Source organism: Natrix helvetica (assembly GCF_964273705.1).
Source record: "Natrix helvetica genome assembly, chromosome: Z".
NCBI lineage: Eukaryota > Metazoa > Chordata > Lepidosauria > Squamata > Natricidae > Natrix > Natrix helvetica.
This window is the reverse complement of record NC_138554.1, coordinates 109,585,728-109,657,816: the sequence shown is the minus strand read 5'-3', so window position 1 is coordinate 109,657,816 and position 72,089 is coordinate 109,585,728. Positions and strand designations below refer to the sequence as shown.

The window sequence follows — 72,089 nt, the reverse complement described above, 5'->3', positions numbered from 1 at the left end:
GGTTGATGATCTCTGGAGGGCCAGAGATAGAGGTTGTTCCTCTATCCTGGTCCTATTAGACCTCTCAGCGGCTTTTGATACCATCGACCATGGTATCCTATTGCGCCGGCTGGAGGAGATGGGAGTCGGAGGCACCGTTTTACGGTGGTTCAGCTCCTACCTCTCCGACCGGTCACAATGTGTGTTGACAGGGGGGCAGAGGTCGACCCTGAGGTCACTCACTTGTGGGGTGCCACAGGGGTCGGTCCTCTCGCCCCTCCTGTTCAACACATATGTGAAGCCGCTGGGGGAGATCATCCGTGGTTTTGGGGTTGAATACCATCTGTACGCTGATGATACTCAGCTGTACGTTTCAACCCCAAATCACCCCAGCGAGGCTGTCGAAGTGATGTCCCGGTGTTTGGAAGCCGTCGGGGTCTGGATGGGGGACAACAGACTCAAACTCAACCCCTCCAAGACTGAGTGGCTGTGGCTACCGGCACCTCGGTTCAGCCAGCTGACTCCAACAGTGGCCATAGGGGGCGAACAACTGCCCCCTGTGGAACGGGCGCGCAATTTGGGCGTCCTCCTAGATGCCCGGCTGTCAATGGACGACCATGTGGCAGCCATGGCTAGGGGGGCGTTCCACCAGGTTCGCCTGGTGCGCCAATTGCGCCCCCTTCTGGACCAGGATGCCCTACGCAAGGTCACTCATGCACTGGTGACGTCTCGCCTGGACTACTGTAATGCTCTCTACATGGGGCTTCCCTTGGGATGCGCATGAAGACTGCAGCTAGTCCAGAACGCAGCCGTGTGGGCAGTCATGGGGAGTACTAGGTACTCCCACGTAACACCGCTCCTGCGCGAGCTGCACTGGCTACCTGTGGTCTTTCGGGTGCGTTTCAAGGTTTTGACCACCATCTTTAAAGCGCTCCATGGCATAGGGCCTAGTTACCTGCGGGATCGCATCCTCCCGCACACATCCCTGCGGCCAATTCGCTCTCACAGGGAGGGGCTTCTCCTGGTGCCGTCCACTAGGCAATGCCAACGGGTGACACCAAGGAGTAGGGCCTTCTCTGTGATGGGCCCAACCCTCTGGAATGACCTCCCCCCCGACATTAGAACCACCACTGACTTCCGCTCCTTCCGGCAGAAACTGAAGACACACCTCTTCCGACTGGCTGGCCTGGCATAATTCTTAACGTCACCTCCTGGCATATATATTTCCTACTGGTTTTTTAGGGGACTTAATTTTATAGGACACTGGGGTTTTAAATTTTGTATATCTTAAATTATCTATTTAGCAATTACAGTTCTGTCTATTTTATCCTCCTCTTATTTATGTATTTATCCATCTAATAATTTTAATTGTTTTTATGTATGATGTTTTTGATATGGACTGTACACCGCCCCAAGTCCCTTTTGGGAGAGGGGGCGGTCTAGAAGTGCTAATTAAGTTAAATTAAATTAAATTAAGCAGCGGCGGCAATAGTCGCAACTCGGCGGCGGGCCGCCCCGGCTGGGAGACAAAGGAGGGGAAAGGCGGCAGGCAGCTGAGTTGCGAACTATTGCCGCCGCTGCTGCCGTCGAACGCTGGCAACAGGCGCGCACAGGCTGCCCACCAGGCGGGCGAAGCTCCCCCTGCTTCTTTTGGTGCCTTTTCGGGCTTTTCCTTTCCGCCTCCTTGCAAGGCTCTCCTCGGCATCAGGGCTGCCTTTTTCATCGCGACGAGCACCACTGCTTTCTGGGGGGTGAGGGGAGCTGTTGCCTTCCTTACTCTGAGGAAGCCTGCAGAGCCTCGCAAGGATCTCTTTCGGCTTTGCTTCTATGCTGGACCTTTAGCCTGTTCTTCCTCTTCTCTATACAGCAATCGCCTACTCATTACAATGCCTCCCGCGAGTTTGGTCTTATTTTGTCTTGACTAGAGCAAAAGCTGGCGCGCCTCCGCCCCCTTCCCGCCCCGCCGGCGGCAATAGTCATTACTATTACAATGCTTGGTGTGAAACAAAATTTTATACCGATTTTTAATCAAAAATTAGGGGGTGCGCGTTATACACGTGTGCGCGTTATACTCGAATAAATACGGTAAATCAAAATGACTGCTGTGGTGGATAAATGAAGTCCAATGTTAAGAAAAATAAAGTCATAGACTTAGGCAAGAAAAACCAACTATACATATGTAGACTGGATGAAACCAGGCTTAGTAGCAGTAACTGTGAAAGGAATCTTGGAGTCCTAGTGGGCAATCAATTAAGTATGAGTTAGCAGTGTGCGGTGGCAGCCCAAAAAGCCAATGCAATTCTAAATTGCATTAATACAGGAAATGAATCAAGATTACGTGAGGTACTAATATCGGTCTATAAAGCCTTACTAAGACCACATCTAAAATACTGCATCCAGTTTTGGTCAGCACATTATAAAAAAAAGATGTTAAGACTCTAGAAAGAGTACAGAGAGGAGCAACAAAGATGATTATAGGGAGCAGGAGGCTAAAACATATGAAGAAAAGTTGCAATAACTGGACATGGCTATTCTAGTGAAGAGAAGGACTCAGGGGTGACATGATAGGAGTGTTCCAATATTTCAGGGGCTTTCACAGAGATGAGGGGTCAACCTATTTTCCAAACCACCCAAAGGCCAGACAATGAACAATGGATGGGAACTGATCAACTTAGAAATAAGGAGACATTTTCTGACAGTGAGAACAATCAACCAATGGAACAGCTTGCTTTCAGAAGTTGTGGGTGCTTCATCACTGGAAACTTTCAAGAAGAGACCGGACAGCCACTTATCAGAAATGGTGTAGGATCTCCAGCTTGAGCACAGGGTTAGACTAAATGACCTACAAGGTCCCTTCCAACTCTGTTATTCTGTATTAAATCTATATTAAGCCCAAAATACCATTTTAATCAAAAGGCACACTGGTGAAGTTGTCAAACCATTTTCCATTCCAGCATGTTCTCTAGAAACTCAGTTTTTGCCTTTATTGTGGCCAGAAAATATTGTGCCTTACAAAGTAATTTGCTAGGTTGCCACATTTTACAAAACTTAGTGAGGTTAATTTGATTTTGATTTAAGAGGGTAGGTAAACTACCTATTATGTTTTAGGATTATGTGCAAATCAGAACATTCTCAACTATTTTCAGAGCTTTATTTTTGTGAAACCATACAAATATGATGCATAAATAAAGATATATTTTAAAAAGTAAAGAAGATGTAAAGAATCTGGGTTTATCTTGTGTGTGATTGTAGTCATAACTTGTGATTTGTTGCTGTTGCTAGCAGTCTCAAAATAAAAGGGGAAAAGGCATATAAAAAAGTTTATTTTCAACTTTTTCTGGCGTCTTCCAGACGGATTATCACCTCTCGCCAACATGTTGACTATAGTCCAAAACACCTGAAGGACATGTGCTGCGCATACTTGCATTATCAACACACTATAATCAAGGGCTGTTGCTGCTCCTGGTGGTGTGTATCTACAATACAAAGGACATTTTTATCACTGCACTGAAAAAAATAAAATAGACAGTAACTTCAACAAACTCACCATGGCTCTAAGGATGCTCAGAAGTGAGAAATTTAAAAAGACAGTTGTCATCAAAATGAATTTTCTGCAGGGCCAGAAAAAGAAGGAGAGAGCTCATGCTTAAAATCTGCATGCATAATTCCATTTTTTGAGCCTGTCAGTGTGTACATGTAGAATAGGGTGATGTAGAGAAAAACAATAAGGCTATGTGGGCCTGTCATTACAGCTAAAGCTCCCATGAAAAAGAAAGAATCTTTGTCACTGATCTTCCCAAACCCCTCCTCGTGTTGCAATTGCCCTCCCTTTTCATTCTGTGGGCATCTACCCTCACTTGCCAGTTTTGTTCTAAGCAGGTGCTAGATTATACCCATTGTGGCATCTGACAGAGAACTCAGCAAGATCACTCTGATTATAGTATGAAGAATTTGCAGTCTCTTCAAAACACGGGTGAACATTAATGTCGGAACAAAACTGCCCTGCACTCTTTTTACTGCTGTTTTTCATTTGGCTGAAAGGATAGTCAGAAATAAACCTTCCACAACAGCCCTTTGATACCCCTTTCTGGCTGCACATCTGTATGCATTCCAGGTTTCCCTGTTTCTTGGGAGCAAAGAGTTTGGACATATACCGTATTTATTCGAGTATAACGCGCAAAATTTTGTACCAAAAAAAGAAATCAAAGTGTGGGTGCGCGTTATAAACGAGGGCTGGGGTGGGGTGGCAGTGGCGAATTGTAAATTGTAAATTTCCGGACTGCAGCCTCGATCCTGGCCTCAGGCGGCGCCGCGCCGTGCTCAATAGTCGCAACTCAGCTGCCTGCCGCCTTTCCCCTCCTTTGTCTCCCAGCCGGGGCGGCCCGCCGCCGAGTTGCGACTATTGCCGCCGCTGCTGCCGCCGTTTAAACCAAGGAATCGTCGCTTGTTCTACCTACAGAAGGTCCAGCATAGAAGCGAAGCCGAAAGAGATCCTTGCGAGGCTCTGCAGGCTTCCTCGGAGTAAGGAAGGCAACAGCTCCCCTCACCCCCCCAGAAAACAGCGGGGCTCGTCGCGATGAAAAAGGCAGCCCTGATGCCGAGGAGAGCCTTGCAAGGAGGTGGAAAGGAAAAGCCCGAAAAGGCACCAAAAGAAGCGGGGGGAGCTTTGCCCGCCTAGTGGGCAGCCATCGAGGCATTTTCAAAGGCGGCGCCTGGGAGAGATGAGGCGGTGCTCCGGCGGGCGGCGGTGGCTCCGGGACGCGTCTTTCAGCCGGGCCCCGCGCATGTGTGCACCTGTGGCCAGCGTTCGGCGGCAGCAGCGGCAGCAATAGTCGCAACTCGGCGGCGGGCCGCCCCGGCTGGTAAACAAAGGAGGGGAAAGGCGGCAGGCAGCTGAGTTGCGACTATTGCCGCCGCTGCTGCCGCCGAACGCTGGCAACAGGCGCGCACAGGCTGCCCACCAGGCGGGCGAAGCTCCCCCACTTTTTTGGGTGCCTTTTCAGGCTTTTCCTTTCCGCCTCCTTGCAAGGCTCTCCTCGGCATCAGGGCTGCCTTTTTCATCGCGACGAGCCCCGCTGCTTTCTGGGGGGTGAGGGGAGCTGTTGCCTACCTTACTCTGAGGAAGCCTGCAGAGCCTCACAAGGATCTCTTTCGGCTTCGCTTCTATGCTGGACCTTTAGCCTGCTCTTCCTCTTCTCTATACAGCAATCGCCTACTCATTACAATGCCTCCCGCGAGTTTGGTCTTATTTTGTCTTGACTAGAGCAAAAGCTGGTGCGCCTCCACCCCCTTCCCGCCCCGCCGGCGGCAATAGTCATTACTATTACAATGCTTGGTGTGAAACAAAATTTTATACCAATTTTTAATCAAAAATTAGGGGGTGCGCGTTATACACGTGTGCGCGTTAAACTCGAATAAATAAGAGGCATGTTAAAGGACATGAACGTTACACCTGCTGCCAACTAGCGTTGATAACATCTTTCTGATACAGACAAAATTACAAGGTTTTGCTGACTTTATTTTTGGTTGCATCCATGCAATTGTTGCTACAGCCCCCATGACAACATTTAGCCATTTTTTAAATAAAAAAGAGACGAGAGGAGAATGGTTTGGAACTCATAAATCACTACAATTCAAAATCTAGCAGAAATATTTAATCAAATATAATTGTTTCAATTATAACGAACATCTTTTTCTACGCTTTTCTAGGTGTCTTTATCTACCGCCATGATGGCGAACCTATGGCAAGCCTGCCAGAGGTGGCACACAGTGCCCTCTCTGTGGGCATGTGAGCCATTGCCCCACTCAGCTCTGCCGCGCATGTGCACACACCTCCCGCCAGCCTGCTGATATTCAAGTCTCTGTTGTGCATGCGTAGGAGCGCATGCATGAGGGGAGCATGCATGGGGGGCAGGGGCCACATGTGAATAGGTAGGGGACGGGGAGCTATGTGCGCTTGTGCAGGGAATGGGGGGACAGGAGCATGTACAGGGGCTGCATGCACATTGTATTTTGGGGCTTGGGGGCATGCACGCACATTCATGCATGCACGCACTTTAGGCACTCAGCCTGGAAAAGGTTAGCCATCACTGATCTACCCTGTATGCTCATTTCCTTTTCATTAAGAATACTACTACAGCTAGGCCCTAAAGTATGGTTAATCTCAACTATGATCTATTTAAATGTCACTTTGCCTCTTTAATTAATCAACTTATATCTTGCTTTTAGTTTAGGAGTCAAAGCAATATATAGAGAACTCACTTTGGTTTTCTTTGATAGCCACTCTGGGAGATATTTTAGATTAAAAGACAGTTTGTCTCCATGGCGAAAAAATCTTGAAGCTAAACTCTTCAGTTCTTAGTCAGCATTAATCATCAGTTCTTCTTTATGAATAGCAAGCTGTATGTGACCCATATCAATTGTGACTTATTCAATAAACCAGGGTTAAACCGTGGGCTTACATAAGGTATGAACAAGTACCTGATATTTGAATGTGGCTATTGTACCAATATAACAGAATCAGGAAAAGTCAAGGGAAGTGCATTAAAAGTAAAGGAAATGAAAATAAATCTGGTTTATATGATTAAGGTTAAAGTATATATGTTGTTATTTCTGCTCACTCTTAATGCACTTTTGCTGATTAAGACTAAATGATGAGGATTTAAAATTTGCTTATAGAAAAGAGATGAAATATGACAAAAGAAGGTTTTTTGTTGTTGTTGTAGCATCAGAAAGGGTAGAAAGTTACTGAAATTGTACTTGTATTTGTCTGTACTATTTTTTTAAATATATTTATTTTTTCCCTTTTCCTTTCCTGTTTCCTTTCCCTCCTGTACTTCTTCCTTTTCTTTCTTTTTATTTTTGTTTGTATTAGTTTTTAATCATGTTTCAGTAAACTTTAATACAAATATTTAATAAAAAAGAAAATATCAGCATGTTGCCATTAAAAATACTGTATTTTGGAAAAGGTAGAAAAATTGATAATGGCTGTTAACACTGAGTGGTGTGGTTTTATTTTAACTTAGATTGTTTATAAAAATTGCCATTATATTTAGTAAATCATGACTGATGCTTTAGCAGGTAAGTCAACCAACTGTTTAGTAAGAAAGACATAGTAAGCAAATCAGGCCTTATATGTATAAATTCAAAGTTTCTGGTATATTTAAAGGCAGGTTTTTGAAAAACCAGTCTGTTTCTTTCATAGATTCCACACAGACTCTCATGTGTCTCATACCACTTTGCACCTTCTTCCTCAGATCTTCTCAGGTCCAATAATTAGAGAGGATTTTTTAGGAAATTAATTCATCGGTGTTTTTATGTTTTATCAGTTTTATTAATCTTTGTTTCTGCTAAGTCCTCGACATGCGACCAGTCCTAAAGTCCTCGACTTGCGACCGGCCGCAAGTCCTCGACTTACGACTGACAGCCAGCAACAGCTCAGCCGCGCCTGATTGGCTAAAGCGCTGGCTGTCTAAGCATTCCTATTGGTTGCCCTGCTTGACAGCTCTAATATAAATAACTGTCAACCAGGACGAGGTGCTGAATCTCTGTACATAGTTTGTTGTTGCTGTTCTACTGAATAAAATAGCTGTTCTCTTACCTCAGCTGCCTCACACCTCTTCAGTTAATAGCGAATCTAACACTGGCGACGAAGGTGGGATGCTGAAGGTTCCAGCCTGAATAGCTAAGAGGAAAGGAAAATCAATTAATTTCCTTCCTGTCTACCAAACAATTTTTTTTACCTCAACTCTGCGACAACTATGCCTGTGCTGCCGCCCTTCGCATCCTTCGGGTCCGCTGCCAAGTCCTGGGTTGGTTTCCACCCTGGGCAGTTACTCTGTGTGGGTTGACTACGGGGAGTTCCATGGAAAACTCCCCATCTTGGTGTTGGGAAGCCATTGCCCACCCTCCTGGGGCTTGACTGGTTTCCATCACTGGGTCTGTCACTCTTGGGGGTGCATCAAACTTCGGCTGCTTCCCCTACTGTTGAGGACGTCATTGCTGACTTCGCTGACGTCTTTGACAGTAAGTTGGGGGAATATAAGGGTACCCCAATCTGTTTGAATTTGGACCCCCAGCTTGCACCTATACGACTCAAGGCTTGCAGGGTGCCTTTTGCCTTGAGGCCAAAGGTCGATGCCGAGTTAGACAAGCTGTTGCGCAGGGAGTCTTGGAGCCCATCGACCATGCTAAATGGGAGATTCCCATAGTGGTCCCCATTAAGGCTGATGGGTCTATCAGGATCTGCGCCGACTATAAGTCGACCATAACCTCGGCCTCCAGGCAAACTCTTATCCAGTCCCTGTTGTGCAGCACCTGCTCCATTTTTGGGGGCAAGGCTGCATATTTGCCAAACTGGATATGGCGCAGGCCTACCAGCAGCTCCCGGTGGATGATGAGGCCGCCACTGCCCAGACCATCGTCACCCACCGAGGAGCTTCCCGCTGCCACTGGCTTCAATTCAGAGTATCCGTTGCCCCGGGGGTCTTCCAAAGCCTCATGAAGCGTTTGCTCCATGGGCTCCCAGGCGTAGTACCCTGCTTCGATGACATCCTGATCACTGCATGCAGTGGCTCAGGACTCATCGAAGTTCTTCGGAAGGTCCTCGAGTGTTTCAGGGGCGCGGGCATAAAATTAAAGTGCAGCAAATGTTTGTTTGCTGTGCCAAAGGTGGAGTTCCTGGGTTTCTTAACAGATGACCAGGGCATCCACCCTACCCCCTCCAAAGTAGCTGCCATCCGGAACGCCCCCACACCTGTCTCTAAGATGGAGCTGCAGGCATTCCTTGGCCTTCTGAATTTTTACGCGCCTTTTCTCCCTCATAAGGCATCACTAGCCGAGCCACTGCATCGGTTTCTTGACCAATCAGTGGCCTGGTCCTGGGGCAGCCGCGAGGCACATGTTCGCGACTGTCAAAGCCATGCTTACATCAGTGGCTGTCTTAGTGCAGTACAAGCTGCAGTGACAAGCTGCCGCTGACGTTGGCATATGACGCCTCCCCTTTTGGTCTGGGGGTGGTTCTGAGCCATGTACTCCCCAGTGGCTCAGAAGCCCCCATAGCTTTTTATTCCCGGACACTCTCCTCCGCTGAGAGGAACTACAGCCAGATCGACAAGGAGGCTCTGGCTGCTGTGTCCGGGATTAAAAAGTTCCATGACTACTTATACAGATGGCATTTTACTCTCTTCACTGGCCACTAGCCTCTTCTTGGCCGGTGACCGTCTTACCCCTCCCATTCTCTCTCCTAGGATGCCCTGCTGGATGGAATTCCTTGCAGCATATTCCTATATGCTGCAGTACCGTCCAGACAAGCAGCTAGGGCATGCTGATGCCCTCAGCCACTGCCCCCTCCCTACTGCTGACCCTCACCCTGTTCCCTCCACATCTGTACTCTCCATTGCATCCCTGGACCTGCTGCTCACGGCCTCTGACGTGGCAGCCCACTCTCTGGCTGACCCCGTCCTTTCCCAAGTTTTCACTTGGGTCCAGAGAGGGTGGCCATTGGGAAAGGTCTCTGAGGGTATCCGCCCCTTTAAGCCCCACCAGATGGAGCTCTCCCTCCACAGCGGGTGCTTACTTTGGGTGACTAGGTCATCATTTCCTCCTCCCTCCACCATCAGGTGCTCGACCGCCTCCATAGGGACCACCCAGGCATAGTTCGCATGAAGGCTTTGGCTCGAAGCTATGTCTGGTGGTCCCGAATGGATGAGGAGATAGCATCTTGGGTGGGCCATTGCTACCCATGCCAGGTGTCCTTGCCTCTGCTCCACCTGCTGTACCTGCCCGGGACTGGGAGATGCCTAGGGGCCCCTGATCTAGAATCCACCTGGATTTCGTGGCGCAAGCAGAGCTTCCTGGTGGTCATAGACACCTATTCCCATTGGGTGGAGCTCCTCCTTATGTCTTCTACCACAGCGGAAAGCACCATGCGGGCCTTGCGATGCCTCTTCGCGACCCACTTGTTGCCGGACACTATTGTGTCTGACAATGGCCCCAATTTGCATCTATGATCTTCCAGGAGTTTCTGGCCATGCAAGGAATCCACCATGCTCCAACCGTCCCATACCATCCTGCTTGCAATGGCTGGGTGGAACGAGCTGTCTGCTCGGCCAAAGAGGCATTGGGCAGAATGGACCGGGGCGACTGGCCGGCAAAGGTGGCTGCTTACCTCCAAGGTCAGCACTCCACCCCTTGCCCTTTATCCAGTAAAAGCTCCGCCAAGCTGCTGATAGGCCGCTGCCTGTGAACCACCCTAAATAGGCTGCACCCTCTCTATAACAGGCAGCAGCCTTGCAACCTGGGGGCACCTCCACGCCTTTTCAGGGAGGGGGACCTAGTTTATGCTAAGAACTTTTCTGGGGATCCGAAGTGGGTGCCTGCCACCATCACTACTGTAACTGGTCCCTGCTCTTACAGGGTCGGATTCCCAGATGGCAGCAAATGGCAGCACCATGTGGATCAACTGAGGTGCTGCCTTCCACCTGAGGCCTTCTCACAATCAGGCCCCTTCTGCCTGGCCACCGCCGTCCAGCAGCAGGCCCAAGTTCCGCTTCAAACGGATGTTCCATTGCAGTGACATGCGGTGAGGTTTATGGTTGGTGAGGCTGGTGATGTCATCAAATGATCATCATGAAGGGAGGACTGTGACAACTTTGATCTTTGCAAACATGCAAGCAAAATACCCCAGGATCATGGTGGCGGGGACAGCAACTCCTTCTGCTGCGCTGTGGATAAGAGCCATGCTGTGCTCCTCAGCGCTAGCCTTAGATCAGCTTGAGCCACAATCCCCTTCCTGTTGGCTCATGAAGGAGGGGAATGGAACCGCATGTGCAGGAGGCTCCTCATCACTAGCCTCAGATCAGCGCGGGCCGCGGTCCCCTTCCCCTGCACACGCGGTCCTATTCCCCCCCTTCCTGAGCCAACATGAAGGGGATCGCGGCTTGCACTGATATGAGGCTGGTGCTGAGGAGCACAGTGTGGCTCTTCTCCGCAGCACAGCGGAAGGAGTTGCTGTCCCCCTCACCACGATCCTGGGGTATTTTGCTTGCACGGGCAAGAAAGAGATGAAAGAGAAAAGGGGAGAATTTTTTTTCTTTTTTTTCCTTTCATGATGAGCGCGGTGAGGCTCTGCCTCCTCTGCCTCCCCTGACTGCATGTCACTGTTCCACTGTTACATGAACTTCCGCATGAGGCCTTCACTCAATCAGGCCTCTCCTACCCAACTACCACCTCCCGGCAGCCTGCCCAAGTTTAACCTCCGTCCGCCGTTACACTTCCCATCCATTTTCCGCATGAGGCCTTCACCCAATCAGGCCTATCCTATCTGGCCACCGCCTTCCGGCAGCCCCTCCTGGCATCGCCTCCATCCGTCGTGCCGCTACGCCCAGACTTACCAAATCTGCTGGATCTGCTTCCAAGGGTAGGCCTTGATAACGTCACCCGGAGCTACACTCCCTTCAGGGAGGAGCTACCACAGGGACTTCTTACCTTGTCGACGGCACCGCTACAACTGAGGCGTTCTGGGCGTGTCCAACACCAGCCCGCATAAGCGATTGCGCATGCGCCTCATTTATGTATGCGCCCTCGCTAGGGGTGAAGGAGTGCTAAGTCCTCCACTTGCGACCGGTCCTAAAGTCCTCGACTTGCAACCAGCCACAAGTCCTCGACTTACAACTGACAGCCAGCAACAGCTCAGCCGCGCCTCAAACACATTGGCTGAGCACGGGCTGTCTAAGCATTCCTATTGCTCGCCCTGCTTGACAGCTGTAGTATAAATAGCTGTCAAGCAGGGCGAGGTACTGAATCTCTGTACATAATTTGTTGTTTCTACTGAATAAAATAGCTGTTCTCTTACCTCAGCTGCCTCACGCTTCTTCAGTTAATAGCGAATCTAACAGTTTTAGTTGTCTTAATGTCATTATAAACAGAGTAAGGGAATAATATTGTTGTAAAGCTGATAGATAAAAATGGCTGAATTCAGTTCTACTGTTCTTCATATTTTTCACCTGACAGTATGGATTTACAATATTCCCTGTATATACCGCATCTTTCGGATTATAAGATGCACTGGAGTATAAGATGCACCATGAATTTGAAGAGATAAATTTGTAGAGTGCTCCTGGGGGCTGGGGGGGCTAAATATCAGCAAAACCGGGCCATTTTTTACTCATTTTTGCCCTCCCTAGCTCCCAGGAGCACTTTGCAACCCTCTGCACGTCCATTTTTTCAAAGGGGGCAGGGTTTCAGTAGGCCAAAAGTGCTGTATTCAGTGTATAAGACGCACCCAGATTTTCACCCTCTTTTTTGGGGGGTGGGGAAAGGTGTGTCTTATACTCCGAAAAATACGGTATTCAAACTGTAATTTTGTTTACATTTCAGGCCTCTCTATTTTATGTGCTGTACAGGTTAGCATGAATTTCGTCAAAAGAGGGCAGCACTCGATCATTTCTAAAGTTTTGTCCTGATTCTATCTTACTCAGCATGAAGAGCAAAAACAAGAATTATTTAAAATAATAGAAAGGGCTTTTTCTTAGTATTTTCTGAAATGCTGAAGTGCAGTAGACATACAAAACAGCAGGGGGAAGTAAGGTTACTTGAATGAAGTTAAATCAGAGAAAGCGGTCTAATTACACAATGAAAGGAAGGTGAGATAAAAAGGATATACATGTAAACCTATGCAGATACATACAAAATTCAGCAACTATTTCAAAATAATATAATGTGTGTATATAATAATATATACAAGAGTGACCTTTGACCATTTTTCACATGTGTGGGAAGCCACACCCGCTAGAAGAATGAAATATTTTAAGGAATATTAAAAAAGGCAGAATATTATATTTCCCTAAACGAGAAATAGAGAAACATGCTCTTAAAAAACAGAATCCAGACTTAGTCTTCTTCCCCCCCCCCCAAGAAACTAAGGAGGCCACCTTTTAAAAATGCAGATTTTGTAATCCAAAAATAATCCTTCAAGGCAGGATTAAAACCCCAAGGAAGCCAGCATCTAGGATTAATTATATTTAGTAAACAAGATTAAAAATCCAAGGAAGCCAGCACTTTAGAGTCATTCCCCTTCCTGAGAAAGACTAATTAAAATCAAATAACAAGATACACAAAACAAGCCTCTAAATTACAAAAACTCTATTAAAATCCATGTACTGACCAAACCAATTAGTTAGCTGACCCAGGACTGCTGTTGGTTCTGTTCATCATTAAATCATCTTTCCAATCAGCCCCCATGTTTCCAGTGTCTTTCTCCCAGCTTGGAACTGAACTAGGTGAATATTTCTTCCAATACACATATGACTATCCCAGCATCTCCATGGTCACATGATCAAAATTCAGATGCTTGGCAACTGATTCTTATTTATGATAGTTGCAGTCTCCTGGGTGATATGATCATCTTTTGCAACCTGACAAGCAATGTCAATGTGGAAGCCAAAGTCCCCTTAACAACTGTGGAAAGAAAGGTCACAAAATGGGTAAAACTCATTTAATAGCTATCTAGCTTAGCAATGGAAAATTTGGGCTCAATTATTGTCGTCATAAAAGAGAATGCTACATATGAATCTTTAGGTCAATATATCCTAAAACAAGTCACTCAAATATATTCGATCCACTTCTTTGCTGCCTCTCATAAATACATTCCAGTTGCCAAGTATCTAAATTTTAATCATGTGACCATAGGGACAGTTGTAAGTGTGAAAAACAGTCATAAATCACTTTTGTCACTAATGTTGTAACTTTGAATGGTCACTAAATAAATGGTTGTAAATCAAGAACTACCTATAATGCATTGTGCCTCAAACTTCATTTCAAAAAAGGAAGCGAAAAAGGAGGTGTGCAGGGCATTGACTACCATTGAACAGGAAGAGTAGAAAAGATTCATTTCAAAAGACACTGATAAAAAAAAACATCTATCTTCGCTGGGAGGATTTCTCTGGAAAAACAGGGATTGAAGAAGCTAACCACAATGTAATATAGTATGTGTGTTGAAAGAAAGTGAATACGCATTTCTAGAACCTAGCATGAAAGCAAACCAAGCTAATGTATTTATCAGAAGGATGGATATTAGCTAATTGATTTAGTGTAGTGTATGAGGAGAGGAGGGAGGGAGAGCGAGGGAGAGAATCAATCTGAATAAATCCCATGACTGATAATCTATCATAACAGTCCACTGTGATTTTGTGGTAGATATTTTTGACTTCCTGTTCTAGGAGATGCAGAGAATGATTAGCCCAAAGTCACTCAGCAGGTGTTGTGCACAGGTCAGGACTTTGTATGCATATATAGATGACTTTTGACTATATAAAATAGGAAAACTGGGGAAAATGTGTAATTCTCCTGTACTTTGAAGACAATTTTGTACCTGAAAGTCTGACTAGTATTTTAAAATGAAGCATGGTAAGGAAAGGATAGAACAAGTTTTGGTATAGTGGTCAAAGCAGCAGGTTAGAAAGAAGACTGTGAATTATTATCCCAATAAATGATTCCTTTGGGGCTTTAGGCATAAAACCAGTTGGGGAACTTTGGGTCAGTTGCTCTCTCTCAACCTAGGAAGGAGGTAATAGCAAGCTGCTTTGAAAATATTGCCAAGAAAATTGCAGGGACTCATCCAGGCAGTTATCAGAAATTAATGCTGACTTGAAGGTATACATACAGTCTGAGATATTTGTTTTAAAAATGAATAGCTAGTTTGGTGTGGTGGTCAAAGCAACTAGACCTAGTATGTGTCCTCGGCCAGTCACTTTTTTTCAGCCCTGCAAAGAAGGCAATGACAAACCACTTCCAAAAACCTTGCCAAGGGAATAGAAGGGAAGAGAAGGGAAAGGAATACATATCCATATCCATATACATACATACATACATACATACATACATACATACATACATACATACATACATGGATATATAGATGTGTATACACACACACATACACACACAAAATGACAAGTGGGCTTTGAAGGTTAGATGTGGAGATTAAAGTGATTCTGTCTTGGGTTTGATCCTGAGGCATTTGGATCTGGGGTGTGTCTTGGCAGGCACTACTGCTGGTTCGCTTGTGGATGCACTATCCGCGCCCGTGTGCTTGATGCGCGCTATGGGTGCTTGATACCCGATATGCGTGCTTGATGCACGATATGCGTGTATGTGCAATGCAATAAAAATAGTTCTGTGCAAGCGCAGAAGCGAAAAACAAGATGGTGGTGCCTATGGCACCGCCCAGAGAACCATTTTGGGGTGGTGGCAGACCCAGGCCGCCAAACCACTACCATTTCGTCCGAACCGGGCCAAACCGGTAGGAATCCACCACTGATTTGGATGTGTATATTAGAATGTTGCCCTGAGATTATGTGAAATCTGGAAAGGAAGATTGCCCTCAGATATGTAGATTTTTCACTATGTTTGGATTTATTATGAGGTGATCAAACTGGAGTATTAAAGATAATTTCCCTTATCAGACTAATTTGGCTAAAAAGGGAGGCGGAGCAAATCTGAAGCCTTTAATTTCTAACACTGGTATTTTAATTAAACAATGGGAACTATTTCTAAACCTGCTTACATATAAGCATATCTATGCCTTGTATTGTCTTGTTTTGGTAATATCTATGCTTATCCTGCATTTATTTTCCCAACTATGCTGTGGAGTTTATGATCTCTTTCATAGAATACCCGTATCACACCACAAAAACATGATGTGGTTTTTATGGCTGAACATACATTTCATTGACTCCTTTTTGCTTTTTGAAGTTATGACATACTGCTGGCTCATATTTAGTTTGTAATTAATCAACTATTATTACATGTTTTTTTTTACAAATGCCACTAACAGGCCCCTCTCAATCTATCCATCTGCATTTAGTTTCTGTTTCCTAAATGAAGACTATAAACTTTGTTGTATCACTAATGTAGCAAGATTTCTTGAAATGTTATTTCTGTCTTCCATGATATTAGCTATCCCCTTCACCCAATTTGTATTATTTAATACATATTCCCTTCACTTCTTCATTTTAAGGCATTAGCAAACATGCCAAAGAATGCAGGATCAAGAATGACTTAGTTATGGCACTTCACTCTGATCTGATAAGGAACAATTTATGAAGACACTCTAAGAATTATTTTTGAGTCAATTACCTACCCACCTAATAATTATGCCATTCACACCATCTTACTTAATTGCAGAGTGCTTCTTTGCTACCTTTGAACATCATTCATAAGCTACAGCTGGTGCCATGCCAGTGACTTGAGCAGTTCTTGGGCTCAGTTAGAATAGCCCTTGTAGCACTACTCCACTAGCTACGTTGGATGACAATCTGCTTCTGGGTGCAAAGCAAGATATTGGTGATTACCTTTAAAGCCCTTCATGGCATAGGTCCAGACTATTTGAGGAACTATCTCATCCTACTGGGATTGTCACATTTCACCTATGCCGGCGGAAAAGGCATGCTGCAGCCTGACAGGGCCCATCGCATGTCTCTTTTGCCAGCATGGGTGGGATGCTGGGATGTGTCAATCCCAGTAGATGAGATGGTCCCTCAAATAGCCTGGACCCATGCCATAAAGGGTTTCAAAGGTGAGAAATACCTTGAATTGCACCTAGAAGCAGACTGTGGGTGGGGTCTAGGAGAAGGGCTTTCTCTCCTGATGCACCTGCCTTCTAGAACATTTTGCCCCACAACCCATATATATATATATATATATATATATATATATATATATATATATATATATATATATATATATATATATATATATATATATATATATATATATATATATATATATATATATATATATATATATATATATATATATACAGTGTGTGTGTGTGTGCAAGCGCATGCGCGCATGCATGCACATACACACAGACACCCAAATATGCTGCTGTTATTGTTGTTGTAAGCCACCCTTGTAGTAAGGTGGGCAGCCAATAAATTTTATGCAAATTTTATACAAATAAATAAACACATTTAAAAGATATCGTGGTCACAGAATTCCCACAATGCACAAAAAGAGTCACCCAATGAAAAATTGACAAAAAGTTAGCTAAGCTGAATTTGTTCTTGAAAATCTTCGCTGGCTTTGGACAATCTCCACAATGTTCTAAGATGCTTATAGAATGATTATTTAGCTCTTCCCAGGTATCAATGTCAGACTGATTTTAGGTGCTGTCATGGAACTTCATTTGATTAGTTTTGAAGCTATGTCATTTTTCCTAAGGCCACTTAATTCCAAACCTCTCTAGGCAGGTTATACTTTAAAAGTGAAAACCATGAAAAATCAAGAAACAAATTATTGATGTCTAAGAGAGAACATGAACTAAACAAAGCAATAAACATCATTGAACAAAATCAGCTCTATTTGTGCATATGTGTGCAGGTGCTTCAAGTTAGTTTTTGACTTCTGGCAACTGTAGGGCTAAGCGCCCCCCAAACTGAACTGGTCATGGAAAAATGAGGAACATCATTCTAAAACAGTGTTCCCTCTAGGATCTGATCAGGCTGAGACTGAGGGAAAGGTCAAGTATGCCATCAATTTAGAGTTCCTTCATGGCCAGAAGAGGTCTAAGTCCACCCCATCTTAATTTTGTTTACTCTTATTTATTGCCAATTCGCTTTGACCATTAGTACTTTAGGTTTTTATAGAGAGCGTTAGCATGCAATAAACTTGTAATTATTTGAACCACCTTGCTTCTTGATTTATTGCACCTGACATCCCTCCCTCCACATTAACAGATGAATTTGCTTTTGGTTTGGGATAATTTTAGAAACCAAGACATTGTAGATTTAAAATATGATATCATGACTTAATGGAATTTATGAACCCAGTCAAATTGAATTTATTCAATAAACTATAATTAATGGTTTACCATTAGATGCAAATTCTATATGATGGTTGTGAGAATCTTTAGAAATTCTGTAAAATTAACAGATGAAGAATAAAGACGATGTTTTTCAATGATGGGAAAACGTTAGACCAGGTGTATCCAACCTGTGACCTGTAGGACACATGCTACTTTAGACAACTAGTTATGCTGCTCCCGACAAAATAATAGAAAATTTAAAAACGAAGGACGTTTGTTATTAATATATATTAATATTATTATATATTTTATATGTGGCCCAAGACAATTTCTCTTCACTCAGTATGGCTCAGGCAGGCCAAAAGATTGGATAGCTATGTTTAGATTTTAAACTGTAATACAGTTTGTTCTGAGCTTTTAATATACTGTATTATATACAGTATATCTATTGTGGCTTAATATTACTTGGGAACTAAGCAATCCAGTAAATCCACCATATCTAAAATGCAAAAGTTCACATGGAGACCTTTAGTTGATTGGAAATAATTGTCAGGTGTGAAAAATCAAAATCCCATTAAGTTCCAGTTCAGAAGATTTATTGTTCAAGCCTATACACAAGAATGTATAGTCAAATTAAGTTGATGCTTAGGGGAATCTTTACACAATTCTGCCTTTATTTTTCAAGACCCCCTACTCCATTGCAAACAGGGATGCCGTACCTGGTGGGGTTCCTCGAGGTTATCCATTCAGACCTGCAAGAATTGGATTATATAATCAGGTGAATTGACGAGATTCAGGCATGAAGAATCAGGATCTCACGTAAAACCAAGCTTATAAGATTTATTGCTCAAGTCTATTCATAAGAATATGGTCAAGTAATGGTGAAGACAATATTGACATTAGATAAGAGTTAATACAATTCAAGGGCGGGTGGACTTGCAGCATTTGTGGACATATTATGACTCTAGGAGCTTGCCCTGTCTTGATTTTGCCCCCAGGCTCTGCCTGTTCCTCTTCTACAGAGTTAGCATTTTCTCTTTGCTACCGTCTAGTGATCATCTGGATTTTTTCTGGCCAGGATATCTGCATTGAAAAACATTAAATATCCTATATTGGGTTTATACGTATGTCAGCCAGTCTCTGTTGGGCTGCTGCAGTAACACATTCAACATGATTTGTGTTAGATACTCATACTAACTACAGTGGTTTCCACCAAGGTCCTCTGTTCCAGTGGGAACAGAGGTTTTTTCCTATTGGTCGAAGGGTCTGACAGCTCCTTATAAAAGGGCTGCTGTCAGACTAAACCTTCACTGGATTGTTCTTACTTGTTGTGTTATAATAAAGAGCTGCTGTTACCGTTAAGCCTGTGTGCCTATCCATTACCCAATCTAACACTGGCGACAAGGATGGGATTGGAACGCAAAGATCCAGCAAGTATATCCAGCCAAGAGCTCAGTGCAGTTTCTAGCAGCCATTTTTGAGTGGCAAACTCAAAACACCCTCTGTACGCAAAATGGCCATGCACGCCCCACCGACTCAGTATGACCCAGTCACCGAGCACTGGGATTCATACATGCTACGATTTGACTGCTCCCTCGAGGCAAACGACCTCATGGGCCTTTCTGAAGGCCACAAGAAATACATGTTCCTCAGGTACTGTGGCCGGGAAGTGTTCAAGACAGCAAAAGACCTCTCCAAGCCGACCCCGCTCCAATCAGTTGCCTGGTCTGTGCTCCATGAAATGAAATGAAATGAAATGAAATGAAATTTAATTTGTTAGCCGCACCCTCGCCAAGCAGACTCGGGGCGGCGTACAATAAAACACATACAATATACATATAAAATACATATACAAATACAAATAAACACATACACATACATATACCTGGAGGAGGTAACACTCATAAAATATATATATAAAAAATACAATTAAAATAGCTATTTAAAACACCCTCAGTTAAATTACAAAATTTTAAAAACCCGTCAGGAGCAATAGGATAAAACTATGGTTGAGCCAGGCCAGCTAATTGGAAGAGGTGGGTCTTGAGCTTTACACGGAAGGAGCGGAGATCAGAGGTAATCCTGATATCAGGGGGGAGGTCATTCCACAGGGCTGGGCCCGCCACAGAGAAAGGTCTGCTCCTAGGCACCGCCCCCCGACACTGTTTGGTGGACGGCACCTGGAGAAGTCCCTCTCTGTGCGAGCGAATTGGTCGTAGGGATGTATGGGGCAGGACGCGATCCCGCAGGTAACTAGGTCCTGTGCCATGGAGCGCTTTAAAGATCGTTATCAAAACCTTGAAACGCACCCGATAGACCACAGGAAGCCAGTGCAGCTCGCGCAGGAGATGTGTTACATGGGAGTACCTAGTACTCCCCATAATCACCCGCGCGGCCGCATTCTGGACCAACTGCAGTCTCCGAGTGCATCTCAAGGGAAGCCCCATGTAGAGAGCATTGCAGTAGTCCAGGAGAGACGTCACCAGCGCATGAGTGACTGTGCGTAAGGCCTCCTGGTCCAATAGGGGGCGCAATTGGCGCACCAGGCGAACCTGGTGGAACGCCCCCCTTGCCACGGCTGTCACATGGTCATCCATGGACAGCCGGGCATCCAGGAGGACGCCCAAATTGCACGCCCGCTCCACGGGGGCTAGCTGTACGCCCCCGATGGCCAGAGATGGAAACAACTGGTTGAACTGGGGGGCGGAACCCACAGCCACTCCGTCTTGGAGGGGTTGAGTTTGAGTCGGTTGCCATCCATCCAGACCCGTACAGCTTCCAAGCACTGGGACATCACTTCGACGGCCTCGTTGGGGTGGTTTGGGGTGGAAATGTACAGCTGGGTATCATCAGCGTACAGATGATATCCCACCCCGAAACCACGAATGATCTCGCCCAGCGGCTTCATGTATGTGTTGAACAGGAGTGGCAAGAGGACCGACCCCTGTGGCAGCCCACAAGTGAGGGGCCTTAGGGTCGACCTCTGCTTCCCTGCCAACACACGTTGCGTCTGGCCGGAGAGGTAGGAGCCGAACCACCGCAAAACGGTGCCCCGAACCCCCAATCCCTCCAGTCGGTGCAACAGGATACCATGGTCGATGGTATCAAAAGCCGCCGAGAGGTCTAATAGGACCAGGATAGAGGAACAACCCCTATCTCTGGCCCTCCAGAGATCATCAACCAACGCGACCAAGGCCGTCTCCATGCTGTGCCCGGGTCGGAAGCCGGACTGGCGCGGGTCTAGATAATCATTTCCCTCCAGATGTCGTGGAAACTGAGAAGCTACCACACTCTCAACAACCTTCGCTAAAAAGGGAAGGTTGGAGACAGGACGATAATTGGCTAGCTCCATTGTGTCCAGGGAAGGCTTCTTGAGTAAGGGTCTCACCACCGCCTCTTTCAAGGCGGCCGGAAGAGACCCCTCGCCCAACGAAGCGTTCACTAGGCCCATGAGCCAGTCACGTGTAACCTCCCAGGATGCCAGTACAAGCCAGGAGGGACACGGGTCTAGCAAACATGTGGTAGGTCGCAGCCGTCCACGCAATCTGTCCAAATCCTCGATGGCAACCAAGTCAAACTCCTCCCAGAGTGGTCCCTGAAGACTCGCCTCGGACGTCTCCACTAGACCACTGAAAGGGACCCATTCCTTCTGGATTTGAGCGATTTTATCCTGCAGATATGTCCCAAATTCCTCTGCCCTGCCCTGTAAAGGGGCTTCCCGCGGCCTCTGAAACAGAAGGGAGCGGGTCACCCAAAACAGGGCGACAGGGCGGTTCTCTGCGGATGCAATGAGAGCGGCACAATATTGACGTTTGGCCGCTCTCAATGCCACAAGGTACGTCCTTAAATGGGTTCGTACCTGTGCTCCAGCAGACGCTTAGGACCCATTACACGCCCAAGCTGTCCAAGCACGTTCGCCGGCATCAGGAATCAAAAGGAGGGTGAGTCAATTAATGAATATGTTGCCACACTTCGTAAAGCTGCAGCATACTGTGAATTCAGAGACTTAGACGAGCTGATTCTGGACCGCATAATATGCGGCATTTGGGACATTAATTTGCAGAGGAGGTTGCTCATAAAATCAAATCTCTCTGCAAATCACCCTGGACAAAGCCAGGGCATCAGAATCAGCCATCAAATTGACTGAAAACCTGCAGTGCCAAAGCGTGCCCCAAGAAGCACGGGAAAGCACACACATTCATTGCACGGCCGCAGAGCCCAAGAGTTCTGAAGAAGAAGATGACAGCTGCCACATGCGCAGTAGCCGCGCCCAGCCGGCATGCTCTTTCAAACAGTGTCTCCTGCCTTGGGCAAGCTGAGGAGGAAACCATGTCAGATCGGCTTGCCATTTCCGCGACGCAACCTGCCAGAGCTGCGAGCGAAAGGGGCACATCGCAAAGGTGTTCGAGAGCAATTTCCCTCCCACTGCCTGGCAGCCCAGAGGCACACCAAGCCGCCATCTGAGGCCCAGCCAAGGGGTCTGGAAGAAGCCACCACAGCGCTCAGAGGGCGATGACAGAGTCACCCACCACACATCGATTGGACAAGTCTGCACCAGGTGGCCAAAAAAGCTGGAGGTCACAGTTCTCATCGAGGACTCTCCATGTGAGATGGAGATAGACATCGGGTCATCACTGACCATCATACCATGGTCTATCCTGAAACAGGCTATTCCTAGCCTCAAGAAGCAACACCTTCGCACCCCTGACATCCGCCTATACAATTACCAGGGAAACCGGGACCCCATCATGGGCCAAGGCACCTTCCAGGTGAACTTCAAACAGTTCAGTGGAAAACTCCCAGTGACAGTGGTCAGCAGCAACCTGCAGAGCCTCCTAGGGCTAGATTGGTTCCAAGCCCTGGGCCTAGAGGTGATCGGTATCAACGTTCACCTTTTTAAAAGCTATTTTTCACCTTCCCCAGGCTCCAGAGGCTTTATAGGAGCCTGGGGAGGGCGAAAAGAGCCTCCCCCGCCCCCCCGGAGGCTTCAGGGACCGTCCGGAGGCTTCCCTGAAGCCTTCGGAACGCTTAAAACCACCCTCCGAGCTTCCGAAGGCTTCAGGGAAGCCTCCGGATGGTCCCTGAAGCCTCCAGGGGGGGCGGGGAGGCTCTTTTGGCCCTCCCTAGGCTCCTATAAAGCATCTGGAGCCTGGGGAAGGCGAAAAAAGCATGTAAAAATGGGGGGGTCACGCGTTGTGCATGCATGCACACTGGGGGGGTCGCGCGTTGCATTATGGGTGCGGCACGCCCGCACACGCCCCCCTGCGCTTCCCCCACTTGTGGCACGTGAGCCAAAAAAGGTTCGCCATCGCTGGCCTACCCTGTACCCGGAAAATTTTTCACTAAATGAGACATGGCGCAGGCATACAACAATTGCCTGTAGATGGCGCTACGGCAGAGGCCCAAACCATTGTGACACACAGGGGTGCATTCAAATGTCACCGCCTGCAATTCGGCTTTAGTATCGCCCCTGGACTGTTCCAAAGCGTCATGGAACAACTTTTACAGGGGATTCCAGGAGTCGTCCCCTATTTCGACGACATCTTGGTATTGGCTGCAAATGAGGCGCAACTTTTAAAAAGAGTACGAGCAGTTTTGGCTAGAATTAGAGACAAGGGCTTCCGTCTCAAAAAAGAGAAATGCCAAATTAATGTGCCAAGGATTGAATTCCTGGGGTACCAGATTGACGGCTCTGGGATTCACCCGACCACACAAAAAATAAAAGCAATTCAGGACGCCCCCACACCTTACAATCAAAGCGAACTGCAGGCATTCCTCGGGCTCCTTAATTTCTACAGCATCTTTCTTAAACAGAAAGCCACTGTTGCTGAGCCCCTACATCATCTACTGGCCAAAAACATGAAATGGGGAAATGGGGAAAAGCTGAGGCTGCCACGTTTGCGACTGTAAAAAAACTCCTGTCGGCGGATTCATTCCTCGTCCAGTACAGCCAGACCCTGCCGCTGGTGCTGATCTGCAATGCTTCACCATTCAGCATCGGCAGTGTCCTCAGTCACCAAATACCCAATGGAACCGAAGCCCCTATTGCCTTTTACTCCAGGATCCTATTCGCCGTAGAACGGAACTACAGCCAGTTGGACCATGAGGCTTTGGCTGCTGTGGCAGGAGTAAAAAGGTTCCACGAGTACCTGTATGGATGGGACTTCGAACTGATTACAGACCACAAGTCGCTGTTGGGTCTACTGGCTGGGGACCATCCTACCCAGTGTCATTATCACCCCGCATGACCAGATGGACTATTTTCTTGGCTGCTTACTCCTACCGCCTTATTCACCAACCTGGCTCCATTTTGGGGTATGCCGACGCTCTCAGCCACTGCCCGCTGCCCGCTGCCCGCTGCCTGAACTTCTTGCTGACCCTACCCCCGAGATGCCAGTCCTCCTCATTGACTGCCTGGAGACTGGGCCTGTCTCGTCCACTGACGTTGCCCTTCACTCTGCAAAGGACTCCACCATCAAACAAGTATTGAACTGGGTGTGGAGGGGGTGGCCCAAGGGGCCTGTTGGGGCTGATTTTAAAATGTATTTTGCTAAACACGACAAATTATTGGTGGTTAATGGCTGTCTACTGTGGGGGGACTGGGTTTTAATTAGCACTTCTAGACCGCCCCCTCTCCCAAAAGGGTTGTTGTTCCACCCTAACTGTGCATTGCAGTATTAGAGGCTTTACATGTAGTGCATCCTGGAACTGTCAGGATGAAGCTTTTGGCTAGGAGTTATGGGTGGTGGCCTAACATGGACAGGGAGATCGAAGAATGGGTGGCTACCTGCACACCATGCCAGGAGTCCAGACCAGCTCCCCCAGAGGCACCCGCTAAGGAGTGGGAGTGACCTCAAGCACCATGGTCTAGGGTGCACATTGACTTTGCTGGCCCAGTTCATGGCCAGACATTCTTAGTAGTTGTGGATGCTTACTCGAAGTGGTTAGAGGTAGTCCTGATGACCTCTACTGGGAGAAGTCCCTCCGAGCTTTTCATGGGTCACCGGTTAAGGTTCCACTTAGACCGGCTAAACCCCAATTATTCTGCCTCATTGCCCCCAGACTCCACAAGCAAGATTCGGACTTTTAGCGTAGGGGATTCGGTATACACCCACAACTATGCCAGGGGAACTCTGTGGGTTCCTGCCACAGTGAGAGGCATCACCGGCCCTCGCTCTTACCTCTTAGAGCTCAAGGACGGTAGGAATTGGAGAAGGCATATCGACCAACTCCGTGGCCGCCTCTCCAACTCCAATCTTAGACAACCAGAGGTAACTCCTGCATGAGTTAGCCAAAGCCCTACCCAAACGGAGCAAATGCTCACTCCTTCCACAGTCAGCTGAAACCCGAGGGTACCGGGGAACCTATCTGATTTTGTTGCGGGCCCGCAGCGAGCTCCGAGTGAACCAGCTCTAGATGCTCCAGCCGCGGCCTGTGAAAGGTTCCAGGAGCTTCCACCAAGCGGAGCTGCGGAGCAAACAGTTCCATTTGACCTGTCCAAGGAAACCCCTCCTACTGAACTGCGCAGGTCAGGCAGAGCTACTCAAAAGCCCGCCTACCTGGTGACATTACCAGTAGGATTGTTCCATCTAAGAGGGGAGGGGTATTAGATACTCATACTAACTACAGTGGTTTCCACAAAGGTCCTCTGTTCTGGTGGGAACAGAGGTTTTTTCCTATTGGTCGAAGGGTCTGACAGCTCCTTATAAAAGGGCTGCTGTCAGACTAAACCTTCGCTGGATTGTTCTTACTTGTTATGTTATAATAAAGAGCTGTTGTTACCGTTAAGCCTGTGTGTCTATCCATTCCCCACCTAACAATTTGTTTCCTTATATGTGCATATAACTAACAAATTATAGGGAGGGGAAAATGCTAGAGTGGAGATACAGATCCATTGCTGAATGCTTCTGTGATGATCAACAGAGAATTCATCATTTTATATAAAGCCAAATAAAATTAAGTAAAATAATCTCACTCTTCCCAGATTAAGAAATCAACCTGCTGACAGATGCAATTGTATAGAAGCAAATCTGACTTTCATTTAAATGTTATTGGTTTTCACTTTCAAAGAGCTCCACCACGTGGCTTGGAGAGGAGGGGGGGTGCCACTCCACGACTTACCCTTTGTCACTGCTGCACATAAACATGTTTTTCTTAAATTGTCTGTGTAACTGGTAGCAGGGTACATGTTGTTCTCTCTGCTAACAGCCAACAGACTTGTGAGAATGGAAGACAATGCCAAGAAAACATTTAAAAAACAGAAAGGAAGGAAGGAAAAGTGCAGATTATCTGTCTCCCGACAGGAGTAATATAGTGTATGTTTATTTAGCATAAAAACTTTCCCCAAACAAGGAATGGAAAAATCTGTAAGCAAAAGAAGAAGAAGAAGAAGAAGCAATAGCAACTGACTGTGAACCAATTTAGTTTGTCTGAAGGTTATTTTTAACAGCTTGGTAACCTTTATATTTACATCTTTGTTGTTTGGAACATGACCTCCCCTACTCCTGTTCATCCGAAAGTGTCTGCAGTTGATCCAGCCTTTATTTAAACCTGTCAATTCATTTCAAGTTGTCTAGAGCTAAGAACCTATGGGAGATAGGCTTAACTCTCTGTTTTTGAAAGCTTACAGCCTCAAAACAGTTGGAGTAATTTTCCAGCTTTGTTACAAATGGTTCTTGTATTGTCAAGCATTAGGAAACACTTAATCCTTTTCATAAAGCTTGGCTGTGTGCAGCATGAATAGAAGTGGCACAACTGCAATGAAGTCCTCTCCTCCTGTTTCCCTACAAAGGCAGGATTCCTATTGCTACTGCACTTCTCTGGGGCAAGGCACTGTGATATATAGAGATTTTAGCAACACAAATTGATTCTGGATTCCAGCATACTCAGAATTTGAGATATTTAGAGCTGTGGGATAGGGTTTTCTCTAACTGATATAAAGTATTTCCAAGGACAAGATGGGTTATTTCTTTTCTTCCTGATTTCCTTACTCTTCTTCTCAAGGGAAGCCAAATTTTTCATTGGTATATCTTGTTTTGTAGTCAGCAATACCACATAGTTTCATCTGTTTCTCTGTTTAGTCAGTGGCTAGGTTTATATACTGTGATAATTGCAATTTGCTTAACCAAAGAAATCTTTTTGTGGGGTTTATAAAATATACCATCAAACGCAAAACCACAAAGCGCATTTGGATGTTTACATGTTTATGAGAAGACCCTTATCACATAGCTTTTTAAAAAAATGTTTGCAAAGCATTTCAAGATCAAAACAGTGAACTAAAAAGCCAGCTGGATTAATATTTGCTTAACTTTAAAAAAAGGCATATTCTTTCTAATCAGTTTTCTAATCTAAATTAGCATTAACAATCTGAGTTTCAAGAACAAGTTAGCTATTAGATCAGGGGTATCAAACCTGATTTCATTGAAGGCCACATCAGGGTTTTGTTTGGCCTCAGGGCTGGGGGTGGGGGGATGAGATGGGCATGGCCCTCTGTCAGCAAAAATGGAGCTAGTGGGACCATGTTTGGCTCCGGGGCCCTGTTTTTGGCTAGGACAGCTTCCTGAAGCTCTCTGCCAGTGAAAATGAGATAAAAAGAATATGTTTTTGTTAGCAGAAGGCTGCAGGCCATCCCTGCTGAAAACAGAGCCTGGGAGGGCCTTGCACGGCCTCCCAAGCTCCGTTTGCACTGGCAGAGGCACCGCGAGCCAGTCCTTCACTGGTTCCAGGGCACCCTGTGACCAGTTCTAGGCACCCCATGGGCCATATCCAGCTCCCAGGCCTTGAGTTTGACACTCCTGTACTCGATAAAAAGCACAGCAGGACAAAAACACTTTTTGCTTTTATCTACAGATCTTTCCAGAAATACACACCCAAGATATGATGCAGAGGTGGGTTTCTGCCAGATAACCCTAGACCAGGCGAACTGGTAGTGCAACGGCGGGAGCATGCATGAGCGAACCAGTGGTAAAATAAATTGAAACCCACCACTGATATGATAGCTATAGTATATAATCTAAATAGCATTGCTCATATTGTATACATTTACTAAATTTTTCCAATGAGAAGACTACCATTTCTTTTATTTGATGGCTTGGTATTTATCTTTTCATCATTCCAAAATTATAATTTTTATCTTCTATATTGAAAACATCTCTACAAAAGTATTTGAAAGTTTCACTGACATCTTAATTCTTTTTAGGAAGTCACGTGGATTACCTTTGTAGAAATTAATTCTGAATTCCTCTGATTTTCTGTCAGTAACAGAAAAGTCTTCATTTTGTCTGCTGGAAAAACTCAGTGAGAAAGCTGGTGCCATTTTCTCCTATCTCCTTTTACATGTACATAATGTACACAACCAACTTTGGTATACTTTGGAGTCAGCTGATCTAGATAATGGATGATATCTTAATAAATGTGATTTGTTTTGTGGACTCTCGTGACAAACGCAGTCAATGCAGTATAGTAAAGCACTTATTTTATCTTGAGTTTGCCAAGTTTGTCAATATCTGACCTGAATACATAATAGGAACACATATCTGTGAGCTACACATCAATTTTTTATATCAACTTTCTCCAGTCTCTTCCTCCAAAATCAATACAGCTTTGGTTTTTATATATCTAAGGAGAAATGGCTATGTTACTGGGGAATTATAGTTAAATCCAAATTTAGAGGATATCATTTGGAGGATACCATGGTAAGAAATGTCTCAATTCCAGGTTGCCTTTTTCTTTGGTTATTTTCCATTCAATGTTTCTTGTCCTGCCCTCTGGTGCTTTGGAAACTAAATTGACCCCCCTCTTCTTTGTGGCAGCCCCCCAAATATTGGAATAATGCTATCAAGTCACCCCTCTTTTTTTCTCTAGACTATTCAAAATTCTGCAACTATAATTTAGTCTCCAGCCTAAGAGCTGAAATGCCAGAATACAATCATGTGTGAGGTACAAGAATGGAATAGATTGTAGAACAAATAAATACACTTCATGAACATCATAACAGACAGACACATATGTTTACCGAGTCAAGCAATATTTTTTAAAAAAACATTTTATTATAAGCATAGTGTATTTCAAGTGACCTGTTCCAGATTGTCCAAATTGTGATAGAAATGATTCATTCTAAAATTTAAAACACTTAGGTTTCTTACATTCTGCAGGCTTTTGATAAAATGTGTTGTATACAAAATAACATTCAATTTTATTTTACTCAAAAATATTTTTGTTAAGTGTCCTTAGGCTGATGTTTGTTCCAGTCCAATACAAGTTTTTTAAACTATTCAGTAACTTAGAAAGACAGATTGCAACAACACAAAGACTTTACTAATTTTGTAGAGGCAGTGCATGGATTGACAATGTTTGTTTTAAAGTTTATTTTTAATTTTCACATTTCCTTAAACCATTCATCTTTCTCAGATGGCGTGCAACAAAGTATTAAAATATAAAAACAGTATATAAAAGTTAACAAGGATGATAAAACTGTTAGTGCTAAGGGAGGGCTTTCAGGGCATCAGCTAGCCCTGTATTCCTCTGGGTCCCCCACAGAGCAATATTTTAACTCTTTTTCAGAAGGCCAGAATAATGCTGACCTACCTCACCTTTGTTGAGAGGGGAGAATATTTCATAGTGTGGGAGCAACAGCAGGGAAGATTCTCTTTCTGGATCCCATCAATCAAAGTTCTTTAACTATGGACATATCTGCATATCTCCCTCTCTTACTGGATAGTATAGGAATACTTCCATAGCAGTGGTGGGTTCAGGATCACGGTGCAACTGGTATGGTGCAACGGGGCCTGGCGGCCACCACATGAACACCTGCAGCGTGCACACATGCGCAGCATGCGCAGCATGCGCATGTGTCATTACCTCCTGCAACGCTCTGTGACGCCTCCGCGATGCTCCAGCTGCTTGGCAGAATGTCATGCAGGTACTGTACACTGTGCGCGTGTGCACAGATGGCCCATTTCCTTCAAATACAGGTAAGGAACAAGGGAGGGTGGGTGGGCCCTCTGGAGCACCATACCTAAACAGTATCCGGTGCTCCCGGCAGGCACCGGTACGCCCCCACCGGGGCATATCGCCTGCAACCAACCACTGTTCCATAGGCGCCTAACTCCAAGCATGTAGGGCTTTATAGGTCATAACTACCAGTAATACCTTTAATTGTATTGGAAGCAAACTGGTACCTAATACATTTCATAGAGCAATGGTATTACATGCATCCTTCTTTGGACATCCAAACTTGATCATGCATTTTGCACTAGCTCAAGCTTCTGGATATTTTTCAAGGATAGCCCATGTACAGTGCTATGCAATTTTCTAAATAGGAGTTGACCGGGACATGAATGACCAAGCAGAAAGCCTTCCTATCCAGGAAAGGGCATAACTGTCCCATAACATAAACTTGAGCAAAGGTCTTCCTAGCCATGGCTGCCACCTGCTTTTTGAACAGGAGTGTGAGTCCTGGAGGACCCCCGAGTTAAGTACCATTGTCAGTACTTAACCATCCACTCAAAATAACCACCCCCTGGATTATAGAGGGACCTACCCATAACCATACTTTCCAGGGTTTAGTTGAAGTCTGTTGTTCCCCATCCAGGCCCCCATAGCTTCTAGGCTCTGCAGAAGAACATCCATCATATCACTTACTTTTCCCAGGATGGAAATTTACAAGTTGATATTATTAGCATATTAGTGATATTTCATCACATGGTGACAGAAGATCTGAGTCAGCATTTGATGTTACAAAGGATTGGAGAGAGAACCCTATGACACCCCACAAAACAGAGGCCTTAAATGGATCTCTCACTCCCTATCAACACCAATCCTCAGAGAAAGGAGGTGAGCAAGCACAAAACTGTTCTACCCACCCTCAACTCCCTAAGTTGTCTCCAAAGGATTACCATGGTTGATAGAATCAAAAGCTACTAAGAAGGATAAGGTTGGATGCACCACATCCATCCTGTTCTTGCCAGATTGCTTCACCCTTTACAGCTCCCTCATCCCCTCCATAAATCATGGGGAGTATAGGCGTAATGCTATTTAAGGCTTTGGCCAATACTCCAGGTCTTCTGTAAAGATTGTTGAGCAGATCAGCAGCAATATTAGTGAAGCAACTCTTTATGTTATGCACTATATTGGTCAAAGTACACAAGTGTATCAGAGTAACAAGTATTATTGTAACAGTCAAAAATTTGAATTAACATCTATACTAATGTTATTACCTTAATACCATTTGTAATACCCACCAGAATATGGTACTCAAATAGTCCATAAATATCTAATCAGGAGTATCCTTAATGTACTCTGACTACCAAATATGCACTTGGCATTAGCATAACAATTAATTTCTTTTTCATGATTAGGATCTAATAATAGTTTACATAATATTCAGTATTTTCCAAGCTTGCATTATATTTTCAGCAAAAAACATTCAATATTTCATCAATGTTAACTGTTAAGCCTTTGCTGGCACTGTATCAACTGCACGATAGCCTCATATGGATGGGATTACTTACTCACATGGATTTGGAATCCATGTAAAAGTGGACATTAGCAATTACAGCACTGATAAAACTGCTATAAATAAAAATGGATGCAAAATTGTCACAATAATCCCTTTAAAATGTATTAAGATTAGATCTTTAGCAATTCTGCCTAAAAAGAAAAGGCAAAATAATCTATACTGGTACTATTTGGGCCCTTAATAGATTTCTGGTTTTAAGGAGCATCAATTCCTTACAGTGAAGTATTTGTACAATCAATTCTTCACAAAATATTCTACCATTGTTATTCTTTGCTGCTGCACGGGTAAAAACTTTGTGTTTCAGTTAATGTATTTCCTAAATTCTTAAAAATGTAGGTACTATATCCTATGCCAGTCTATTGATCATTACATTCTTATGAAAGACCTCCAATAAATTATTAATATATTTTTAAAGTTGCATTTTATTTGAAGGACAGAAGGAGGCTGTTAGATTAAGTATCAAATACAACCTAAACCCATATTCTGAAATAATTTCAACTTGACGGTTGCATAAACAATTCCATTCATAAAAGTTGCCTCTTTTTACTGATAGCTTCATATCCTATTCAATTAACGGACCTAATTCCATCCATTTCAATTCCTTTGAAAATCCTTCATGGTTTTCCATTTCCTCCAATATGGATATATCTAGAAGCCATATAGCTACTTTTTCCCCCAGAACATAGGAATCTGAAAACATTAGAATTCTGGAGCGTTAATCTAAACTTCAAGACCACCAATATGTGCATTCCTCTATCCCACTGATTCTCCTAATAGTTTACATTGCACAAACACAGCATGGGTAGCATCCATTCAGTAAAATTTCTTTCATCTCATGTAAGTCTTTGTATTGAACAGTAGTGACTTCAAGTAATTTACTTCATTAATTCTTTCTGAAACTGTGAGTTGATCCCATCTCAATGTGTTGGACAAATGTACTCTTCACACAATAACGTTTTATGTTGATAAATTTGTTTTTTGCCTAGGAACACACCAGTCATCCGCTTCTACAGACATCTGATAATGTTTACATGCAGATTTATTGAAAACAGGAAGCTTCTCTATAGATTCTGTAGATAGTGCCTGAAAATTTAAAAACATAGATTGAAATAGACAGTTGCTATTTAGAGATAAACTTATTATTTTTGCCACAATTTGCATGCATGCATGCATGCATGCATACATACATACATACATATATACACACACACATACACACAATGGATATTATTTTACTACTTTAAAAATTCTCATTTTTACATTTTTCAAGACTTTGTACATTTTTTCATTTCTGTCTTTGAGACAGAATAGCTGATATATGTGGTATTAATTGATATAGCTGCTTTGAAAGGTGTGATTTATTTTGTTTTTTTTAAAAAGCAAAATTATATTTAGGAGATAGAATTTTGTTTATAATAAATACCCAGACTTAATAAACATTTTACTCTGCTTTTTCAAGTCAAATCTTAAACACAGATCAGCATAATTCTGTATCAAAACAGTTCATAATGCAACCAATAATGATAAACAATAAATTATTTGCAACTATTTAAACAGAATAAAAAATATATTCTGCCAGGGATCATTGTTGTCTCTCAACAAGATGGATAGCAAACAAATTTAATAAATAAATAAAATTACTCAAATTATAAAAGCTATTATTTTTTAAAAGGACGATTATTAGTAAATCAAATATAAAAGCATCTGAAAACAGACTACCACATTTGAAAGGAGAAATAAAAGTATAGAACATACCTTTAAGTGGATAACAGCTTCTGTTCCGTACCCCGAAATAGAGTACAGATTGAGATCTCCATGAAAGTATTTAGCATAAAGTCGAGAAATTGGTAATCCATAACCAAATCCTGCCTAAAAAGAAATAACGTATTTTTCATTAATTGAAATTAATCTCTCATTTTAAATTATATTCAATTCAGGTAGCTTAGTAGTTGAGGGTCTAAATGAAAATGTGATCTTGCATACATATAGAACAGTGGCAATTTTAATTTTAAATACTTGCTAAATAAGCATCCTATGGAATAATAAAACAATGTTGAGAAGAAAGTGCAAAATGAACATTTGCAGTTTTGCATTTTAAAGGCTATGTTGAAATAGTTTTACTTTCTTCTGCACATATCACATTTGCCCTACCTTTTAAAATAGGGTGTTACAGAATATTCTTTCCCCATAGAAATATCAAGATTTCATAGAAACGGTTAGGCTAGAATTCATGACTTCAAGATCCTGGAAGGGGATTATATACGGCAGAGCATTCAAGTGGAAGACCCCCTTGTTTCATGAATATGCAGCTTATCACAAATTCTCAAAGTTAAGGTTTTCTTGGAATTCCTAGTAATCACTGCAAGGATTAATGCAGTCATTTGATACAAAGCCTTTCCAGCTGGAAGCATCCCCATGTCTCACTTCTCCCTATGTCTATAAAATAATACCAATGGCCTACTGACTTTATGTATCATAAGTCTAGTTTTGTCTCTTACCATGGGAGTATTTTTGTTATCCATCACAGGCTTTGGTGCTGTAGAATATGTATAGCTGAAGAGTCTTTCAATTATCCTTACTGGAACACCACCACCTCTGTCAGAAATCTAGTTAAAAAGAAAAAAAAATACTTATGTAATTAACAAATTGCTTGTAGTTGAAACAATCATATTTTTCAATGACTCTTTTTGCATCACACTTGCTAATTTAAAAAAAGAAACTCTGCCAAAATAGTACTTGGCAGGAGATTGTTCACCTAGTTCTAATTAGTTGCAATCTATAAGCCATCTATTTATTCCATATTAAACCTACTTAAATCAAAAGGCCTTTCCAGCACTAAACAAGGATAGATGGTTCTTCATCTTTCCCTCTGGGCAGGGTGACACTTCATCAGACTGAGTGGTGTGCAATTTGGGGGTCTTTCTGAGTCACAGTTCCTGCTCAAGGAGCAGGTGGCAGATCTTTGCAAAGATTTGCCTGTGCATCAATTGCATCCTTTCCTGGTCACTCAGGCATTGGTCACTTTGCATCTGGATTACTACAATGCACTCTCTATTGGGCTGCCTTGAAAAAATCTTCAACTGATCCAGAATGTAATCGTATGCACAATAATGGGTGTGTGTGTGTATTTTTGCTTGTAACATCTCTGTTGCATGAGTTGCTCCGACTTAGAGTTTCTTTCAAGCTGCAATTCTAGATGTTGGTCATCACATTTTAATATCCTAGGTGCACAGGGCCATACACAGGACTACCTTTCCCTTCGGACATCTATCCTTTCTACACGTCAGATAGAATGGGCATGTTGCCCTTCACCTAAAGATCTGATGGGAGCTAGGAAGTCTGTGTTTTCCATGGGAGCCCCTTACCTATGGAATGTGCTGCCTTGTGAAGTTCAACAGGATGTCACCCTTTTAGCTTTTGTAAGGTTTTATAAATAAGGTTTTGAAGACCTGGATTCTCCCCCAAGTATTGGGAGAAGATTAGATGCACATTAGAACTGACTGGTACCAGGTGTTTTTGTTTTAATTAGTTGAGCTTTAGAGTTTTACGTGATTATATAATTTATACATTGGATTTTTGATTGGGAGACACCCAGAGTTGAAAGATGGATAGCTATATAAATATTTTAAATACAATATTTAAATTAAATTAAATTCTTTTATTAACTGTTATTTATTTTATTATTTATGCATTCATTTCACTCTCATATCAAAAGTAATAAGTACCTTAATATTAGATAAACTTATGACCACAAAAAATATAAAACAGAATATTCTATATAAAATATAGAATATACAGAAAGTCCAGAATAAAATATATACAAGGAAAATATCTTAATAAAATAAAGAAGTGCTAAATACAAAGAATCAACATTCAGGTAAACATATCACCTTTACAATATACCCAAATCTGACCGATATAAGGAGTCCATTGGTCAACTGACTTAGCTATAAACTTAGCAGTTCTGTTCATGAAAGTTTAGAATCCAGGAGGAAATAGGAGAATCTGTAACTCATATCTCAGTGGGCTGTTCTTTCAAGTAGGGGAGGTACCTTAATAGTTAGGTCTTCTTTTCCAAGTACAACAGTCACCTCAATTGGATCAAGGGAAGGTTTTTTTTCCTGATGTTCAACTGTTGCTCTCATTGCATTCTACACAGAAATTAAGAAGAAATTAAATTAGTTTGTAAAGGTTTTAAAATATTAAAATTTGCCTTATCCCATTAAGATAGAAATTTGCTTTTGACAATGAAAATGAACTGCACAGTTGACTAATAATAGCTGTTTTGTCATATTAACAAGAAAACTATCTTAATAACAAAGATTCAAAGGTACTGAGTTGCATTGCAGCAAATGTGTGGCAAACAAATTTAATAATAAATAAATATTGCTGCACCCTCTCCCTTGTCAGAACCCTATTTTAAAAACACAGCAAGAGCCACTTTAAGCTTTAACCATCATTCTTCCAATTTTAATTATTATTAGAATACATGTTGGGAAGGGTACAATTCTGTAGTACTTTGGTAGTTGCTAGATTTGTAACATCTTGTACTTTTGATATGCTTTCCATAGATATTGGAAATAATATTTCAGCTAAATAAGTTACCAATCCTTGTTTTAATGCACGGTTCAAATAAATTTTTTAAACCAATTACAAACCTTGAAAAGTTCAAACAGCATGTGAAAGAGATGAGAAGGTACATATACTATGAAAATAGGCTCTCCAGGTGCTTTTGCTAAAAAAAAATACAGCACACTATAAATCAACTTTTATTTTATTACTGAAATTTTATTCCAAACAATTATTATGGATGCAAAGAAACTTTTCAATGAGATCTGTGCATCCCACACTGCATTCTGAGATTGATCATTTTTTTTATTTTCTAGCACTTTGATTAGTTTTTCAAATCTTTATAGGGAAAGGTGTAATTTGAGAATATATAATCTGCCTGCACTGATTTGTGGAATTCCTCTGGCCTATCTTTCATGATAAAACTTTCTTGGATTATTGCAAATGAACATTGAGTGGTGAATTTATTCTTCTTTTTAGTACACCCTCAAACCAACTATTGCACAATTGCATGTCAAAGTCCTTTCGAATTTGGCAAGTGCTGCATAAGTGAATGAATGCAGCTGTGCACAGGTAAGCATTATCTGTAGGGAAAATGTGATTAGCTAGCAATTCTAGGACATATTTACTGAAGATAAGAAAAACAGCAGTAAGGATTATTGAAAGTGAAAAGCTTTCAGAAATAGACTAGTACAGTCAGAAAAAAAAATCTTACCATTTATTTGAGTAAGCTTTAACTCTGGAGAAGCAAAATAGTGTTGATCACAAAGCATCTGGGAACTCTGGAAAGCGTCTAAAATGTATTTTTAAGAACAAAATTAAACAATTTTTATGCTATAGTATTATTTTCTAAATTTAACTTATTGTGTAAATTTCCCATTATACATAAGAATTGATTTATTACGGTCAGCAAATCTATGTCCCTAAAACACTATTGAAAAAGATGTAAGATTTCTCTATTAAAATACATTTCTTTTATTAAAGGTTACATGTGTAACTACCTTTCTACTTATATAAGCACTCAAGGTGGCTTACAAAAATAAAATACAACATAAAGAACACAATGTGGAGTGCAATACAATTAAATGAATAGTATTTTAAATTTAACAACTTTAAATTCCAAAGATATGGAACTACATTAATCTCCTTAGGAGAGCATTCCATATCCTGAATGCCAAAGAGAAGCAGTCCTTCTCCCATATACCGGACTGCTAAATTTCTGAGAGCTGCAGCATCTTCAAAACAAAGCCATTCCTAGTGATTTAAGTACTGGGAAAAATTGACGGGAGGAGAAAGACCTTTTCAGATTCTCAGGCCTTATACATTTAGGTCTTTAAAGGATCACATTAAAAGCTTAACATTACACCTGGCAGACAGTGAGTAATAACTGTGTCAATAAAGGTTATCATACAATCAGTACTTCGTAGTGGTGTGTAACTAGTAGACACCCAACTACAGTTTTGACATACTTTTCAAGAGTAACATAGTTCAACCGCCTTGATCAAGATGGTTTATAACCAAGGCAACTGTTACCAACTCTGATGAGCTCAAGGAATATTATAATCAGCACATTAACCACATTTGCGGATATATGCTTTTGAGACCACCATTTACAAATACAATCTCAAGAATCATTGCTAACCTGCAAACCTGTTCTTTTTGGGGTTCTAAAAGTGCATTCAAAACAGGTTTCATCTCAATCTCAAGTTTAGTATTTTCATTATACCTAGAGCATCTCTGCTTTTTTGGATTTAATTTAAGCTTGTTCTCCCTTAACCAGTCCATTACTGAAATGGGCAACATTCAAAGGAACTGATTGCTTCCTTGGAATCATACAGTTGAGCATAGCATAGCTGTTTATCAATAGGTTAATGCTGGCTGCCATCTCCAAATCTCTGAATAACTACTCTGGTGTAGACATTATATACATTTATTCAAAAAACAAATATCACAGGACTTATTACCATGTAAACGTATATAAGACTTTATCATAATGTTCTTATTTGTATCAAAGAAATTAACTATCTAAGATTGTAGCCTAAATTTGCACCATTCAGATTTTGACTAAATAATTAGAATGTTATGAGAGAAAACAACTGTTTTATAGGATAAACTATCTTAATTTATGCTGTGTTCATTCAGCTAACTGAGCATTTTGGCAGCACTGTTGTTTAAACTAATCAACTATTGATAGTTTTTCACTGAGAAGTATAAATCTTCTTACATCTTCTCAAATTTATTGTGCTTCCTAGGAAAAAAATTCACTGCATCCATATTTAATTCTAAGCCATAATCTAAAGCCATTATTTTTTGAGCAAGCCATCATAACCTGATATATTCAGGGTCCTAAGCTAAGCCAAAAAGCAACAAACTAAATTCATAATTTATTGCAATGTATGACTGCTGTTTACATATCAAGCTACATGACAACTATGAACAATACGTTCTTTTTTATACATACCATACACTAGATCCACAACATCACAGCAAGGATCAATGCATCCAATATGTCGCGGGTTACACACATTACTGGTATCAAATATAAATGCTGTTGAAATAAAGATACAAAATTGAAGAAATGTTTTTTCCAGAAAACATTTTCAATAGCCTATACAAATTGATTTGTCCAAAGAATAAAAGTGTAACTTACCGTGCTGGTTTATTAACATTCGAATAGATACCCGGTTCATGTAAAATCGATCCAAGAAGTACTGAATATTGTGATTGATGCATGAATCCATTTTAGATGAATCTCTGTATTCTAATACCCCTTGTGCCATCATGGGCATTACACTGTGATGTCTGTTTCGGATCTTAGTAATGGCATCTATGAAACTGGGAAAAACACAAAACTTCATATTTACCTATATAATTCTGAAAACCAAAATTACAGTAAACAAATATTAACAGATTAACAGAGTGGAAGGGACCTTGTAGGTCATCTAGTCCAACCCCCTGCCCAAGCAGACCCTACACCATTTATGACAGAAGGCTGTCCAATCTCTTCTTGAAAGCTTCTAGTGATGAAGCTCCCACACCCTCTGAAGGCAAGCTGTTCCATTAGTTGAGTCTTAGTTGAGTCTCTTTTAAATGTCAAATTTTTAACTGCATATTGGGTTTCCTACAATTGGGGTATTTTAATGCTGATTTTTAATTGTCTAAATGATGTAATTTGTTACCTCCTCCGTGTATGTGTGTTTTGTATGTATGTACGTTTATGTGTTTTGATACATCTTCTATGTTTTATATGCTCCATTGTACGCCGCCCCGAGTCCTACTTGGAAAGGGAGCGGCTAATAAATTCAAATTATTATTATTATTATTATTATTATTATTAGATAGCAATAAATAGTTTGTTATACAAAACATAACAGAAGAAAAATGTAAATGTACTAGCTTCCTCATATATCAAGACATCTGATTGTTATGAATAGTACTTTGAAACTTCATAATTTATTGTTGATATACTTTATTTCAAAGTGTTACCTTTTGCTATATCAGATCTATTAGTTATGCTCCTGCATCATCTCATTGTAATATAATTAGTTATCTAAGGTCTGGGTTTCAGGTTAGATGAATTATCCAAGATCAACCAAACATTACTTAAAATAAAATAAGCTGCTGAAAAAAGATAACAAAAGAAACATACTCTGAAAGAACTTTGTGGTCATCTGATTTTTTATCTTGAAATTCCACTAGTTCCAGTAGACTTTGAATGTACCTGTAAAGAGCACAAGTAATGCAAATATGAGGCTATGCATATAGACCAAAGAACTAATTTAATGTAGTGGTCAAGGGATTGGACTAAAAACTGGGAGTCCATGAATTCTAATCCCATTTCAGACACAAAACCAGCTGGGTGACTTTAGCCAATCACTCTCTCATACCCTTAGTAAGAGGACAATTGTAAACTACTTCTGAAAAAGCATTCCAAGAAAACTTTAGAGACTTCTTCGGGCAGTTACAAGGGGTCAAAACTGACCTGAAGAAATACACACACACACAAAGCTATAGAAAACCTCTTGGCACATACACAGCTAAGCAGTGTTAACAGTAACTTCAAAAACTATACAAATTAGGAGCAAATAGAAGGACCTTCATTATGTATAAATGTAGAAAAATAACACCAAAGCCCTTGTTTAAATCAACATTTGGAGTATTTAATATTGTAAGTACTTTAAATCTCTTCCTCAAAAAAATTTAGCATCTCATGCATATTCTCTTTTTATCATCTATTGACAAAAAATTTAATGAATATTTTGTAGCATTTAATATGCAATCTTATTCAAATCAGCATTTTAGAATGCCAGCAAGTCTGTACAAAATACAGCAGCTGCAACAAAATCTACTTTTATTTATTATGATATGACCAGTGCGATAAGCTATCAGAATATTACCAAACATAGAGAGAATATGTATAATGGTCATTAGTGTCTTTCTACCTTTCAGCAGAGATTACAAAATGACAGAAGAATATATACTAGCAGGGCTTCAAGGACTAGCTAATACTTATTCATATAGTGTTTTTCATATTCAAAGCTGTGTGGATCTTACACTCCATATTTCCCTGATACTATGTGGGTTTTGCAGAAGGTTTTGGAACAAATCTATTTCTGCCTCACCTACCCCTCCAAAGAATGCAACGTTTTCTTTGAAGCAACAGGACAGGTGGGTTTCCTATAAAGTAACATTCCTGTCACATCCCACGGTTTCAGAATTCCCTACTGAAATCAAGGCTTCACTGTTGGATCTTGTTATTATCTCCTCATCCTCTCCAGTTGAACTGGAAGAGAGATTTTTCTTCTGCCCTTCCGTATCCCTGTGACCAGTTTATTTCTTCCTTGGTTTGAAAATCAGCGCTGTAAGAAAAGGTTAAGATTGGGAGGCAGGGATACCATTGGCAGTATTACCTTTGCACTGTGCTATTGGTTACCTACTTGATTAAAAAAGTAGTGTAAGGTGACTGAAATGTAATAACTGAACTTTTGCAAAATTTGCTGCTTACCAATCCTTTACTAACTGTACTGAAGTTGTACCCAATAATAGACTAGGAAGAAGATCAATTTCTTTCAAAATATTTGCTAGCCGAACTGGAAGCTCATGCCGAAGAAATGAGAATGAAGTTTTCTCACATGCATTTGTTGAACCTACAAAAAAAGGAGAAATAAAATATTTTCAGCGCAATGGGCTAAAACAGTTTCAATAAACTTCCTACCCATATTAATAGTATGCACAAGGTTTTTGTTTGCAGCTAGCTGGAATTTTGTGTAGTTGAAATGAGATAGCTCCAAAGTTAGTATTATAGATGCATTTGCATGGAACTTGATTGCCATATGGGTTATCCAAATAAACTGTAAATTATAATCTTGAGAAAACACAAAACAAAAAAGTATATACTTATATGTGCTGCATCTGAATTGTGTTATAAACTCTTATATTTAAATGGCTGCATATGGGGGGGGGGGGTTTAAATTTAACAATTACATTCATACATTGATTTAGAAAGCAACTACACCTAAATGAAAGTCAAGTATTCCTAACCAATAAAGTAGGTTTGTTTAAAACATAAAAAGTAAGCTATAACTTTATACTGATTAAGCAATCATACTTAACTTTTATTATAACAGTCTGCCATTTCAAAGGCCAATAGTTCAAAACAGCATCAGCAATAAAGAAATTTTGACAAAGTCAGCCTTTGCATATTATAAGCAATACAGTACTACACCAAATAAATGTAGTACATCTTATTTGGTGAAGAATAAGACATTTATTTTTATTTTTTTAAGTCCAGTTAAACAAACTGGCAAAAGAAGACTACACACACACACACACAAAATATGTAAATCATTTAGATTAAAGAATTAGGGAAGGAACTAAATCCATTGAGACAATTATAAAGATTCCTACAAATATTTGTGTAAAATCCACAATAACATATCCAATTTCTTTGGCTCCCTTTAAAAAAAATTAAGTGAGGAAAACAAAATAGTTATTTATCTTAAAATGCATATTTTTAATACATTGATAGTAATACTGTTAGCACTAGCACTATTGGCTACTAGCAACAGTATTGACTACTAGAATCACTATTGGCTACTAGTACTGCTAATAGTAACCAAAACAAAAATACCAAATGTGTTTACATTTACATAAGAATGTAATAATCAATATATTGTATAGAAAAAAACAATATATTGAAAACTGTGAACATGCGATCTTGTTTAAAACTTCAGTTCATTGTTCAAACACTATAAAATTTAGGAAATATTACAAATCAGAATACATTCTTGCATCACTAACTAAAAGCAAAACTTTTGTACAACAAAGTTATAAAAAGAAGTTGCACAAATATGGTCAACAAAGTCTCTGAAAAAAGGATAGAAAAATTATAGCCATGAAAACTTAGTCTGGAGTATAAAGGTACAAGAAAGATGTAGAAACAAAGCAGCACTTAGTGGACTACAAGTGTGAATATTACAATGTTACCCAAAAGTAGTTTCCATTCTAATCAGTTAACCTTGTTAGTTGCACATTAAATTGCAGTATGTAAGATTGCAGCAGAAATCCCTGTGTTTAGTGCCCATGTCATCAGATATCTGAATTGCATCATATCAGATTAAGGCCAACTGGAAAGGCAGACTAATTCATAGAAAGAGATGCCTTATCTCAAAGATGACAATACACTGAGGGTTTTAACTAAAATGAACTTAAAAGGATGTGATATCCAAAGATTGAGGCAATACTACCATCGTGACAATCCACAGAATAGCCCAACATCCCACCTTTTTAAAACTTCTCATTCCCCTCATTCTCTGCTAGAGGATTCTCCAACTACAGAGTTTTACTGAGTAAAAACCCAAACTTCGCACTGCTTAGAGGGGAAAAACAGTCACGGTTTCTCAAGCAAGGATCTACAACCTCAAAGACATCCTCACTTCGAAGCATTTCAAATGGGATACCTCAATGGCTAAGAAACTGAGCTTGTCGATCAGAAAGGTTGGCAGTTCGGCGGTTCGAATCCCTAGAATAGGTCTCCTGCGTGAGCAGGAGTTTGGACTAGATGACCTCTAAGATCCCTTCCAACTCTGTTACTGTTACGTGTTGGGCGACATGTTCCCCAAATTCCCAGCCATGAGACCGGAAGCCTCCCAAGGTTGACCTAGAGATCCACCAGAGGTCTCCCTTCTTACACCCCACCCCGCCATTCACGCTTCTCACCGAAATCCAGGAATTGCTTAATGGAAAGCGGCGATGGAGAGAAACGAGATAAACGTTCCACCTCTTTGATTGTTTCGACTCCGACTCCGGCCACAGCTCCGGCTCCGTTGTTGGCAGTGGAGCCGCCAGCACTACCACTACCATTACCACTACCAACGGCCAAAGGAGCCGCGTTTCTCAGGACAATCCGCGCAGCCTTCATCGCAGCTGTGAACAAGACTAAAAGTGGCGCTATCAAGACTCTTCACTTTAAACCCCCTGAGTAAATGACCTGCACGTGCAACACCTATTGACACCACCCTCTGGGGGCTGGGTTTTCAAATTAAGCCACGCCCCGGACGGGAAGGTAATCGTCAGAAATGGAAAAAAAGTCGAGGCTAAGACACTCCCCCTTGCAGTTAAGTGTCAGAAAAAGGGAAAAAGCGAAGCTCGAACTCCATCACCCTGGAGTTTCTGATGATCCAAGCACCTCAGAAGGAGGGAAGAGGAGGTGTAACTTTAGGAGGTGTATCTCCGCCGCGTCCAATAAGGCCGCGCTTGCCTTCCACGTTTCGGATGTAACTGGCGACAAACGGCATCGTTCATAAACAATTCCCGTATTTACCGCCGCTCAGAATTGCGCGGGCAGGTGGAGGGGGGGGGGGAGAAAGGAGTGTGGCGTTTTGTCAGCTTCTCATTGGTTTTTCTAATTTAACTTCGCTTCTGCGTGGGAACCAATCAGCTGGGTTGTGGCATCTTGACTTCTGGCCCGAGCCGACTACTGAAACAACTTGGCCCGATTCCTGAAGGGAGGGGCGGGGCGGGGAGGGGCTGACTTGAGGGTTGTACCGCTTTTTCCAAGAACGGCCAGAACACCACCCGAGGCGGTGAAGCGGGAGGTAGTCCCAGCAGGCCTGCCTGTGGCAGGGAGCCAGGCGCTGGAGGAATAGCAAGAAATTCACTTCCAAAAAAATATCCTCTTCAATGTTCTTCAGCAACATTATCTTTCCCCTTGGAATATTCCACACACGGCGCTAAGGATAACTGACATCTGACAGGGCAAGAATGAATAAACCCCAAGCTCCGTTTATTTCCCCAACCCATTCTCTATTTTCCAAATATTCGTTTCCGTAATATTTAGTTTTAAGGTTCCTTTGCCTCCCTGCCCAAACTGATTCGTGAAAAGCTTCAAAACAGTTCATGAGGCAACTCAAAAGTCCCATGAGACTTTTAAAAGGATGTTAGATAGGCAATAATTTGCTGTTTGGGGGGGGGGGGGTTGGGGGACAAAAAGAGAAGGAGAAAAATACAGACTAACAATATTGTCTAAAACACTATTTCTCAATCTCATGATTTTAAGGTGGGTGACGTTTGATCCCCAGAATCCCCTGAAATCCACTAGCTGTAGATTTCTGATTATTAAAAACTACCAATTTTAAAAGTTGTTGAAGTTGAGAAACATTGCTTTACATATTGTGAAACAGCAAGTTTTAGAAATATTTGCAATTGTTACTTGGTCTAGATACTAGTAAATAAAATAGCAAGAAAAAGTTTTGTTTCTGATTTCAGTTGTTGTTCTAGCCATTGTCAACTACATTTTGGGAACAGGTAATGTACTGCAGGTAGTAGTGCAGCACAAAGCTGTTATCTAGGAGCTTAGATTCTATTGTTTTCTTGATGAAAGACTATTTTGCCTTATCAATCTAGATCTTTACTTCTCCTAAATCTACTAGATCTTTACTTCTCCTAAAAAAACATACTCCATGTTACTCTCATAGCAACATAGTCATATAGCATTATGACATCAGCATAAAATGTATGTCTAAAATTTAAGTCTCACAAACTTTAAGTATAAAATATTTAACAGTCTCATCTTGTAAAAATAGATTCGTATAAGCAATTTTATTGGCAGAGAAAGTTATTCAATCTTGTGCATGAACTGCAATTAATCATCATCATCTTGACATTTTCCCCACAGGTACAGGATGGGAAAATGGCTTTTAGGATCAAGAAGAGCGCATTTTATGTAATCAAATGCAGTATCTAGATCTAATGGGGCATTTTTCATGTCTGCATTTGTTCATGAACTGCTTTTAATGCAAATGGATATCAGCTTAGATGGATTATTTTTTTCATGGAATGATCAACTAAATGACCTTTCTTATAATGATCAACTAAAATTAATGGCTGGAAAATATAAATCAGCAAGTTCTGAATTTTCTGCATTTATGGTTTGGTCATATCTAGTTTGGCCTGCTTAGAACATTCCAGTGAAAAATTAAACTTAATTGTTTTTGAGCCATGTTGCCATCAATAAGAAGCAATTCTTGTAGTTTGCCTTTAGCATAAACAATTAGGGAAGAAAGTTTATAGCCCAATTTTCTGGTACAGATAAGACTAGATAGATACAATGCACAGTTAGAAAAGCTATCTCAGCTTGATTTAGGACACATTTTATTTGAAAGTAAAGTTTAGTTGGGGAAAGTTCATAGTACTAGGAACAAAGACTTTTCACTTGATCTGTAAAATTGCCAGGGCTGTAGTGCCTCTACAACTAAAGTTTAGTAGGCAAAAGGTCAACTTGTGCAGAAGAAACAGTTTACTCCTCCTGTTTCACAGAAGAGTCAGCTGTTTGGATTTCCTTCTAAATTAATCCTTACAGACAAGCTATTAGAGGGTTGAACAACTACAGTTCATCTTGATCTGTATTCACAATTTTTTTGTAAGCTGATGTCTTTGCAGTTTTGTTTGACTCATAAAATAATTTGTTTCTCTTATTGGACTCCTTCAAATATTTTTGTAGAACATTCCTTCATTTAGAGTTTTTATAAAAACTCCAAAGATCCTGAAGTATTTTTTCCAGAAGAATTTTTCAGTTTATGCACTTGAGTGACTAAAGATACAGGGCACTGAAAAAATTAACTTATGACTGTATTTCACATGTATGATTCTTGCAGCAACTCCATGGCCATATGATCAGAATTTGGGTGCTTGCAACTGGTTTATATTTATGACAGTTGCAGAGTCCCAGGGTCATGTGATCACCTTTTGAATCTTCTGACAAAGTCAGTGGGAAAGCCAAATTTATTTAACAACTGCAGCGATTCACTTAACAATTGTGGCAAAGGTTACAAAATTAGGCAAAATTCACTTAACAAATAACTTGTTTACCAACAGAAATTTTGGGCTCAATTATCGTAAATCAAGGACTATCTGTACATATTGCTCTGCAACAGTTTTAAACAATTTAGCCCATGTTATTTGCAGTTATTTAATGCAGCTATAAATTTAAATCCAATAGCTTGTGTGTTCATTTTTCTTAATATTTTGTTAGTTGGCATGACCATTACTGTGTTCTTGTAGTCAATAACTAAAAATCTGTTTGAATACATTTTAGTCATGATTATAATTAATTCATTCAGGTTCCTGCAGCCAACAAATCTCCCATGCAAAGCCCTGACACAGATTCATCCTGTGCCTATCCATTTCCCAAATATAGGGAATATTTTGACAAAATATTCATATCTAATTGTTGCAGCTAATCTGAAAAGATTCAGAATATTTCTACAACAGAGTTTTATACCTTATAGAGGCATCACAAATTTGGTTTATTCCCTTAAGTATTTTACTATATTACTCTGGTATGTTACTGAATAGCCATTATATTTTATTGTAGCTTAGCTTTTCAGCTACTGGAGCCCTTAGGGCTTGGGAGTAAGTTGCTGTAATGAGAAGAAGGAATAACTTTAAGGAAAAGAAGGAAGAGCTGTAACAAGGCAGTGGTCAGTTAAAAGAAATCTGAATCCTGGTGAGAACTATAACTTATCTAAGCATCTCAGGCAATGCCCTCCTTAGTTACCACAGTAATAAAGGAAGGGACAATGAAGCACATTCAAATTGCAAGATTCTGATACTATACCTTATAAAACAACAAGTGTTAGCATGTATGACTTTGGTTTCCTAATCTGTTCTACTTAGAAGGGCTGTCAGTTTTCCATTAGTAGAAACAATCTGCTAGGTGTGATGTTTGTGTGCTGTTTTCTTGGTTTTCTTGATTGTACACCAATGTCTGCCTCCCATTTTACAAGCTGTTTCAAGATGCCCTAGTTCATTCACACAGGGATATTTAAATAATAAGTAACTAATGCTTTGGGACAATGATGTATAGCATAGAAATTGATATATTCCTGCTATCTAGAAAGAAGGAAAAGAAGTAGTAGTAGTAGCAGCAGTAACACAATAAAAGAATATTCCAACAGAACTGGATCAGATAACTTCAGTTATTTGCACTTCATATTTTAGTATATGAGAACTATAATATAGAAGTAATTCAGAATATTATAAAAATTTACATAAAAAGTACAAATTAACAATTTACTTTCAAGTGGTATGATAAAATCTACAAAGCATCACACCTGATTGCATATTACCTACTGATATGTCTGTGGACTTATCCTGAAGCACTTAAAAACATCCTTCCTTTTCTATGCTTTTTAATGGCTATGGATTTTTTAAACATGGCAAAATAGAGAAAATGAAATTGTTTCTAGTTATAGTATTAAACCTTCTCAAGCTGTTATACTTTAAGTAGCGCTGTACCTTGAAAGCTATATACTTTACTCAATATCAAAAAGGAATAGTTACTCTGTGCCTTTATCTGAATTGCATTATAGTTACTCTGCCATATTTGTATATGGTCCAGTGTTTTAATACTATTCGTTTTTTGTGTCATTTGAAAATACATTTAATCCTATGAAATTATCAGGGTCTTTTTAATTATATTGGTATTGGTATTATTTATGTAAAGAAAGCGGATATTGTAATTATAATTTTGCACTTAATAATTACAGTATAAACAAATATTTGAAAGTGCATGTTTTCTGATTCAAAGAATTAGATCCTAAGGATTTACATTGCCTGCTCTTTGCTTATGAGATTGGATACTTCCTTTCACCTTTCTTCCCAGACTGATACAGATCATATGTTCTTGGGTTTTCTTCTTGGAAGCATGAAGATAGGTAAGTGCTAGGCTTTGCCTGTCCTTAAAAGACATTTTCTGTTATTTAATCTCCTTTTTGGTATAGTTATAAAAACTACTTTACAAATTATTGCTTAGATTAGATTGCCTTCTACCCAAAATTGCATTAGTCCCATACATTATATTGTTTACTAAGCCTGTGTAAAACCTCAATTCAGAGATTAGATTTGAAGTTGATAAGCTCAAGTCTTCAATTTTAATTGGTTTACCAGGCTATTAGAGGATAAAGTAATCTTCTATATCATGTCTGAAGGCAGAACAAGAAGCAATGGATGGAAATTAATCAAGGACAGAACCAACCTAGAACTAAGGAGAATTTTCCTGTCAGCGAGAACAATTAATCTGTGGAATAACAAGAATTATATTCATTATGTCATCTCTACATTTTTGCATTGAGACCATTATGAAACATAATAGAATATAGGGAATAAATCAAAAGATTAAGTAGTATGAACATGGCTTTGATTAATTATTGCTTCAACAAAATTACTTCTAACATGTAAACACAATTTACATTTTCCCATGTAAATATTTTCACATTCATTTAAAAATAATAATATTGTAATCATTCTAAGCTTTCCATTTCTGATGTCATATTTTATTCTCTATGTTACATTTATTAATGGTAGAGACATTTGTTTTAGTACATTCTGAACCCATTAGATGATCAAGTGTCTTTCAACTAATTTGGGAATAATCTTATGCCAAACTCAGTAGACGTCACTGGACTGATAATTATGTGCTTAGCAGCTAATATTAGATCACTCTCACTCAACAGCTTGATTGGAAGTTTTTAAAAAAGTGATGCATGCCTTTTGACTGATCTTATCTGTGCAAAACACTTTTCCTGAATGTGGAAATTATATGCCAAATTAATAGGTCATACAATTGAGTTCAATTTAGGTTCCTAAGTGAGATTAAATGAATTTTGCCCCATTATATGACTTTTCTTACCACAGTTGTTAAGTGAATCACTGCAGTTGTTGATTTAGTAACATGGTTGTTAAGTAAATCTGACTTCCCCATTGACTTTGCTTGTCAGAAGGTCACAAAAGGTGATTATCCGACTCTGGGACACTGCAGCTGTCATAAATATGAGTCAGTTGCCAAGCATCTGAATTTTGATCATGTAACCCTCAGGGAGTCAGAAGTGTGAAGGATAATTATAATTCACTTTTTTCAGTGCCATTGTAACTTTGAACAGTCAGTTGTACATTGGGAGTTACCTAAAATTACAATCTATGCTTATATTTGTGTTGTTTAGGATGCATGATTTTCTTCAAAAATTACTGTAAATGTTTCTTGTCTAACAGATTATGGACATAATTAATAATTCCCAGTATTCATTTCCTATGTGCTGTTTTTTCTTCCTTGTATTTCTTGCTCTTTTTTTCACTGCCCTTATTTTGACTGCAAATAGTTTGGGATGTAACATACATGCTTATAATTCTGCAATCTCCTGGCTTTTGATAAGATATGAAGTAATAATAAAAGGGTAACAAGCATACACATTATAAAGTCTGTTATGAAGTTTAAGGAATGTGTACAACTTTAACAAAGGAAATACATTAAACGTAGAACTAGAATGTTTAAGGCTAATGTGTCCTAAAGAACAAATAACTTGAAAATGCTACAACTGCTAGATTTCAAAATATTAAGGAAATATTCCTTGGCTACATTTGCCGATTACTTTGATGCTCAATTTGACCCAAACCTGAAATTTAACACAAGGAATAATTTTTCTTTATATTGTGTGCTTGGTTCTTGTCCCTACCTATATGCACTTGAATCTTTATAAACATATATTTATCTTTTTGTACATACAGCAATATACCTACATACTTACATCCAGTAAAACTTTCCCACAGAAACAAAAGCACTCACCAGTTGCTTTCCTGGCATAGAAAATTGGGATGGTGTACCAACCAATGGGGTGCTGCAGTGCCTTCCCAACTGTCTACTGCTAAAGTATTCCAATCCAAACAGAATTTTCTTAAACCAGGTTGAAATTGAAGCACCATCAGCATAGGGGAGAAGGAGTTTAAGGTACACTGCAGACACACTGTTAATTAGAGAGCACACGTCTCTTCTTTTTAAAGGACATCCATTTCCAAACACAATTTTGTCTAATTCTCTCATCTAGTGTGCTAATGGCAAGTTATTTTTATTATTTTCAAATTAGAGTGAAATACAAGCTAATTAACTTTGTATATGTTTATATATTATGTGTGATCTTGAACAGTTTGAATACTTGTCACATCTGAGTCAAACAAATCATCTGATACACATTAGAAGAGATGAATCAGCATCCCACAATACATGTCTTCTATAATAATTTGAATACTTTTCAATTTCTTCCACCACCTTTACTCCCCCCCCACTTTTATTTGTAATGTGCTTCAAATTAGAATGCTATTACTTTCCCACCAAAATAGTACCTATTTATCTACTTGCATTTGCATGCTTTCAAACTGCTAAGAGGGCAGAAGCTAGAGCAGGAATGGGAGTTCATGCGGAGTTCACTCGGTCACTCAGGTTTTGGGAGTCAAACTGCCAACCTTCCAGTTGACCTGTCAAGCACCTTCTATACCTAATTATAGTTATTCATTTATTTATGAAAATTAATTTTGCAGAAAATTATTATTTTTATCTCAGTTAAGGACTATTATGGCAAATGCTAATATAGCAGCAATCAAGTTGTTTAAAATTGAAGATATGGTTGCTTCCTGTAAAAGCAACAACACAGAAGCATCTCATGGGTACCTATTGTTTTCATTGCAATATCGTGTTTTGTATGTATTGTTTCTCTTCTATAGCATGCCACATGCATAATTCCCTTATGCTAAACTATGAATGTAACCTTTGCAGTCCCCAAATGCTTTTATTGCTAAGAAAAATGTTTATAAAATGATTGATACAATGAAATGATATTACATTTTTTAAATCTGCTACAAATTCTTGGCAACAGCTTTACAGAGCTGAAATTCTGGGACCTTCTTGGAGTTGTAATCAATGACAGATAGTCACAAATTTTATATGCTAACAGTGTCCGCATAAATTGCTGGATATCAAGCTGCAGTGGTATGACATAGCACCAGTCCACATAATACTACATCAGTACAACTGTAGAGTGCTAGTGTAATGGTTGCCTCAACTTTATTTTAGTACAACCTTGTCCTCATGTTTCAGAAATATTTTAATAATTGGTTTGAAAGGATTTTTTTTCTGATAGGAAGCATTTTGTATTCAAATGCTGTTATGGCTATGTTGCAGTAGCTTTATTTTATTACAGCTGCAGGTATCTATAGGAATTATATGCCTATAAGCTATTGTCAGTACCTGAAGGAGGCTCCATTACTTAAAACACAATACGCGTAGTGTGTTCTTTCAAGTGGCCTAGTAGTACATATGTATCTCAGTTAATTTCATTCTATGTTCTATTTTTGGCCTTTCACGATGGTAACAAAAGCAAACAAGTGAAAAAGCACTACCTTTTAGGACAACTCATTTTCAGTCAAGCAAGATAAGTGTAAACAGATAGGTCTTCCATTAGGAGAAAAGCTAATAAAGCCAAATGGCATGGAATTCCAAATATAAGCTCAAACAGACTAAAATATGATGCCTTGGAGTGCCAAGTCAGCAATGTCTTCATACTTTTTCAGAGGGTGATATTAAGAATGTGCCTGAGATATTCACAGGAAAACAGTAATATAATGTTGGATTATGACAATGTTTCTTGAAAAAGGAAGCTGATGTGATGTGTTTGAGATCTGGAGACAAAATTAATGCATTTGGGATACACTTTTTTATTAGAATGACAAATAACAGAGTTGAAAGGGACCTTGGAGGTCTTCTAGTCCAACTCCTTGCTGAAGGTGGAGACCAGTGATGGGTTTCAAAAATTTTTGGAACCTCTTCTGTAGGTGTGGCCTGCTTTATGGGAGTGGCTTGCTGGCCATGTGACCAGGTGGAGGTGGCTTGCCGGCCATGTGACTGGGTGGGAGTGGCTTGCCAGCCATGTGATCAGGTAGGAATGGCTTGCTAGCCATGTGACTGGATGGGAGTGGCTTGCCGGCCATGGGACCAGATGGGGGTGGCCAACTTATAAAATGTGGTGAAACTCACTTAACAACGCTCTTGCTTAGCAACCAATATGTTGGCTCAGAAACTCTGGCATTTGAAGCACGCAAGTCTTAAAGCTGTCAAGTTACAAGACCCTTGCACCCCTAACCCTTTAGAAAAAACCCCCAGGGGTGTTCAAACTTGACAGCTTTAAGACTTGTGGACTTCAACTTCCAGAATTCCTCCTCTTGCTCTTCATCTTGATGATGTGCGGACGGGCGGGGAGAGGGAGCTGGAACCGGTTCTAAATGGCACTGTAGATTTGTGGAACCTCTTCTATAGAAGTTAGAACTGGCAGGAACCCACCCCTGGTGGAGACCCTATAACCATGATGGCAAACCTATGGCACACATTCCAGAGGCAGCACATAGAGCCCTCTCTGTGGGTACGTGTGCTGTTGCTAGTTGCCGTTTTGGTTTCCGGCGTGTGCATGCATGCTGGCCAGCTGGTCTTCACACGTCCTGGAGCGCCGGAAACCCGAAGACTAACCTGGTAGTGCGCATTTGTTGGATAGGGCCAAATGTTCAAATCTATCAAGATCCTTCTGGATCTTGAATCTACCTGTTGGATATTTCAGCAAACTTTGTGTCATGTGCAAATTTGATGGGTCCTCCTTCTAACATAAATAGTTTATGAAGATGCTGAAGAGTACTGGGACTGAGACAGAACTTTGGGTACTCCACTTCCCTCCATATAGATGTAGAGTAGCTTCATTAAGGACTATACATTGACTGCAGTTGGTCAGCCAGTTATGAATCCATCTGGAAATAATGCTGTCTAACCAATATTTTTCTATCTTACGTACCAAGTAGTATGCTATGGTCTACTTTTTTCAAATTCCTTACTGAAATCCAAATATATCTAAAAATTTCACTGATCCACTAATTTAGTCACTTTGACAAAGAATGCCACAAAATTTGTCAGGCATCATCTGTTGGCTTCTGGTGATACCTTTGCTTGCTTCTAGGTAAATTAGTGGATTAGGCTAATATGAAAGTTTAAGCAAATGATTTAGTGCTATTTGTGTTGGAAAGTACTTTTCTTCTCCTTTCCCACTCATAAAATGTAAATGTTATCGAATTTTCAGTTTGCTGAAAATCTGATTTGGTAAATAGCTTTCTCAGCTCCCAAAGCATTGCACTTAGGTAATGACATCATTGTTTTATGCAATGTTCCTTTAAAACATTTTTTTAAAAAATAAATGTTGCTAGGGATGTAATAATTCTCAAAATATAATGGCTCTATACTGCAGAAGTAATCTAAACGGAAATGGAAATTATAGGGTGATCAATTCGTGGTGCGTAATGAGCCACTACCAGTAGTTAACATTCTGGACAATACCACAAAATCATCTGAAATAATTTAATCTTATATGAAACATTGGCAGAAAATGCTACATAAAGAAAACTATTTGCTTGACATCATTATCCTGTAGATGCCACAAAATATGCACCCTGCATTTTTCTGCCAGCATTTTGTCAGAACAGAATAAGCTACCCACTTCCTGATTACAATGGGTAGAGTTTCTACAGTCCAAAACCAAATAATTTTGGCAATATGAAATTAAAAAAAAAAAGCATCTCAGCAACTCTGGCAAGAAAAAATGCAAAGTGAGTAACTAACAATTTGTTGCCTATCCAAAATCTGCTACTAAAATTGGCTGCTTTCCTCAGTCTAATGTTAGAACTAAGCAGAATAGCCTAGTTTGTATATTCTAATCTCCTTGCCAGGATATACATGTCAAGAGAAATCAGTGATGGCAAACCTTTTGGGTTAGAAGTCAGAAAATGCTTAACTTGACTCTGTGTGCATGCTATGTCCTCCAACAAAGCAGAAACAATTATTTACATTTTTAAAAATTTTTTTAAAAATACAGTCCAATCGTGTGATGCCAGTATTATATAAAGAAATGTCAAATATTTACAAAAATGAAATTCTAGTAAAACAAACTTAAACTTGTACTTCAATGTCATCTAGAAAGATAAAAGGAAGAGATTATAGTAAGTAAGGAAATAATATCACACAATTATGCAGATAGTAAATTAATTTTGTTTCAATACAAAATCATTTTGATATACTTACAATGACATGATGCAGAAAATAGGATTTCTGCATCATGTCATTGTATCAAATATTTCTCAGTTACATATAGCTTTTAGACAATTATCTGAAATGAAATAGTTTTTCTCTAACTCAACAGTGATGTCATAGGCCCTGAGTCCAGTCATGATTTCCCGTTTATTTCATCCAGTTTTGTTGAAGTCGGAGGCAAAAGAAGGTGAAAATAGTGGCCCTTTGGACATTGTAGGCAAAAATAAGGGTTGCCTACAATGTTCTGCTTCATTCTGCCTCATTCTTATAAGAATCTGGGACAAGCAGATTTCCTGCCTGAGGAAAGGTTGGCTAAGTAAATGCAAGTACATGTTTGTAGGTATAATGCTTGCACACAACTTTGTATGGTTGAGTCATTAATGTTTACCTACATGTATGGCACTATGCAAAACTCTTTAAGCCTTTTCGGACAGTGGGGACAATTTGGAATGTTAAGATCTTGGGATGGATACTGTCACAAATATGGCTACTACTGAGGGCATAGTCTGTTCAGAAGCAACCATTGACCAAAAGGGAAGCTGCTTTTTCACCAACTTAACAACTCTGAAATGTATGGACTTCAACCCCAGCATTCCTTAGCTAGCTTGCTGACTGGAGAAGTAGGACAGATGAACTCCATAAGGTTGAGAAACACTGCCTACACCCTGCTCCAAAATCTCAAGTGTTACCCAGTGTACTGTAATCTTTAAAACAAAGCACTATTTATTGCTTATCACTATTTTTTCTAGGAATGCCTCAAGGGCTATTGTGGGATTCAGCGGCATTCTTAAAAACAAATTATTTCAAAGAATACGGACATAGAAACTCTAAGCTATATATCATTTTAAAATAAAAGAATAAAATAATTTTTGAAAGCAGATAGGTCATAAATCATGATGACATACTAATACTTCTGGCTACTTCATTGGGACCTAGGGCTTAATGTTAAAGTAGAAAACCTTTATACCAAGCAACACTTATGCAGTGCTGAATATAAACAAGATATTTGGCAGCATATATTATTCTTTTTAAAAAAGAGTTTACATCCATTTTTATTTCCCTACATGATAGAAATGTTGGCCTCCTGCAACCGATTGACAGGTCTTGGGACAAAGCTACACCACTTCCCTGCCTGAAAGGTTATATACCTATAGCTATCATTAAAAGCTGGAGAATCACTAGAGGGTAATAAAAGACACATAACACTCTCTTAGCTGCCATCCAATGGTCATCTGAACTTTAGCCAACAAATACTTTGATCTTTAAATGACTTTGACAACTAGCTAAAAAGACTGGGATTCTTTGCTTAATCTACAACATATAGAAATCCTTATTTCAGGATTCTTGTGAAATGCAAGTTTATTGAATTATTCTAAGAAATGCAAACACTTTTATATGACAATATGCATGCAAACAGAAAAGCTATTGAGGAGAAGCTTAATAGATTGTACATTAGTAATACTTGATTTATGACCACAACTGAACCCAAAATTTCTTTTGCCAAGCAAGATAATTGTTAAATGAGTTTTATCTCATTTTATGACCTTTCTTGTTACAGTTATTAAGTAAATCACTGTAGTTTCTATCTTAGTTACTTGGTTGTTAAGTGAAGCTGACTTCCCCCTTGACGTTGCTTGTTAGAAGGTCACATGAGTCCAGGACATTGCAATCATCATATATACATGCCAACTGCCAAGCAGCTGAATTTTGATCATATGACCATGTGTTGCAATGTTCAGAAGTGTGAAAAATGGGCAGAAGTAACTTTTTGTTGTTATTTTGGTTGCAATTTTGACAAAGGGTTGTAAATTGAGGACTATCTGTATTTAGACTTTATAGGACTGGTTTTAGATTCCAGTTCCTTCCTCATCCAAAGAATGGTTGGCTCTTGTAAAGAGTACTGATAATATCTCATGCATGAATGGGGATAATACCATGCTTACAGCTTGACCATCAGAAATAAAAGAAGGAAGAATTCATCACAAAAACATGGTTGCATTTAAGACGGCTAAACTCACTGCTGACGTCAATGGTCGCAGTGTTTTTAGCATGCCAAGGAGTCACGACAGAGTTGAATCCTCACATTTCAGAGCTGGAAAGATTGCCACAATGTGTGACAATTCTAGTAGTGACGTTATTACATTTCTTAAATACTTGGAGTCATTACATAAAGGGGGAGTGGCATTTTGGATAATTATTTTCCTTTCTTAATTCATGGCACAACTTTCCCAGCTTTCCTAGCTTTTCCAGGAATATGTGACCTAAAATTCCCTTAATGCAGATTTACCCTTGTTTACCAATACATGTCAAGAGCACCAGAGAGAATAGCTGTTTTAGCATATAAGACATTCTGTGTGAAAGGTTGCAGCCATTATGAATGCCATAGTTAAGCTACTAGAATATGATATTTAGCTAATGCAACAGGTGTGCCTCTTGTGTTTCTCTGGTATACCATCACTCAAAAATCAAAATCAGTGGAGTATCTGCCTGGAATAAAATAACTGTTTGTGTTTGAAGAATTGTAGGATTCTTCAAGCCCTAAATCTAGTTGGCAGTCCTATCAGAATTTATTCCAGATAACGTACTAGCCTTTATAAGTGATCCATGATTTCTTGTTGAACTGGCTTTATGCAGCTACCATTAATAAGTTTTCTGAGTTGGGTTTGCTAGGTTGTCTGAACAAAAGCTTATATCATTTTTTTTCCTAATTCAAGAGAAAGGTGAAGAAAAGATTTCAAGATTATAATCCATTAATTTGTGAATTGCTGTGTTAAGTTTCTTCAGTAACTTTGCTGATAATTTATATAGAGCTAAATAAGAAGAATTATGAATTTGTTATGATGCATTTCTCATTTCCTCAATTCATTCCAGGCACAGGACTAGTGGACAATATTATAGATCTTTATAGTAGTACACCATAAGTCAACTCTTGCCAATCAAAATAAGGGCTTGTTAGAATAGTAGTATGCCCTGCTTTCTATTGCTCTTCTTGCTGGCTCCCAATAATATTTCCCTTATTAATGTGATAGGACAGTGATGGTGAACCCTTTTGGCACCAAGTGCTGAAAAGGGAGCGCGCACATGCACACATGGCATCGAGTGCCAAAAAGAGAGCACTTCGCACATGTTCGTCTGGGCCATGACCAAGAAAAGGAGCTGCCCATTTGGCATGCGTATGCCAGAAAACAAATTTCTGGTTTCTGGCATGCACATACGCTCCGGACAGCAAGTCTTCGGGTTCCTGCCACGCATATACACATGCCAATCGGCTACCAAGCACAAATGCTCACACAGAAAATGGAAGACCAGCTGATCATTGTGTGCAGCTGTGCGCCAGAAACCCAGAAGAGGAATAGGTGACACTGCATATGCCAGGCGACACAGCTCCGTGTTCCACTTCGGGCACACATGCCATATGTTTGCTATCACAATGCTAGGAAATGTTATTTACAGAATTACCAATTGGCTGATAGATAGCCAGTAGCATAAAGTTTCCTCCCCCTGTCCAGACTTAGATTCTAGCAATCAATAGCTAGGTCAAATTTCTCACTTAAAGATACTTCCCAAATAGGTAAGAAGCTAAACAGCAAAGTTTACAAGTGGTGGCTTTACAGTGGATTAAGAAAGGGAAAAAAATGTTATTTTCTAGAATGTAAAGGATTAGCATAAATTTGCTTAAGATATAGGCTGGGAACAATATGATTGCATTAATGTGATCATGGAATTGGGTTTAGCTAGTCTAATGAAAAGAAGGACTAGGGATGACCTAATATCAGTGGTCCAGTATTTGATGGGCTGCCATAATGAAATCTATTTTCCAAAGCACCAGAAAGCAAGATAAGAAACAATGGGTGGAAACTAATCAAGGAGATAAGTAAATTTCCTAACAGTGAGAACAATTAACGAGTGGAACAGCTTGCCTTCAGAGGTTGTTGGTGCTCCATACCTGGAGACTTTAAAAAAGAGATTGGACAGCCACTTTCTGGAATGGCATAGAGCAATGATGGAGTGCCCAAACTGCAACCCAAAACCATTATTCCTCTTATTTATCGCAAAGTGCCAACACGGCAATTTAACCTGAATACTCAGGTTTTACTACCTAAAATAATGATTAAAAAGGTAGAGTTCAGCTAATTGTTTTAAGAAAAATGTGATAAATGCACTTTTATGCCCCTTCATTTTTTTCCTGCTTTTAAAATATTACACTAGCAACAACAAAAAAGATAAACCTTTGTAATGTCATTTCTTTCTTTCTGGCCCTCTTTCTCTCCCTCTCACTCTTTCCCTCCGTCCCTCCCCCCTCTCTCTGTGAGTCTCTCTCTGTTTCTCTGTCTTTACCCCTCTTCCCCCCTCTCCCCTGATGGGAATCTTGACATCCAGAGGCTAAGCCCAGGAGCAGCACGCCGAAGACTAGCTGGCCTGCAGAAGACCATCACAACACTGGCAGCTCTGCAGGAAAAGCAAAAGCAAACTCCCAATTTTAAACAATTTGTCGCGCATCCCACTGCGTTTTTAAAAGTCCCAATTTTTGGTAAGGTGCGCAGCTGCGCACGTGGCAAGAAAACACCGCACAGTAGTTTGCAACTGCCACGCAGTGATTTCTATTGTCACAGGCTCCGGAAGCAGGGGAGGCCCTTTGGATGCGGCTAGAACTGGCCGCCCGCAAAGGACCTCTCCGGACTTGTTTTGATGAGCGCGAGGCGACTGACGGTAGTTTGCACCAGCTGCACCCGCTCAAACTATTATCAGTCGCCCCATGTTCAGCAAAGCAAGCCTGGGGAGGTCCTTTGTGGGCAGCCAGTCCTAGCCGCTTGCACCTGGTGCTGCGGCTGAAGTGAACCCCCAAAGCCCCCGTCGCCACTAGAATAACTGCTGCTGTTGCCTCCTCCTCCTCCTCCAACAGCACCACCACATTTGCTGCCCGATGCTGCGGCTGAGGTGAAGCCGCCAAAGCTCCCGCTGGTGCCCCGTGTTACCCCTATCCCCTCCTCCACCGTGCTTTCGAGGAGCCATGAGGCCGCGGGAGCCAGTAGGAAGATGGCGGGAGCAGGAAAAAAACGCCTCATGGCTTCTCAAAAGCACAGTGGAGGAGGAGGAAGAGGCAGGGGTAATGCCGGGCCCAGCACAGGTGCTCCGAGCAGAGGGGGTGGTGCCGCCACTGCTGCCACTGCAGAGGCACCAGCGCGAGCGTTGGCGGCTTCACCTCAGCCGCAGCGTCGGGCAGCAAATGTGGTGTTGCTGTTGGAGGAGGAGGAGGAGGAGGAGGAGGAGGAGGAGGAGGAGGAGGCGGCAGTTATTCTGGTGGTGGCAGGGGCTCGTCGGCATCTTCAGCGGCAGCCCTGCCCCCAGTGAAAAAAAATAAAGATGGAGCCGCAGCACCGGGCAGCAAATGTGGTGTTGCTGTTGGAGGAGGAGGAGGAGGAGGAGGCAGCAGTTATTCTGGTGGTGGCAGGGGCTCATCGGCATCTTCAGCGGCAGCCCTGCCCCCAGTGAAAAAAAATGAAGATGGAGCAGATCCACGCAGATGATGTCACCGCAACATGACTGGAGGAGGAATTCTGGGAGTTGAAGTCCACAAGTCTTAAAGCTGTTCAGGTTTGAAGACCCCTGGAGTTTTTTTTTCCTAAAGGGTTAGGGGTGCAAGGATATAGACCACATTTTTAATCAAGAAGCCCCGCCGGTCAATGGTATCCCGCTTTACCAATGTTAAAATCTGGTCACCTTAGGCAAGAGACAGCTGAGTTGTTGCAAGGTTGTGTTGTGGCTCCATGTCGTAATGGGCTCCAGGAGGAGGGGAACTTGTCTCTCCTATTTTGAAGCGCACTAAATTTCACTGTGCTGTGCAAGGTGCTGCAAGCGCAACAGGTAGGCCATGGAGGCAGCAACCGCAAATGCACTGCGATGAAGGTGGAATGCTGACAATGCAAGACAAAATTTAGACCCCCCACATTTTCTAATTTTAAACGGTTACTCTTCCTTCTTTTTACTCTCCTCTCCTTCTGCTGTATTTTCCTTCATACTATACCCATATCCACATGACTCTCAGATGGAGAGAGGCCTTCATGAAATTCTGATGACAAATAATTGGGAGGTTTCCAAATATCTGTTGACCATTAGTTCAAGTTAAAGATATCTTCTTTACGCTGTTCAGGTCCATTAATATTTAAACTCCCTAATCAAGTCTAGAGCAGTATTTTATTTCTCCACGGGTTTATGCTCTGGTCGTTTTCTTGTTTCTAAAACAGGATAAATCAATATAAATCTAAAAGAAAATAGTCTGAGTCATGCCCTTCTCCTATATCTATGTTTTGTCCCCAGAAGGGAAGATTCATTGATATTAGTAGGAGCTTTCAGTCTAAGGCAAATAATATTTGTTTGTTTGTTTGTTTCATTAGCTACCCAATTCCACTGTGACTCTGGGTGGTGAACAATGTAACTACAAAATAACATATCATAGATAATGTTAGATATTAACATATATCGGAGGAAGTCTCCTCTCTGGTCCGCTGCTACAGCGGGAAACAGGTATCGCTCTGATTGGTCGAGAGGCGTACCCGAGTACTTTAAAAGGGGAACCCTCCGGCCATAGAGCAAGCTGGATCACTACTACTACTAATAAAGAGCTGTTAAGTCACTTCGTGTCCGCAGTCTGTTCTCTCGTTGCCCAGATCCAACATTGGCGACGAAGGTGGGATCGAGAGACAGATAGGACGAAGAACGCTACTCCAGAATCTCCGGATTTGATCCAGCCCAGGAATTCGGCAGAAATTCCGACAGCCATTTCGGTCACCGCAGCACGGCAAATTCAAACGAGAGAAGATGGCGATGCACACTCCCCCCGCTCCATTCGACCCAGCGAACGACGAATGGGAGAAGCCTAAAGCACCCTGGTCGCGAATACACATCGACTTCGCAGGGCCATTCCAGGGTCAGACTTTCCTTATAGTAGTGGATGCATACTCGAAATGGCTAGAAGTAGTCCTAATGACTTCAACCACGGCAGAGGCAGTCATTAAGGTTCTACGGCGACTTTTCGCCACTCATGGCCTGCCTGACCTCCTGGTCTCCGATAACGGGCCCCAGTTCACGGCCATGCAATTTGAGACATATCTCGCAGGTCAGGGAATTCGGCATGCCCTCGTCGCGCCATTCCATCCGGCATCAAATGGACAGGCGGAGAGAATGGTGCGATTCGCAAAAGAGGCCCTCGCTAGGATGGGTCCAGGTGATTGGCAAACAAGCATTGACCATTACCTATTGATCCAACACATTACCCCCAGTGCAACGACGGGTAGGAGCCCCGCTGAACTACTCATGGGCCGCCGTCTACGGTCTCACCTGGACCGTCTTCACCCAAATTACTCTGCCACAGTTCCCCCAGACTCTACAAGCAAGATTCGGAGCTTTAGCATAGGGGACTCCGTATACGCCCACAACTATGCAGGGGGAACATTGTGGATGCCGGCAAAGGTCATTGGCATCACGGGTCCACGATCGTATCTGTTGGAACTAGAAGATGGGCGGAACTGGAAAAGGCACATCGATCAACTACGGGGTCGCCTGGCGCACTCAGATCTACGAACGGAGGACGAGAGCTATCTGCCATTGCAAAGCCAGCCACTCGAGAGCCCCAACACAGAGAACTACGACACCTGCGAGCCAAGGACAGAACAAGAGGTCGAGCGCGAAACGGAACAACCCCCAAGCAACGAAAGCGAGCAGATCTCCGAACGCCAAAGCAACAAGAGCCCGCAAACGCCCAGAAACGAAACACAGAAAGAGACCGATCCTGCAACTACTTCTAACCAACCCGAACTACGACGATCCTCCCGAGTAAGACAAACACCAACGTACCTAAAGGACTATGTTACTAACCGCAACGTTCCATCTAGGAGGGGAGGGGTGTTAGATATTAACATATATCGGAGGAAGTCTCCTCTCTGGTCCGCTGCTACAGCGGGAAACAGGTATCGCTCTGATTGGTCGAGAGGCGTACCCGAGTACTATAAAAGGGGAACCCTCCGGCCACAGAGCAAGCTGGATCACTACTACTACTAATAAAGAGCTGTTAAGTCACTTCGTGTCTGCAGTCTGTTCTCTCGTTGCCCAGATCCAACAGATAATATATAAACAATACCAAGCAGTCATTAGGAAAAAAAATAACACTAATTATTACCAATAAATAAATCACCTGCATATGATTGTTTCTATATGACTGTTTTATAGTTTTAACTGTATGCTGCTCAGAGTTACACTTTTGTGAGGGGAGTAAATATATAAATATGATGAATAAATAAATAAAGACCCCCCCACAAAAAAATATACCAGCCTTGAAGACATAAATGCACCTGGGTGGTGCAAAACCCTCTAGGGTTATGCTTGAACCCATCATTCCCCAAATATCCTCAGTCTTTAGTTACAGAGGCAAGACCTTGACAGCTTCATCTGGTTGGTCTGGTATTGAGATGTACAGCTAATCTCAAACTAAAGGATGACATTTGTCAATGCTCTTATATATACAAGAACTCTTAAGTCCTGAGTCACATCATATATTAGGGGACTGATTTTATCACCACTTTATTCAATTTCAATTTCAATTCCAATACTGACTTGTTGCAAGGAAAAAGGAGAAGAATCACTGAACACCATGCCTCCTACTCCATGTGCCTTCAGACAGTCCGGGGTTGATGTTATAAAAATATTTCAAAAGATCAAGGAGTAACAATGATAGTTGCATTATTTTCATTCTGGGTCCACCAATGGAGCATTAGTCATCAAATACAGCCAATGCCATCTCACTATTGTGTTCCTATCTGAAGCCTCACCAAAAGGGTTCCAAATCTCTCTCTATATAAATGGCTGTGTATGTGTATGTTCCAACATAACTCTGGAATGTCTTGAGCAATTTCAACCAAACCAGGTACACAAGTGACGTACTCTCTGGAGAAAAATACTATGGGGGTAAGACACCCCTAACACCCACCAGGCAGTAGTGCAATTAAGCCAGTTCTATCTGGTTCGGGAGAACCAGTAGTGGTGGTGACTGGAGGCTCTGCTCACCCACCCAGACATCATCACATCCCGTTTTTGATGCATGCGAGGAAAGTCCTGCACATATATGGAGGTGGCGCATGCAAGCAAAATGAGCGCTCACATTTGTGAACCGGTAGCGAAGGTAAGTTGACGTCACCCCTGCCATTGGGGTGTGTGTTCTGTTAAGAGGCAGCATGTTGAGCTTAAAATGGCTTCTACTGTACTGCTGTAAAATGGTTTCTACTGTACAGCACAGTGGAGTTGCCATGGTAATGGCTTAACAGTACTCCACAAGGGGGCTAACTCTGGTAAGGGGGGAAAATCCAACATTAGAAATTAGGTTTGCTCCAGACATTTCCCCACTATAAATAAATACCCAGGCAACACCAGGTTATCGGCTAGTAATCCATGTAATCCAGGGTCTATTGAAACTGTAATCTTGACAGCCTTTTCAATAATTTTTCCCCAAAAAGAAAGATTGGAGACTGGAAGAGAATTATCTAAAATTGCTGGATCCAGGAGAGTTTGCTTAAGGAAAGGATGTACCTGTTTTTTTCAAGTCAGGCAGTACCATGCCAGTGGTGGGCTCTGGATCCCTTTGCAACTGGTACGCTGCAATGGGGCTGGGTGCCCACCACGTGCACGCATGCAGTGCACGCATGCAGTGCACGCATGCATACCCACCCACCGCCCGCACCACTGCATCATACCCTCTTCTCAATGAAGTAGATGCTACAGCAAGGAGCCATAGGAGTAAAGAGAAAGAATAAGTAGCTGAAGATAAGAACCCTAGAGTCAGAATCTTCCATTGTTGGAGAAGTTTAGAGCAGTAACAGAGATAATGATACATTACATTGCTCATTGTCTTTTCTAGTTTCCAATCAAACAAGTTGTGTCCAGTTTTGTTATATATAGAAATGATTCCCTAGATTATTTCAGTTTGCAGATGCATGAAAATTGTCTGCATGATCCACACTACTGAAAAATATGAAATATCCCCTCATGTATATAATGCAGACATTTGTGTGTATACCAAATACATAGATATATACATAATGAATAGTGATTGCAAATAATACTGGGTCGCTTGGACAGACTTGTAACAATAAGGCTTGATTCTCACTATCTTTTTAATACAGTTAATTCAACTGACTGTCATTAAATCATGTCAGATTCATCCACTAATCAGTGAGTTTGACTGGATCCAAATTATCATGAACTAGCATGGATGGTTTTTTTAAAGCTGTACCAAAACTTTGGCTGGTATGTTAAATTTCTTGTTTTGCTAAGAAAAGATAACAAACCTGCTGTAATTGCCAACTGCCCCAAATGCAGCATCTATCAATGAATTATATGAGAATTAATTGAAATAATACTGTGTTATATCACAATGTGCCTTTTAACGTTTGGTTCTGTTTATGGGTGACAAGATCAGCAAAGTGTAATTTATACTATTTATTTTAAAAGAATAACTTCACTAAATCATTACAGATCACAGAAATGTGCAGGTTTCAAATTTTGCAAGTATTTGAAAAAATGAGGAAAGGATGGAGAGAAGGAGTGTGTGTGTGTGTGTGTGTGTGTGTGTAATCTCAGTAAGGGTATGGCTAGCTGATGAGAGCTAAGTAGCTTGAAATACATCTATACTAGTCTCCCTTTATTTATTTATCAGCACAAATACAACACAAATATAAAAAGGCAACATTAAAAATAAAAATATGGTTTTCTGCCTGGATGGTCCTCTGTATTGAGCGAAGGACAGAAAGGGGGAGTAGTGAGCTCCCTCCCATATTTGGGCATACCAGGGGTTGTAACACAAATGTATGTATGTATGTATGTATGCATGCATGTATGTATGTATGTATGTATGTATGTATGTATGTATGGTGTCACAACCTCTGGTATGCCCAAATATGGGAGGGAGCACACTGCTTCCCTTTTCTGTCTTTCGGCTCACTCCAGGAGACCATCCAGGCAGAAAACCATCTTTTATGTTGCCTTTGTTACACTTGTGTTGCACTTGTGCTGATAAATAAATAAATAAAGGGAGACTAGTATAGATGTATTTCAAGCTATTTAGCTCTCATCAGCTAGCCATACCCTTACTGGGAATCGAACCTGGGCTGTATTACAGATTAGGCAGTTATATTAGCCACTAAGCCACAGGCTCTCCTCCTTTATCAGCTAAGCCAGGGAAATATATATATCCAGTTATCCCTTAGGTTCTCTCTCAGACCAATTGTCTTTACAGGGTTATTATGGAAAAAATAGGAGGAGAAAGGAATATTAAATGTTCACTTTGAGATATTTATAAAAATATATAAAGTCAGGATAAATATATAAAAAAACCTTTGCTAGAATTAAGACATGGTCTATAATTCCTGGTCTATTCCATGGTCTATACTTTGAAAATATTATTCAATATCAACAAGAACTAACTAAATAAAAAAAGATCAGCTGCATTTGATTCTTTTTACATTTACAGTGGTTGAGATAATTTTTGGTAGTATATGAACCTTTATGATTGTAGTATGGAGAGTAAAGTAAATGATGTGAACTAGATTTTAGATTTAATTTATATTTCTTTTTTATCTAATGCTATTGATGATCTTGACTTACTAATTCTTTTTTTACATTGTCTACCAAGAAGGAAATAGTATGAAAGTTATATATGCATGTTTGAAAGCAGCGAAATACCAAATGTTTTATATGTTTTATAATAAACCCTATTAAATGTCTACTATTTGCATATATGAGCTACTTATATTCCTAGCATTGCTTTTTGAAGTAAATCTCTCCAAAATTGATTCTGCAAATAATTTAGTAAGATGTGTCATTTTCTGTTTTATAATAAATGAAAGGATTTAATTGAATAACTGGTATTGGATAAAATAACAGAAGGAACTAAGATATTGTTGAAATCTATTTTATTCTGCAAAGAAAGAGCCATTTAACATAAGCAAGTATCCTCTTCTTCATCATTATCATCACCCAGTTAATGTATGCTAGATTTCTTTTCTGACATTGTAGGAGATATTTAGACATAACATTCTGAAAAAAATCATTTAAGTATTATGAAGTTGAAAGGAAACACTTTGGGGATTGGTTAGTTGTTAACTAGAAAAACATCAAGGCATTGCCCAGTTGTGGCCTAATAGTGAGAAGAAATAATATTTTAGAGAAACCTCAATTTCTTCAAGCTGCTGAGTCTCCAATATTGTCTATGTAATCACAAATCTCTATTGTATGTATCAGCCTAATTATACCAGAATCCTTATGCTGCAAGTTATAACCCTAACTCCCTATTCAGAAACATTAAATTTCCTTTTCATTTAAATGAACATAAGGAACTGATTTGCACATTGCTGAGTGATATATATTTATTATGATGCATGCAAATAAGTTGAATAATTGCTCTTTAGAATCAGGCAGCTAAATTGTTCCAATTGTTGTTACAGTGCCACCTAGTGGACAACACCCTAAATGATCATTAAATTAACATTATTTAAATATTAATTCAAACAAGAATTTCATTTTATTTCATTGAAAGCTATTGTCACCCAATGATATGCTTTGAACATTTAAAATGCATGATGTAAATGTTACTATTCTGCTGTTGTATCTCTCATGCAGATACACAGTGGTTTCTTATCAACCATGGTTTTTTAGCCATGAATTGAAAAATGTTTTTCTAATTATTAAATTCATTTTTCTGGTATATGTTCAAAGCATTTAGATAAACTGTACTTTTGTGAAAATTGAGCAAAGTGGCATATTAAATCAGAACAATATCCATGATGTGTCATATTTATTTATATGGAAAGCCCCCCCTGAAATATTCATGGGAATATTAAAAAAGGAAGAATATTATATTTCCCCAAAGGAGAAATTGAAAAACATGTTCTTAGAGACAGAAAGCAGCAGCCCCAGTCTTCTTAATGTGCCTAGTCACAAAACTACTTCACCTCCAGGTGATGGTATTAAGGATAGGACATGACTTTAACCCAGTGGTGGGTTCTGGACCCCGTCGCAACTGGTACACTGCGCATGGGGCCAGGCATCCTAGTCAGGCATGGGCACTGCGCATGCATGTGCACGCCACTGCCCTGCAACCCCCCAGCTGCTCGGCGGAGATCATGCAGGCGCCACACCCTGTGCACGCATGCACAATTGGCCGGTCATGCTATAAACAGCAATGGAACGCGGGCTGGTGGGTGAGCCAAAAGATCCACTGTACTGGTACAGTGGCCGCTGCTCCTGGCTGCTACTGGTATGGCCGTACTGGTCTGTATCACCCAGAAGCCACCACTGCCTTAACCCCATTCATTCAGTGGTGGGTTTCAAACATTTTCTCTACCGGTTTGGTGAGCATGACTGGGTAGGCGTGGCATGGTGCTAGAGGCTTCTCATGGAAGATGGTCAAACCTCACCATGTCTCCTACCAAGGTGACTGGAACAGAAGATAGGTCAGTTAGACAGAGGGCGAGTAGGCAGTGGCTCCGGGGAATGGCACATTACCCGACCCTGATGAGCCAGGGGCAGCTCCAGATCCTTGGGGAATTGCGCTTCCCTGGGGCCTGACCCAAGGCAAAGGGCAAGCAGGCGGCCTGCTTACTTACCTTTTGTGAGCTGAGCAGAGCAAGTGCGGAGGAGAGTGGTGAGTCAAGTAGCTGGGCCATGTGGTGAAGCAAAGGCAACATATAGAGGACTGGGATGGATGAGGTGAACATTAGGCAGGCGGGCAGGTTGAGCAAGCATCAAGGGAATATTGAGTGGGTGGGGGAGTGAGCGGTGACCGGGTGACCGGTTGAGGTCTATGGCCAACCAGCAGTCACCACCGGTTCGGTGACCCAGACCAAATTGCCTACCGGTTCGGGCAAACTGGTGCTAACCAGCTGAATGCCACCTCTGCATTCATTGAGAAAAGTGGAAACAATACAATTCCATTAAGAAATGCAGGCTAGAGGCAATAGATACATGATAAGATCAATTACACATGCCTGATAGGATTAGATTCAGGAAGCTGACAATTAAGACCCATCTACAAGCCTTTGCAAAACAAATAGAACCAATCAAAAGCCAACAAAGCAAACCCCAAAATTACAAAATACTGTACACTGTGTAAAAATTCTTGTACTCATCAAGATAATTTGTCAGCTATCCCAGAACCTGCATGCTGTGTGTGCTGGTTCTGCTCATCAATAATAGGACCTTTCATAAGCATTGTATTGCCGGCTTGGAATTGGAACTGGATTTTTCTTCCAACAATTATGTAAATATTGATAATTCAGCCTGAATTAACTTACTCAGGACAGAATAGAATATAATCACTTAAAAGTATGAAACAAGGTGAATGAATAAAGGATGACAGAAATAAATGAAATACATCTAGGAGTGATCAGCAGAAAAGGGGGAAGGGGCCACCCTAGCACCTGTGGCTTGGACAGTATAAAACAGGGGTGTCCAAACTTGGGAACTTTTAAGACTTGTGGACTTCAACTCCCAGAATTCCCCAGCCAGCCATGCTGACTGGGGAATTCTGGGAGTTGAAGTCCACAAGTCTTAAAGTTCCCAAGTTTGGACACCCCTGGTATAAAAGATAACATGAGATGACTATGGCAGATCTGAAGAAAGCAGTGCTGATCCATACAGTGGCTGAGGGTCAGACATGGTTGGCTAATGATGACAAGGCCAAAGAGCCATTTCTTCAGGTTTCTTTATCTGGGATGAAATGAAATCGGGATTCTGGAGTCCATAATTAGGGATGCTAATTTCTAGAGTTGAAATTTTAGAAATTGGAAAGTTTCCTATATATTCTTAGTAGGGTGTGGTACTCTCTTGACAAACAAGCTCTCCTGTGAATCAGAATATTTCAACTTGTTTATGTTTTGAATGTTATCAGACCAAGGATTATTGACCAACTCATTGTTACTAATGCACTTCTTTTAAAAATCAATTAAATCTATAACATAAAATAGAGATATACGCAGGTCTAACTTTATAGACAGCAGTTGCTGCTCAACCAGGAATGTATTATCAGCAGATATTTAAATGCCCGTAAAGTTGAGTTGAGGATACCTGACTGACAGCTCTTAAATAAAATAATTTCTCATCACAGTCCACAACTGAGGCCTACAAACTTCGTGTTTTTCTGAACCAACCTTAAAGTGGTTCTTTTTATCTCCAAACAAGTTGCTGTTTCTTATGTGCATGATGGATAATTTTGGTGGTGAGAAGAGGACATGAAGGAAGTAGGTAGAACACAGGCACCTATTGGGTGCCTGGATATAGCAAATATATATTCTTCCTCCTCTCCAGTCTTTATTAGTAGATGATGTACAGTACGGGAGAACATGAGTCTTTGGCATCATACTTCACATGTGGAAGATCATCATCACATCTAATGGTGAGTTGCATTAGCAGTTTAGATGCAGTAATGACAGTGACTAAGCCTGAAGATTCTTCTAATCTCAGCCAGATGCTTATATTTTCTGACCTACAACACAGAATGAAATGAGAAGATACTCTTGGTTCCATCCCTGCTACTGTAGGAATTTAAAACCCACCCCTCTGCTAGAAAAATGAAATATCCTGGGTAATATTAAGAAGGCAGGATATTATATTTCCCTGGATAAGAAATGGAGATACATGTTTTAGTCAGAAAACAGACCCACTCTTAATAGCCCCCATCTTTGTCAATAGGCCATTACAATGCCTGAGGCAGTCTATTTTACATAACAAAGCTCTCCTCCTTCAGCTCCAGGATGATGGGATTAAGGCATGATAGTATTAGCCCTTTACCCATCTCACCACAAGGCATCTAGGAACACAACCAAGATTGGGACTCAAAAGACACACAACCTTCAAAGTTAGCTAAGACCCTCCACCCCACCCCACCCCGGCCCCTGGGAGTCTGACAACCAATGGAATACATTTCTTACACAAAAACAGGAAACAGAGAGGTGGGGCCGAACAGAGAGTATAAAAAAACTCAGGAACTCTCACAAGCTCCTTTGCTCTTTTCTTCGCTCTACATCTTCGAAGCATGTGATCCCCTTTTTGGCTAGGACCTCAAGCCATATGGTCCTGTCCACCATTAAAACCATCTTTCCAAGCAGCCTCCATGTTTCCAGTGTCTTTTTTACTCACTTGGAACTGAACCCAGAAGGACATTTCTTTCAACACTACAAGATGTACAATCACTGTACCTTAACGTGCCCTGCAGTAACTAGGACAGAATTTTTCACCAACCTTATAGAGAAAGCAAAATTGAGATCAGCTTTAATACACCCACCTAAGAGTGCTTAGAAGTTTGAAATGGTGATGCTAAACAATATTATGCCCTGCACAGTATAATAGAACATTCCAGGACTTTCAGCACCTCCCATACATTGTTAAGTAAGAAACACACTTGGCAGATATTGTTAAACTGCAAAGGAGGAGGGGGCTGATGATGCTCATTTGCATTGCACAGACAGCTAATTAGCTATTGTGTCTCTCTAGCTTTTTTTTTCCCCCCAAGGAGCTTTTAAACAATTTCCCTCCTATGCCAGCAACTTGACAGGAAGTTAAGAAAGGACACTTATGAAGTCTAGATTACACTAGAAAGCCTGCAGGCAGCTGACAGGCAATTATTCCTAATAAGGTGTTATGAAAACCAATGCACAGCAGGTGCAGTGAGGAGGAAGAGACAATATCCTGCTGGGTTTGCATGGAGATCAAAAGCTAAGTGAATGGATATGAATGGAAAGAATCTCCTGGCATTGGCATAAAAAAATTAGAAAGCATCAGAAAATGGACTTTCCTTAACATTGGTGGTAACCTTTTATTAAAGGAGAGGTGCCTGGGGTTAAAGTCAGAAGGCAAGTTGTGTGCCTCACTCTAACTTTAGTTAGAGGAAGTGTGATAAGCTTCTACCTACATACCATTGGCAACTGTTGTTCTTTTTAGCTGATTGCAGTGTATGTTTAAATTCATCTCCATTGTATTTTGCTCTTGCAAAGTTTTAAATAGACACTCTCAATTTATTTATATACTTATCTGCTGATTTGCAATATTTGTAAACCTCCCAAATCATTCTTTACCTTTACCTTTTATTTCGATTTTTATACCGCCCCCTCTCCCCAAAGGGACTCGGGGCGGTGTACAGTCGTGAAATAGATAAAATAGACTACAAACATGGAAACATAAAAACATAGAAGAGGAGGCAATACAACACTGTACAGGTAAAGCAGATAAAAAACAGTATATAAACAATCCTAAAAAATACCCAATTAAAATTACCCAGTTAAAAATATATCTGCCAAGAGGTATAATGAGGTTATGAATGGTCCAGGCCGGCTAAACGGAACAGGTGAGTCTTCAGTTTTCGTCGAAAGGAGAGAAAGTCGGTGGTGGTTCTGATATCGGGGGGGAGGTCATTCCAGAGGGTTGGGCCCATCACAGAGAAGGCTCTACTCCTTCTGACTCAAGACAATGTATATCAAAACAGGTTCTCAGCAGGCTGTCTCAAGCAGAGTTACATTTCCTTATTTACCCTGGTGTTATGGTACAAAGAGTTTTATAGCACTTAGAATTGGGCCCAGAAATCTACATCCATATTGATTAACTAGTACCATCAGACAAGAACAAACCCTGATTTCTATCTCTGACGTATAACAAGCCACAGTGCCTGATTTGTATGCTCCATTAAATAATAAAAATACATAGAAGAAACTTCCAATAAATATTGCTGC

General features: G+C 41.0%; 1 protein-coding gene across 1 annotated transcript; it reads right to left on the bottom strand.

The window, feature by feature from the left end:
• Positions 1–29,768: 29,768 nt before the first annotated feature.
• On the bottom strand, positions 29,769–43,399 carry PDK4 (pyruvate dehydrogenase kinase 4). The gene is made up of 11 exons (XM_081933744.1): positions 43,092–43,399; positions 40,879–41,020; positions 39,523–39,594; positions 38,524–38,708; positions 38,335–38,421; positions 36,589–36,666; positions 35,963–36,039; positions 35,357–35,455; positions 33,803–33,910; positions 33,060–33,173; positions 29,769–32,387 (listed from the first exon to the last, which is right to left on the bottom strand). Exons 1-11 carry the CDS (start codon positions 43,291–43,293, stop codon positions 32,262–32,264), a joined length of 1,290 nt encoding a protein of 429 aa, XP_081789870.1. The 5' UTR covers positions 43,294–43,399; the 3' UTR covers positions 29,769–32,261.
• Positions 43,400–72,089: the final 28,690 nt, after the last annotated feature.

Coding starts and splice junctions, on each gene's coding strand:
- PDK4 (XM_081933744.1), bottom strand. CDS start 43,293: ATGAAGGCTGCGCGGATTGTCCTGAGAAACGCGGCTCCTTTGGCCGTT. Junction 38,422..38,523: donor AATGTTAATAAACCAGCACG/GTAAGTTACACT, acceptor TTATTTCAACAG/CATTTATATTTGATACCAGT. Junction 32,388..33,059: donor AAGCTGTTATCCACTTAAAG/GTATGTTCTATA, acceptor TTAAATTTTCAG/GCACTATCTACAGAATCTAT.